General features: G+C 48.0%; 1 protein-coding gene, 1 long non-coding RNA gene and 2 pseudogenes across 4 annotated transcripts; all 4 read right to left on the bottom strand.

Annotated features, from left to right (window-relative positions):
- Window positions 1-17,689: 17,689 nt before the first annotated feature.
- LOC308186896 (zinc finger CCCH domain-containing protein 11A-like) lies at window positions 17,690-31,961 on the bottom strand (annotated as a pseudogene). The gene is made up of 13 exons (XR_013956163.1): window positions 26,593-31,961; window positions 26,254-26,373; window positions 25,348-25,471; window positions 24,700-24,903; window positions 24,056-24,175; window positions 23,467-23,547; window positions 22,941-23,051; window positions 22,141-22,203; window positions 21,787-21,882; window positions 21,511-21,576; window positions 20,617-20,997; window positions 19,332-19,501; window positions 17,690-18,915 (listed from the first exon to the last, which is right to left on the bottom strand). The product of XR_013956163.1 is annotated as a zinc finger CCCH domain-containing protein 11A-like (transcript).
- A 781-nt stretch (window positions 31,962-32,742) lies between these two features.
- On the bottom strand, window positions 32,743-35,955 carry LOC308186895 (small nuclear ribonucleoprotein E-like). Its single transcript, XM_080609051.1, is given in 5 exon segments — window positions 32,743-34,408; window positions 34,616-34,653; window positions 34,656-34,674; window positions 35,146-35,172; window positions 35,368-35,955. Coding segments are annotated over 5 exon segments (330 nt in total). The 5' UTR covers window positions 35,422-35,955; the 3' UTR covers window positions 32,743-34,216.
- A 1,997-nt stretch (window positions 35,956-37,952) lies between these two features.
- LOC308186891 (zinc finger CCCH domain-containing protein 11A-like) lies at window positions 37,953-54,540 on the bottom strand (annotated as a pseudogene). The gene is made up of 13 exons (XR_013956162.1): window positions 46,916-54,540; window positions 46,577-46,696; window positions 45,671-45,794; window positions 45,023-45,226; window positions 44,379-44,498; window positions 43,698-43,870; window positions 43,264-43,369; window positions 42,464-42,526; window positions 42,110-42,205; window positions 41,834-41,899; window positions 40,940-41,320; window positions 39,619-39,824; window positions 37,953-38,226 (listed from the first exon to the last, which is right to left on the bottom strand). The product of XR_013956162.1 is annotated as a zinc finger CCCH domain-containing protein 11A-like (transcript).
- A 46-nt stretch (window positions 54,541-54,586) lies between these two features.
- On the bottom strand, window positions 54,587-56,282 carry LOC308186897. The gene is made up of 3 exons (XR_013944373.1): window positions 55,689-56,282; window positions 55,467-55,493; window positions 54,587-54,995 (listed from the first exon to the last, which is right to left on the bottom strand). It is a non-coding gene; the product is annotated as an uncharacterized lncRNA (long non-coding RNA).
- Between the last annotated feature and the right edge of the window lie 14,906 nt (window positions 56,283-71,188).

Below are 71,188 nucleotides of genomic sequence, written 5' to 3'. Positions count from 1 at the left end.
GACCCTAGAGCGTACAAGCAGCTCCCAACCCCCCCGGCACAGGCCCCAACCCCCCCCCAGACACAGGCCCCAAAGGTGTACAAGCAACTCCCCATCCTCCCCAGAGGCACGCCCCAAAGGTGTACAAACAGCCCCAACCCCCCAAGACCCAGACCCCTACAGCGTAGAAGCAGCTCCCAACCCCATGCCCCCAAGGCACATGCCCCAACCCCTCCCCCAAGGCAGGCCCTAACAGTGTACAAGCAACTCCCACCCCCCCCAGACGCAGGCCCCAAAGGTGTACAAGCAGGCCCCTACAGTATACAAGCAGCTCACAACCACCCCCCCAAAGGCAGGCCCCAAGCCCCTCCAGATGCAAGCCCAAAAGGTTAAAACCAGCTCCAACCCCCTAACCCCCCCCGCCCCGCGCAGACGCAGGCCCCAAAGGTGTACAAGCAGTTCCCAACCCCTCCAAGGCAGGCCCCAAAAGTGTACAGGCAGGCCCCTACAGTGTAGAAACGCTCCAACCCCCCCCGCTTCCACCTCGAGGGAGGCCCTCCCCCCCCAGTATACACGAAGCTCCCAACCCCCTCTCAGAGGAATGCCTAAAAAGGTATACAAGCAGCTCCTAACACCCCCCCCCAAAAGAGGCAGTCCCCAAAGGTGTACAAGCAGGCCCTCAAATCCCTTAGGTGTACAAGCAGGCCCTTCAAATCCCTTAGCCCCTGCGCCAGCTTTATTGGCGAGCAGCGAGGCTGGGGGGGGAGGGGGGCAAGACAGCCTTAAATAAAATACAAATATAAAAAGTGTTATAAATGGCTGTTATAAATCCAAATAGGATTACAATCAAAGTTTACAATTTATTAAACGAATAGAGGCAAGCAAGCAGCGCTGGGTGCGCCGGGAGTCTCTGCTCCCCCAGGATGCACGCCTGTTACGTAAGGCGGCTGGTTTTGATGCTCCCAGGCTAATACATATTCATTACTACTTCGAGAAGAGGCAGGGTTATTAGAATTGGTTTCCGGAATCCGAAACCCCTCCCAGGGGCGCCTGCGTACCAGTCTCTGGTGGTCTCTCGGGGCTTGCTCGGGCTGAATGCTGGTTGTCTTCCTCTCAGGCTTTTGTCCTTCAATTGTCCTTCAGCTCCCCCTTCCTCCTCGTTTGGGAGCCTCTGCGCCGGATTTCAGAAACTCTAGCAACATCCCCTGCAGTAGTCAGCACTTTTCCCTAAAAACCCCTTTGTTCTCTTATCACCTAGACCCGGGCCTCGATGGTAACCCTTCAAATCCCTTAGTGACACGAATTGCTGGACCATTCCTTACAAAAGGAAGGATAAAATATGTAGAGGAGCAATGGCACCCGCGAAAGCCCGGCGCCGCGGGCAGAGGCAGCGAAGGTTGACGGCAGAACAGTGCTCGGTTTGAACACGGAGAGGGAAAGCGAGGGGAAGGTGGCCGAAGCCGGCCGCAGTCTCTGAGCTCTCCTCCTCCTGATTGTTTTCTCTCAAAGCCATTTCTGTCTGTGTGCGGGCACCCGGAGCCGGCAGAAGTCCCCGTGAAGTCCTTCGGCAGGACGGAGGGCTGCGTGGGCTCCAGTGAGAGAGGGAGTTAGGAGAATCTTATCAAGTAGAGATAGAGCGCTGACAGCGTTAAACTAGGATGCTACTTAGTGTCTTTGCTAACTATGGTGCATTGTGCCAATTAACTAAAGCAAGAAGCCTTGGGCCCCTTACCAAGGTCAGTCTCCTAATAAGAGAGTGAGCCTGTCTTAAGAAACTGGGAGAAACTGGTCCTGCAGATGGACAAGAGCCAAGGAGCAACTGAGTCTGTGCAAAGACAAGAGGTCAACTAGCGGTGACGAGGAAGAGTCATCAATCTTCATGCCCACGACCTCCCGTGCTGCCCAGCGCTGAATAAACATACCTACTTTACAATCTCACTGATTGTGGAGTCCCTTTTCCGCAAGTCACTAGCAGCGGTTTCTTCCGCAGAGGTTTTCCCAGAGCCGCTTCAAAGCTTCCCTCGCGGAGCTGGGGCGTCGCAGGGGGTCGTCAAAGCACGCACACACACACACACACACACACACACACACACACACACAGGCGTTGTTGTCCAAACAGAAAGTATTTACAACAAATTCGACAAGCGGTTTTCCTCTGCCAGCAGCAAATGCCTGAGGGCCCCTACAGCTTCACAAATCATAGCACAAAGAGCCTAAAGTTCCTCTAAAATTTAGGGAAATGATTCAAAATAGATCTTCTAGGGGAAAACGATCACTGGCGGCAGGGTACACAATACACGCGAGTCTCAGCTCTCCTCCGCAGGGTCAGTGCCCACGCCCAAGTGCGACGCTGATGGCACCTGAACATTTGCTGTAGCAGGCAGCAGAGCCAGCAGCTCAGGGGAGCAATTTTAAAAACCAGGAGGCACTTAAACCAACCCTTAGTTGACCCAGTTACTGCAGGAGAGTCCCGACTACTCGCCCTGGAGTCCTACTGTCACCAGCAAAAAGCACCAACCAAAGCTTGGGGGAACTTTGGTACAGCACAAGAGAAGGGAGTGGGGGTAGCGTAGCCGTATCGCAGAGCTGCTGCTTTTCACACCATTTTATCATCCCTGATAATTGAAAGTAAGGCCGGGTGGGCTGACCCCACCACCACCACTCCTGGCAGCATGTTTGGTCCACAACGCTAGAATAATTATTTTGCTCCCTCCCGCCCCTACAGCTTCATCATCTGAAAAGATTACAGTCAAAACAATGGCATACACAAATAAAAGTCAAGAGTTGACATAGTAACTCCGGGATTTGGGTATCAACTGTCCGAGAAATCAGAACACTCAGGCTTCACAATGTGCCCAACATCGAGCTGTGCCAAGGGGGGGCGGAAGGAAGAAGCTTTCCGTTTAAGCCTTCAGAGCATCGCTCCATCACTACGTCAATTCACAGCCACCACAGCGTGCCGATGGACATCTTTCTGTGCCAAAAGAAACAAGTGCTTTGTCCTCTTGATATCAAAGGTACCCACCTATAGTTACGGAACCATGCACAAGACCTTAACTCTGACCAGCAGGAAAACTTAGGACAACTGAGTGCAGATCCTGCCAATTTCTACCAGTTCCAACTGTGCTTTAAGTCTCATTGCAAAGCCTCAGTTAGAAAAAGGATCACCTCAGGGTATCCAACAAGAAGAAGAGTTGTTTTCTTTTTTTTCTTTTTTTTTTTTTTTTTTTTAATATACCATAGGACTATGCAGTTCAATCATCAATCATCTTGGAAAGCTCAAGGAGGAGGTCATCCTCATCTTTCCCTGGGTCCAAGTCGAGCTCGGCTTCCAGTATGCCGTCTGAGAGTTCCCAAAGTAGCATCTCTAAATCCTCGTCTACAGATACGGGCGCGTTGCCTGTGGAACTCAGCCGGCGTGTCCTTGCTTCTTCTAGCTGGGAAGAAGCTGAAGTCGAGCTTGAGAACTCCATTGGCTCCACGGATTCTGCCTGGCTTCCAAGATGTGCTTCAGGTCTTGGCAGAGCAAGGAAGAGAACAATCAGTATATGCCATTTCTTAACGGGAAATCCCTTTTCTGCAAACCGGCTCTTAAAACCGTAGCCAACCCCTCCTGCACTTCAATCTTACCCAGGGATTGTTATTCAATTAACCCAGGGTTACATTTAGAGCCCAATATATTAGCAGGTACATTTTTCAGTTTGGGGATTTCTCTGTGAAGCCAGAGCACCCGGAGTCTAGCAAAGATGGGAAACCAACATGGCCTCCCGGAAGCCCAGTGTCCGAGAACTACATCTCCCGGCATGCTCTGGGAAAACAATATGGACTCCCGGAAACCCGGTGGCCAAGAACTACATTTCCCAGCACTCCCCAGAAAATTGAGCCTCGCACCTTGCCGCAGGACGCCATTTTTTGCTCTGTTACATTACCGGTTTCGTGTTTATGGAGGGTTTTCCCGCCGTTTTGGGGGGTTTCCCCTCAATTTCGGGTTTTCAGCTCTCCATTTCAGAGTTCTTCCCCGCAATTTTGGGGTTCCTTCCCCTAATTTGGTGCTTCGCCCCCCCCCCACTTTTGGGGTTCCCCCTCCATTTTGGGGATTCCCCCCAATTCCAAGCCCCCCACAATTTTGGAGGCCCCCACCATCCTTTCTTGGCCTGCCACCCTAATATTAAGGTTCTTTCCCCCAATGTTGGGGTTCTCACCACATGTTTGAGGTTCCTTCCCTTAATTTGGGGCTTAGCTCCCCGGGATCTGGGGCTTTAACCCCAATTTTGGGGGTCCCCCCCAAGTTTGGGGATTCCTCCCCAGGTCTGGGGGGGGTCCACATTCAATTCTGGAATTTCACACTTCCATTTAAGTCTTCTTCCCCCCAATTTGGGGGTTCACCCACCCAATTTTGGGGGTTCCTCCCCTAATTTGGGGGGACCCGACCAATTTTGGGGGTCCCCCCCAATTGTAGAGTCCCCCACCCTCCTTTTTTGGGTTCCCCCCTAATATTAAAGAGTTCTTCCGCTCAATTTTGGGGGACCCCACAATTTGGCCGTTCCTTCCCCTAACTTTGGGCTTCAACCCTTCGATTTTGGGGGGGGCTCCCCCCCTCTTATTTTGGCCTTCCGCCCTAATATTAGGCCTAACCCCTAAGAACCTTGACCCCTAAGCCTATGGCAACCACGGATCTAACCCTAACCCCTACCCCAACAAACCCTAGAAACCCTAACCCTAAAAACCCTTGCAGCCCTAACCCGATAAAATTTACCACACTAAACCCCTGAAGACTGTTCTGGGGGGTCCACATTCAATTCTGGAATTTCACACTTCCATTTAAGTGTTCTTCCCCCCCAATATGGGGGTTCGCCCACCCAATTTTGGGGGTTCCTCCCCTAATTGGGGGGGACACAACCAATTTTGGGGGGGACACAACCAATTTTGGGGGGGACACAACCAATTTTAGAGTCCCCCACCCTCCTTTTTTTGGGTTTCCCCCAATATTAAGAGCTCTTCCGCTCAATTTTGGGGGACCCCACAATTTTGACGTTCCTTCCCCTAACTTTGGGCTTCAACCCTTCAATTTTGGGGGGGGCTCCCACCCTCTTATTTTGGCCTTCCGCCCTAATATTAGGCCTAACCCCTAAGAACCTTGACCCCTAACGCTATGGCAACCACGGATCTAACCCTAACCCCTACCCCAACAAACCCTAGAAACCCTAACCCTAAAAACCCTTACAGCCCTAACCCGATAAAATTTACCACACTAAACCCCTGAAGACTGTTCTGGGGGGTCCACATTCAATTCTGGAATTTCACACTTCCATTTAAGTGTTCTGCCCCCCCAATATGGGGGTTCGCCCACCCAATTTTGGGGGTTCCTCCCCTAATTGGGGGGGACACAACCAATTTTGGGGGGGACACAACCAATTTGGGGGGGGACACAACCAATTTGGGGGGTCCCCCCAATTTTAGAGTCCCCCACCCTCCTTTTTGGGTTTCCCCCAATATTAAGAGCTCTTCCGCCCAATTTTGGGGGACCCCACAATTTTGACGTTTCTTCCCCTAAATTGGGGCTTCGACCCTTCAATTTTGGGGGGGGGTCCCCACTTAGTTTGGCCTTCCACCCTAATATTGGGCCTTACCCCTAGGAACCCTGACCCCTAACACTACGGCTCCCACGGATCTAACCCTAACCCCTACCCCAAAAAACCCTAGAAACCCTAACCCTAAAAACCCTTACAGTCCTAACCCGATAAAATTTACCACATTAGACCTACGCCTAAAAGCCCTAACCCTAAAAATTAAGACCCTCTAAACCCTAACCCAAAACGTAAAGATTCTCAAAGCCCTAACGCTGGAGACCCTAACCTTAAAAAAAAAAAATAAGACCTTAAAACCCTAACCCTAAATACCTGACCATAACTAAAACCCTAAGACCCTAACCCTAAAAACCCTATCAACACTAAAACCACAAAATACTTTAAAACCTTAACACACTAACCCCCAAACCCTAACCCTTATAACTCCAACCCTAACAACCTTAAAATCCTAACCCTAAACCCTGGAAACCCTAACCCTGAAACCCAACCCTAGTGCCTTAGCCCTGAAACCTTAAAACCCTAACACCTTATTAGAAACACTCTGTAACCAATACCATAGGCTCAGGCAAGTATCTCAGTGAGGTAGCATTTTTATTCACGATTGCAATGGCAGGCGTCCCACAAGCCACCTACTAGTTCCATAACACAGTTTATATAATTTTTTTTTTCCTCTCGGTGACCAGGACCCTCCCCAGTTTCCCCATTGACTGGGTAATCCATGTTCACAATCTATCCAGTGCTTCACAGAAAATACACAGCTGCTGGCCTGTTACTAGTCAATTTTATTTTTTTCTTGACTGTTTTCCTCTTTGAGGTGGTAATGTTTCTTACACCGTGATTTCCACCCAATTGCTCTAAGGATTCTGGTTGTCTGCATTTTACAAGGTTGTCTGTTAAGCTTTCTTATCACTGCAAGCATATATCAATACCACCTTCCTTCCCTCTAAACGATGTAACTCTGTGCAAAAACATTTTTATTCCCACAACCTTGATCCCCTTACCCTAAAATCCTTATTCTCTTTAACCGTAACAACTCTAACCACAACCCTAACCCTTCATATCAACCCCCCGACGCTAATGACACTGACTAATGATCCAAACCCCAAACCCCAGGCAACCAACAAAGAAACAGACACAAAGCTGAAAACTACAAAAAAGGCAAAACCCTGGATACAGACCCCAAATCACAAACACGCTACCAAAATGCTACAGAAAAGCCCCAGACGCAGGCCCCAAGCACTACAGCTAGGCCCCAGAAGCTCTAGACACATCCCAAAGCCAAAATGCAATCCCCAAACACTACAGAAAAGCCCCCAAACACCAGACACAGGCTGCAGAAGTCTACAAGCAGGCCCCAGCCACACCCGGATGCAGACCCCAACTGTCCACAAGCAGCTCCCAACCCACCCCCCCCCATGAACTGGACCCCCCCCCACCACCACCCAGATGCATGCCCCAGGCCCCAGGCCTCAGCCCCAGCCCCCACACCCCAGACTCAGGCCCCAAAGGCGTACAACCAGCTCCCAACTGCCCCCCTCAAAGGGAGGCCCCAAAGCCTGCCAGAGGACCCTAGAGCGTACAAGCAGCTCCCAACCCCCCCGGCACAGGCCCCAACCCCCCCCCAGACACAGGCCCCAAAGGTGTACAAGCAACTCCCCATCCTCCCCAGAGGCACGCCCCAAAGGTGTACAAACAGCCCCAACCCCCCAAGATCCAGACCCCTACAGCGTAGAAGCAGCTCCCAACCCCATGCCCCCAAGGCACATGCCCCAACCCCTCCCCCAAGGCAGGCCCTAACAGTGTACAAGCAGCTCCCACCCCCCCCCAGACGCAGGCCCCAAAGGTGTACAAGCAGGCCCCTACAGTGTAGAAACGCTCCAACCCCCCCCGCTTCCACCTCGAGGGAGGCCCTCCCCCCCCAGTATACACGAAGCTCCCAACCCCCTCTCAGAGGAATGCCTAAAAAAGTATACAAGCAGCTCCTAACACCCCCCCCCCCCCCCCCCCCAAAAGAGGCAGTCCCCAAAGGTGTACAAGCAGGCCCTCAAATCCCTTAGGTGTACAAGCAGGCCCTTCAAATCCCTTAGCCCCTGCGCCAGCTTTATTGGCGAGCAGCGAGGCTGGGGGGGGAGGGGGGCAAGACAGCCTTAAATAAAATAGAAATATAAAAAGTGTTATAAATGGCTGTTATAAATCCAAATAGGATTACAATCAAAGTTTACAATTTATTAAACGAATAGAGGCAAGCAAGCAGCGCTGGGTGCGCCGGGAGTCTCTGCTCCCCCAGGACGCACGCCTGTTACGTAAGGCGGCTGGTTTTGATGCTCCCAGGCTAATACATATTCATTACTACTTCGAGAAGAGGCAGGGTTATTAGAATTGGTTTCCGGAATCCGAAACCCCTCCCAGGGGCGCCTGCGTACCGGTCTCTGGTGGTCTCTCGGGGCTTGCTCGGGCTGAATGCTGGTTGTCTTCCTCTCAGGCTTTTGTCCTTCAATTGTCCTTCAGCTCCCCCTTCCTCCTCGTTTGGGAGCCTCTGCGCCGGATTTCAGAAACTCTAGCAACATCCCCTGCAGTAGTCAGCACTTTTCCCTAAAAACCCCTTTGTTCTCTTATCACCTAGACCCGGGCCTCGATGGTAACCCTTCAAATCCCTTAGTGACACGAATTGCTGGACCATTCCTTACAAAAGGAAGGATAAAATATGTAGAGGAGCAATGGCACCCGCGAAAGCCCGGCGCCGCGGGCAGAGGCAGCGAAGGTTGACGGCAGAACAGTGCTCGGTTTGAACACGGAGAGGGAAAGCGAGGGGAAGGTGGCCGAAGCCGGCCGCAGTCTCTGAGCTCTCCTCCTCCTGATTGTTTTCTCTCAAAGCCATTTCTGTCTGTGTGCGGGCACCCGGAGCCGGCAGAAGTCCCCGTGAAGTCCTTCGGCAGGACGGAGGGCTGCGTGGGCTCCAGTGAGAGAGGGAGTTAGGAGAATCTTATCAAGTAGAGATAGAGCGCTGACAGCGTTAAACTAGGATGCTACTTAGTGTCTTTGCTAACTATGGTGCATTGTGCCAATTAACTAAAGCAAGAAGCCTTGGGCCCCTTACCAAGGTCAGTCTCCTAATAAGAGAGTGAGCCTGTCTTAAGAAACTGGGAGAAACTGGTCTTGCAGATGGACAAGAGCCAAGGAGCAACTGAGTCTGTGCAAAGACAAGAGGTCAACTAGCGGTGACGAGGAAGAGTCATCAATCTTCATGCCCACGACCTCCCATGCTGCCCAGCGCTGAATAAACATACCTACTTTACAATCTCACTGATTGTGGAGTCCCTTTTCCGCAAGTCACTAGCAGCGGTTTCTTCCGCAGAGGTTTTCCCAGAGCCGCTTCAAAGCTCCCCTCGCGGAGCTGGGGCGTCGCAGGGGATCGTCAAAGCACGCACGCGTGCACACACACACACACACACACACACACACACACACACAGGCGTTGTTGTCCAAACAGAAAGTATTTACAACAAATTTGACAAGCGGTTTTCCTCTGCCAGCAGCAAATGCCTGAGGGCCCCTACAGCTTCACAAATCATAGCACAAAGAGCCTAAAGTTCCTCTAAAATTTAGGGAAATGATTCAAAATAGATCTGCTAGGGGAAAACGATCACTGGCGGCAGGGTACACAATACACGCGAGTCTCAGCTCTCCTCCGCAGGGTCAGTGCCCACGCCCAAGTGCGACGCTGATGGCACCCGAACATTTGCTGTAGCAGGCAGCAGAGCCAGCAGCTCAGGGGAGCAATTTTAAAAACCAGGAGGCACTTAAACCAACCCTTAATTGACCCAGTTACTGCAGGAGAGTCCCGACTACTCGCCCTGGAGTCCTACTGTCACCAGCAAAAAGCACCAACCAAAGCTTGGGGGAACTTTGGTACAGCACAAGAGAAGGGAGTGGGGGTAGCGTAGCCGTATCGCAGAGCTGCTGCTTTTCACACCATTTTATCATCCCTGATAATTGAAAGTAAGGCCGGGTGGGCTGACCCCACCACCACCACTCCTGGCAGCATGTTTGGTCCACAACGCTAGAATAATTATTTTGCTCCCTCCCGCCCCTACAGCTTCATCATCTGAAAAGATTACAGTCAAAACAATGGCATACACAAATAAAAGTCAAGAGTTGACATAGTAACTCCGGGATTTGGGTATCAACTGTCCGAGAAATCAGAACACCCAGGCTTCACAATGTGCCCAACATTGAGCTGTGCCAAGGGGGGGGCGGAAGGAAGAAGCTTTCCGTTTAAGCCTTCAGAGCATCGCTCCATCACTACGTCAATTCACAGCCACCACAGCGTGCCGATGGACATCTTTCTGTGCCAAAAGAAACAAGTGCTTTGTCCTCTTGATATCAAAGGTAGCCACCTATAGTTACGGAACCATGCACAAGACCTTAACTCTGACCAGCAGGAAAACTTAGGACAACTGAGTGCAGATCCTGCCAATTTCTACCAGTTCCAACTGTGCTTTAAGTCTCATTGCAAAGCCTCAGTTAGAAAAAGGATCACCTCAGGGTATCCAACAAGAAGAAGAGTTGTTTTCTTTTTTTTCTTTTTTTTTTTTTTTTTTTTTTTAATATACCATAGGACTATGCAGTTCAATCATCAATCATCTTGGAAAGCTCAAGGAGGAGGTCATCCTCATCCTTCCCTGGGTCCAAGTCGAGCTCGGCTTCCAGTATGCCGTCTGAGAGTTCCCAAAGTAGCATCTCTAAATCCTCGTCTACAGATACGGGCGCGTTGCCTGTGGAACTCAGCTGGCGTGTCCTTGCTTCTTCTAGCTGGGAAGAAGCTGAAGTCGAGCTTGAGAACTCCATTGGCTCCACGGATTCTGCCTGGCTTCCAAGATGTGCTTCAGGTCTTGGCAGAGCAAGGAAGAGAACAATCAGTATATGCCATTTCTTAACGGGAAATCCCTTTTCTGCAAACCGGCTCTTAAAACCGTAGCCAACCCCTCCTGCACTTCAATCTTACCCAGGGATTGTTATTCAATTAACCCAGGGCTACATTTAGAGCCCAATATATTAGCAGGTACATTTTTCAGTTTGGGGGTTTCTCTGTGAAGCCAGAGCACCCGGAGTCTAGCAAAGATGGGAAACCAACATGGCCTCCCGGAAGCCCAGTGTCCGAGAACTACATCTCCCGGCATGCTCTGGGAAAACAATATGGACTCCCGGAAACCCGGTGGCCAAGAACTACATTTCCCAGCACTCCCCAGAAAATTGAGCCTCGCACCTTGCCGTAGGACGCCATTTTTTGCTCTGTTACATTACCGGTTTCGTGTTTATGGAGGGTTTTCCCGCCGTTTTGGGGGGTTTCCCCTCAATTTCGGGTTTTCAGCTCTCCATTTCAGAGTTCTTCCCCGCAATTTTGGGGTTCCTTCCCCTAATTTGGTGCTTCGCCCCCCCCCCACTTTTGGGGTTCCCCCTCCATTTTGGGGATTCCCCCCAATTCCAAGCCCCCCACAATTTTGGAGGCCCCCACCATCCTTTCTTGGCCTGCCACCCTAATATTAAGGTTCTTTCCCCCAATGTTGGGGTTCTCACCACATGTTTGAGGTTCCTTCCCTTAATTTGGGGCTTAGCTCCCCGGGATCTGGGGCTTTAACCCCAATTTTGGGGGTCCCCCCCAAGTTTGGGGATTCCTCCCCAGGTCTGGGGGGGGTCCACATTCAATTCTGGAATTTCACACTTCCATTTAAGTCTTCTTCCCCCCAATTTGGGGGTTCACCCACCCAATTTTGGGGGTTCCTCCCCTAATTTGGGGGGACCCGACCAATTTTGGGGGTCCCCCCCAATTGTAGAGTCCCCCACCCTCCTTTTTTGGGTTCCCCCCTAATATTAAAGAGTTCTTCCGCCCAATTTTGGGGGACCCCACAATTTGGCCGTTCCTTCCCCTAACTTTGGGCTTCAACCCTTCGATTTTGGGGGGGGCTCCCACCCTCTTATTTTGGCCTTCCGCCCTAATATTAGGCCTAACCCCTAAGAACCTTGACCCCTAAGCCTATGGCAACCACGGATCTAACCCTAACCCCTACCCCAACAAACCCTAGAAACCCTAACCCTAAAAACCCTTGCAGCCCTAACCCGATAAAATTTACCACACTAAACCCCTGAAGACTGTTCTGGGGGGTCCACATTCAATTCTGGAATTTCACACTTCCATTTAAGTGTTCTTCCCCCCCAATATGGGGGTTCGCCCACCCAATTTTGGGGGTTCCTCCCCTAATTGGGGGGGACACAACCAATTTTGGGGGGGACACAACCAATTTTGGGGGGGACACAACCAATTTTAGAGTCCCCCACCCTCCTTTTTTGGGTTTCCCCCAATATTAAGAGCTCTTCCGCTCAATTTTGGGGGACCCCACAATTTTGACGTTCCTTCCCCTAACTTTGGGCTTCAACCCTTCAATTTTGGGTGGGCTCCTCCCCTCTTATTTTGGCCTTCCGCCCTAATATTAGGCCTAACCCCTAAGAACCTTGACCCCTAACCCTATGGCAACCACGGATCTAACCCTAACCCCTACCCCAACAAACCCTAGAAACCCTAACCCTAAAAACCCTTACAGCCCTAACCCGATAAAATTTACCACACTAAACCCCTGAAGACTGTTCTGGGGGGTCCACATCCAATTCTGGAATTTCACACTTCCATTTAAGTCTTCTTCCCCCCAATTTGGGGGTTCGCCCACCCAATTTTGGGGGTTCCTCCCCTAATTGGGGGGGACACAACCGATTTTAGAGTCCCCCACCCTCCTTTTTGGGTTCCCCCCTAATATTAAAAGTTCTTCCGCCCAATTTTGGGGGACCCCACAATTTTGACGTTCCTTCCCCTAACTTGGGGCTTCAACCCTTCAATTTTGGGGGGGGCTCCCACCCTCTTATTTTGGCCTTCCGCCCTAATATTAGGCCTAACCCCTAAGAACCTTGACCCCTAACGCTATGGCAACCACGGATCTAACCCTAACCCCTACCCCAACAAACCCTAGAAACCCTAACCCTAAAAACCCTTACAGCCCTAACCCGATAAAATTTACCACACTAAACCCCTGAAGACTGTTCTGGGGGGTCCACATTCAATTCTGGAATTTCACACTTCCATTTAAGTGTTCTGCCCCCCCAATATGGGGTTTCACCCACCCAATTTTGGGGGTTCCTCCCTTAATTGGGGGGGACACAACCAATTTTGGGGGGGACACAACCAATTTGGGGGGGGACACAACCAATTTGGGGGGTCCCCCCAATTTTAGAGTCCCCCACCCTCCTTTTTTGGGTTTCCCCCAATATTAAGAGCTCTTCCGCCCAATTTTGGGGGACCCCACAATTTTGACGTTTCTTCCCCTAAATTGGGGCTTCGACCCTTCAATTTTGGGGGGGGGTCCCCCCTTAGTTTGGCCTTCCACCCTAATATTGGGCCTTACCCCTAGGAACCCTGACCCCTAACACTATGGCTCCCACGGATCTAACCCTAACCCCTACCCCAAAAAACCCTAGAAACCCTAACCCTAAAAACCCTTACAGTCCTAACCCGATAAAATTTACCACATTAGACCTACGCCTAAAAGCCCTAACCCTAAAAATTAAGACCCTCTAAACCCTAACCCAAAACGTAAAGATTCTCAAAGCCCTAACGCTGGAGACCCTAACCTTAAAAAAAAAAAATAAGACCTTAAAACCCTAACCCTAAATACCTGACCATAACTAAAACCCTAAGACCCTAACCCTAAAAACCCTATCAACACTAAAACCACAAAATACTTTAAAACCTTAACACACTAACCCCCAAACCCTAACCCTTATAACTCCAACCCTAACAACCTTAAAATCCTAACCCTAAACCCTGGAAACCCTAACCCTGAAACCCAACCCTAGTGCCTTAGCCCTGAAACCTTAAAACCCTAACACCTTATTAGAAACACTCTGTAACCAATACCATAGGCTCAGGCAAGTATCTCAGTGAGGTAGCATTTTTATTCACGATTGCAATGGCAGGCGTCCCACAAGCCACCTACTAGTTCCATAACACAGTTTATATAATTTTTTTTTTCCTCTCGGTGACCAGGACCCTCCCCAGTTTCCCCATTGACTGGGTAATCCATGTTCACAATCTATCCAGTGCTTCACAGAAAATACACAGCTGCTGGCCTGTTACTAGTCAATTTTATTTTTTTCTTGACTGTTTTCCTCTTTGAGGTGGTAATGTTTCTTACACCGTGATTTCCACCCAATTGCTCTAAGGATTCTGGTTGTCTGCATTTTACAAGGTTGTCTGTTAAGCTTTCTTATCACTGCAAGCATATATCAATACCACCTTCCTTCCCTCTAAACGATGTAACTCTGTGCAAAAACATTTTTATTCCCACAACCTTGATCCCCTTACCCTAAAATCCTTATTCTCTTTAACCGTAACAACTCTAACCACAACCCTAACCCTTCATATCAACCCCCCGACGCTAATGACACTGACTAATGATCCAAACCCCAAACCCCAGGCAACCAACAAAGAAACAGACACAAAGCTGAAAACTACAAAAAAGGCAAAACCCTGGATACAGACCCCAAATCACAAACACGCTACCAAAATGCTACAGAAAAGCCCCAGACGCAGGCCCCAAGCACTACAGCTAGGCCCCAGAAGCTCTAGACACATCCCAAAGCCAAAATGCAATCCCCAAACACTACAGAAAAGCCCCCAAACACCAGACACAGGCTGCAGAAGTCTACAAGCAGGCCCCAGCCACACCCGGATGCAGACCCCAACTGTCCACAAGCAGCTCCCAACCCACCCCCCCCCATGAACTGGACCCCCCCCCACCACCACCCAGATGCATGCCCCAGGCCCCAGGCCTCAGCCCCAGCCCCCACACCCCAGACTCAGGCCCCAAAGGCGTACAACCAGCTCCCAACTGCCCCCCTCAAAGGGAGGCCCCAAAGCCTGCCAGAGGACCCTAGAGCATACAAGCAGCTCCCAACCCCCCCGGCACAGGCCCCAACCCCCCCCCAGACACAGGCCCCAAAGGTGTACAAGCAACTCCCCATCCTCCCCAGAGGCACGCCCCAAAGGTGTACAAACAGCCCCAACCCCCCAAGATCCAGACCCCTACAGCGTAGAAGCAGCTCCCAACCCCATGCCCCCAAGGCACATGCCCCAACCCCTCCCCCAAGGCAGGCCCTAACAGTGTACAAGCAGCTCCCACCCCCCCCCAGACGCAGGCCCCAAAGGTGTACAAGCAGGCCCCTACAGTATACAAGCAGCTCACAACCACCCCCCCAAAGGCAGGCCCCAAGCCCCTCCAGATGCAAGCCCAAAAGGTTAAAACCAGCTCCAACCCCCTAACCCCCCCCGCCCCGCGCAGACGCAGGCCCCAAAGGTGTACAAGCAGCTCCCAACCCCTCCAAGGCAGGCCCCAAAAGTGTACAGGCAGGCCCCTACAGTGTAGAAACGCTCCAACCCCCCCCGCTTCCACCTCGAGGGAGGCCCTCCCCCCCCAGTATACACGAAGCTCCCAACCCCCTCTCAGAGGAATGCCTAAAAAAGTATACAAGCAGCTCCTAACACCCCCCCCCCCCCCCCCCAAAAGAGGCAGTCCCCAAAGGTGTACAAGCAGGCCCTCAAATCCCTTAGGTGTACAAGCAGGCCCTTCAAATCCCTTAGCCCCTGCGCCAGCTTTATTGGCGAGCAGCGAGGCTGGGGGGGAAGGGGGGCAAGACAGCCTTAAATAAAATACAAATATAAAAAGTGTTATAAATGGCTGTTATAAATCCAAATAGGATTACAATCAAAGTTTACAATTTATTAAACGAATAGAGGCAAGCAAGCAGCGCTGGGTGCGCCGGGAGTCTCTGCTCCCCCAGGACGCACGCCTGTTACGTAAGGCGGCTGGTTTTGATGCTCCCAGGCTAATACATATTCATTACTACTTCGAGAAGAGGCAGGGTTATTAGAATTGGTTTCCGGAATCCGAAACCCCTCCCAGGGGCGCCTGCGTACCGGTCTCTGGTGGTCTCTCGGGGCTTGCTCGGGCTGAATGCTGGTTGTCTTCCTCTCAGGCTTTTGTCCTTCAATTGTCCTTCAGCTCCCCCTTCCTCCTCGTTTGGGAGCCTCTGCGCCGGATTTCAGAAACTCTAGCAACATCCCCTGCAGTAGTCAGCACTTTTCCCTAAAAACCCCTTTGTTCTCTTATCACCTAGACCCGGGCCTCGATGGTAACCCTTCAAATCCCTTAGTGACACGAATTGCTGGACCATTCCTTACAAAAGGAAGGATAAAATATGTAGAGGAGCAATGGCACACGCGAAAGCCCGGCGCCGCGGGCAGAGGCAGCGAAGGTTGACGGCAGAACAGTGCTCGGTTTGAACACGGAGAGGGAAAGCGAGGGGAAGGTGGCCGAAGCCGGCCGCAGTCTCTGAGCTCTCCTCCTCCTGATTGTTTTCTCTCAAAGCCATTTCTGTCTGTGTGCGGGCACCCGGAGCCGGCAGAAGTCCCCGTGAAGTCCTTCGGCAGGACGGAGGGCTGCGTGGGCTCCAGTGAGAGAGGGAGTTAGGAGAATCTTATCAAGTAGAGATAGAGCGCTGACAGCGTTAAACTAGGATGCTACTTAGTGTCTTTGCTAACTATGGTGCATTGTGCCAATTAACTAAAGCAAGAAGCCTTGGGCCCCTTACCAAGGTCAGTCTCCTAATAAGAGAGTGAGCCTGTCTTAAGAAACTGGGAGAAACTGGTCTTGCAGATGGACAAGAGCCAAGGAGCAACTGAGTCTGTGCAAAGACAAGAGGTCAACTAGCGGTGACGAGGAAGAGTCATCAATCTTCATGCCCACGACCTCCCATGCTGCCCAGCGCTGAATAAACATACCTACTTTACAATCTCACTGATTGTGGAGTCCCTTTTCCGCAAGTCACTAGCAGCGGTTTCTTCCGCAGAGGTTTTCCCAGAGCCGCTTCAAAGCTCCCCTCGCGGAGCTGGGGCGTCGCAGGGGATCGTCAAAGCACGCACGCGTGCACACACACACACACACACACACACACACACACACAGGCGTTGTTGTCCAAACAGAAAGTATTTACAACAAATTCGACAAGCGGTTTTCCTCTGCCAGCAGCAAATGCCTGAGGGCCCCTACAGCTTCACAAATCATAGCACAAAGAGCCTAAAGTTCCTCTAAAATTTAGGGAAATGATTCAAAATAGATCTGCTAGGGGAAAACGATCACTGGCGGCAGGGTACACAATACACGCGAGTCTCAGCTCTCCTCCGCAGGGTCAGTGCCCACGCCCAAGTGCGACGCTGATGGCACCCGAACATTTGCTGTAGCAGGCAGCAGAGCCAGCAGCTCAGGGGAGCAATTTTAAAAACCAGGAGGCACTTAAACCAACCCTTAATTGACCCAGTTACTGCAGGAGAGTCCCGACTACTCGCCCTGGAGTCCTACTGTCACCAGCAAAAAGCACCAACCAAAGCTTGGGGGAACTTTGGTACAGCACAAGAGAAGGGAGTGGGGGTAGCGTAGCCGTATCGCAGAGCTGCTGCTTTTCACACCATTTTATCATCCCTGATAATTGAAAGTAAGGCCGGGTGGGCTGACCCCACCACCACCACTCCTGGCAGCATGTTTGGTCCACAACGCTAGAATAATTATTTTGCTCCCTCCCGCCCCTACAGCTTCATCATCTGAAAAGATTACAGTCAAAACAATGGCATACACAAATAAAAGTCAAGAGTTGACATAGTAACTCCGGGATTTGGGTATCAACTGTCCGAGAAATCAGAACACCCAGGCTTCACAATGTGCCCAACATCGAGCTGTGCCAAGGGGGGCGGAAGGAAGAAGCTTTCCGTTTAAGCCTTCAGAGCATCGCTCCATCACTACGTCAATTCACAGCCACCACAGTGTGCCGATGGACATCTTTCTGTGCCAAAAGAAACAAGTGCTTTGTCCTCTTGATATCAAAGGTAGCCACCTATAGTTACGGAACCATGCACAAGACCTTAACTCTGACCAGCAGGAAAACTTAGGACAACTGAGTGCAGATCCTGCCAATTTCTACCAGTTCCAACTGTGCTTTAAGTCTCATTGCAAAGCCTCAGTTAGAAAAAGGATCACCTCAGGGTATCCAACAAGAAGAAGAGTTGTTTTCTTTTTTTTCTTTTTTTTTTTTTTTTTTTAATATACCATAGGACTATGCAGTTCAATCATCAATCATCTTGGAAAGCTCAAGGAGGAGGTCATCCTCATCTTTCCCTGGGTCCAAGTCGAGCTCGGCTTCCAGTATGCCGTCTGAGAGTTCCCAAAGTAGCATCTCTAAATCCTCGTCTACAGATACGGGCGCGTTGCCTGTGGAACTCAGCCGGCGTGTCCTTGCTTCTTCTAGCTGGGAAGAAGCTGAAGTCGAGCTTGAGAACTCCATTGGCTCCACGGATTCTGCCTGGCTTCCAAGATGTGCTTCAGGTCTTGGCAGAGCAAGGAAGAGAACAATCAGTATATGCCATTTCTTAATGGGAAATCCCTTTTCTGCAAACCGGCTCTTAAAACCGTAGCCAACCCCTCCTGCACTTCAATCTTACCCAGGGATTGTTATTCAATTAACCCAGGGCTACATTTAGAGCCCAATATATTAGCAGGTACATTTTTCAGTTTGGGGGTTTCTCTGTGAAGCCAGAGCACCCGGAGTCTAGCAGAGATGGTTCAATTTTTGTAGCAAGAGGCACTTTGCCACCTTGCTTAATTTTCCTGTAAAAATGTTAAGAAGTCTCCATCTGCAAATATCTGTTTACTAAGTTAGTCATTTTTCCCACGGCACACTCAGCAGAGTTTGCTCCCCACTACAGGAAGCTGATCTGCAGCCATCACTTCCCTCTGCTCTCCCTGCACTCTTGTCACCTTGTATGTTTGTTCGGGTGGCATTCTTGAGGACCAAAAGGCAGAGGACACTACTCATCATTTATCACCTCACGAGGAAGTAGAAGAACTTCACCTCATCCTCATTTAGGTATTCAGACAGAGCAAGAAGTCACTGGAAAGCTGTACCGACTTGCAGCATTTAAAGAAAGTAAGTCTAATTAAGCATTCCTGCTAGCTGCTAGAAAGTCATTTCACGTGACTTATTTATCTTATAAGATAAATAAGTGACTTATCCTCTGATGGATTTGGGCTTTAATTATCTCAGAACCCTCCTTTTTTCCCCACCTGTGACAGAACTTATGTTTCACTGGGGATATACACCGATTGAGAAAAAGAACAAGTTGTGGTCATCACCTGTTTTGGGGATTTTCTTCAAGTCTGGTGGCTGGGACGTGCTCCAGCGTGGCTGGAACAGCCTAGAAAGCAGCAAAACAGTGTTTAGGACTCATGGGTAAAAGATTCCTTGCTAGCTTTTTCCTCCATGCTGCTTCTCCTCTGGCATTGCGGAGCCTTAGCCAAAATACAAAACCAAGGTGCTCCTGAAGAAAGTTAATATTCACTTGGAGGTTACTAATGATCTTGTGTCTTTTAAGAACACAGCATTAATGGACAAAATCCTCCACACCAGAGAAATCACAGAATCACAGAGGACTAAGTAAATAGTGCCATTAATCTAATAAATATGGAAGGGTACTACAAGAATTCTGTAGGCAGCTACTGGATTTAAAAGGAAACAGAAGGCCTGTAGAACATTTGAGTTTTCCATCTTTTCTCCTAGAGGAGGGTATAAATTTTACAAGGGATCCATTTCTGCATTAGCCCCTGTCCTTACCATAGCTGCTTTTTTGGCTGGAGGTCCCATTGTGTCTGCATCGGAGGCAGTCCGTGGTTTCACAGCTGCTACAGCAGAGGGAAAACTGCCAGGTGCCTTACGTTTCAGTGCCTTCTTCTTGGGGGAAGCGACTTTCCCATCCCAAGGCTTCGCAAACATGTTAAAGTTGGCTAGAGTAAAAGGAAGAGAGAACTGATACAGTCTTGCTCTGCCTCATGAAAAATCCACGTTCTCTTCCTCATTTCCACGGCCCTTCTACACAGTTAACTGTATTTGGCCAGCAGAATTACACTGCCATTGCCTGGATTCTCAGCAATATCTTCCACATAGTAAACTCCGTCTACCAACAATCCATACAAAGGAACAAAGAAAGTGAATGGCTACAGTAAATCATAATCCAGGACGAGGGAAACTCAGACACAGAGCGATCCCAAGTGCAAGCAATACTCTAAGACGTTGTATGAAGTCTAGTAAGATTCACAAATGTTGACAGCTTTTGTATTTAAAGTCTTGCTCCCTCTAGGAAAGGAAAAGCAGCAGGTATAGTAAGACAAGAGAGTGTATGCAACTGTTGTACCAGCTTCCTCTCCCCTGCAGTGATGTCCCACAAAATTTATTAAGTTGTTCTACAAAATCCAAATTTGTAGAGTCATATTCTAGTCTCCCATTCCTGACCTAACGTCTGGCTGGCAGGAGAAGAAACGAAAGAAAGCTGGGTACTTGTTTTCTTTGTGTGTTTATTTCCTCGTGTCCCGTGAGACAGAGAGAAAGGCTACAATGTGCAGTGCATGCAGCCTTTAAGCCCTCCTTATCTCCCTCACACAATCTCATTTTACAAAGTTGATATAATCTTAACAACGAGGCCTTTGATCCTCTGTCATTTTTGACAGAAACTGGCCCCCCACATTAAGATGCTGATGCATGCTTTACAAACACATACACGTGTCAAGCTAAGCAACACATGCCAAAGAGGAAGGTGAACTTGAACTCAACACAGGGAGGACTTCATACCATAAACAGATGGCAGAAAAAAACAGAATACCAAAATTAGACTAAAAAGCCCCTCAATGTGTTAATTTTCTAGTGGGAAATACAGAATACCATCACGTAATTAACGAAAACAGACATGGTTGCACGTTCTGGCCCTTCTTTGCCTTTGAACTTTGTAGCCTTAAACTCTTTTATCCTCCGCATTGAAGGAAAAAGCAAAGCAGATCCTGAGCAAATGGAACTTGCTCAATACGGGAAGCACCTCACCGGGGCAGGTATTAAAGCATCTTATTACCTGATAGCTTTGTGTTCCATAACGATTTCTGCCCGGCTGGGGCAGGTCCAGGTTGTGCTGGGGGAGCTGGCACATTTCCTCCACTCTGCTGCATCCGCAGAGCTTTCTCGCGCTTTATTTCTTCCAGGGTTTTAACACGCACTTCTCCTTCTGGCTTGGCTTTACCTGCCGGCTCCTTCGACTGCACTTTGCTGGGCCCGGAAAGAGTGAGCACACTCTGCTTCTTGGGCTCACCCTCAATTTTTGCCCCTGCGCTGGGATCTTTGGTTTTACCATGCCATTCAGCCTGGGCTTTGGCTTGACTTTCTCGAAGAGCTCTCTCACGATGGATTTCCTCCAGTGTTTTCACATGGATCTCTCCCTTTGGCTTAGCAGCCTTCCCTGTCATCATCAAGAAATGAGAAGCACCAGCATTTAAAGAGAGTCCAACAATAGTTTAAGTCTCCAAAATTTGTCACAGTACTAAGGAAAACTAAGCCTGAGCGTTCCCAATAACCCATCTTAGGACAATAGCCTAACATTCTCCTCCTCCTCTGAGCCACTTGTTGTATTTTGAAGACCAGCCCTATCCAGAGAGAGTTGCTACACAGAAATGCTAGTTTACTTGATTACTTTTTCAGACTGCATTTCAAATTCCTGCTCCCGGCAGTGGCTCTATTCTAATTGTATATGATGGTTCACAGAAGCAGCTTAAAACCTTGACAAGGCACAAGCGGAAAATAAACACACACCTAGAGGCAGATTTCTGATAGTGGCTGTCAGAAGAGCTTCAGCACTCGAGCAAGAGGAACCAGTTCTTTGTTTTCATTTGAATTCCTTTTTAGGGCTGTATGAAAACGGTCTAAGTTCACGGAAAGGAAGAAGGAGAAAGTATATTTAATAGCCAGTTGTTACCTTTCGCAGTACTAGTCCGTTGAGAAGGTAATCCTAGTCTCTCCTTCACAGACTTGGGAACTTGAACTGCAAAACAGAAAAAGACCAAATTAGGGAGGCTGCATAAACGTCAACTTTGTGTTCACATTCGAAAACAAGGCAGGAAAGGTAACTTTGAATCCCGGTGATTAAGACCTCAGCCAACATGCAAAAAGAAACATCGCAGGAAAAGGACAAACAGAGAGCCTAAATACAAAACCCGTGAATCACATCCAGATGCCTGTTTAGTAGCTGTACCTCTCTTTGGTGCTTTGTCAGCATTTCCCGGAACCTCCACCTTCTTCCCCAGCCTTTCAGCAAGGCTGCGCTTCACGGGAAGGGCGCTTACATCAGCTTCAGACAGAGAAAACAAGGAATATTTTAAGAACATTTCTTTGCAGGAAGATTTGAGAACAGTCAACCACAAGCTTCTATTTTTCAAGCATATTTTCATAAAATTGCCTTTCAGCTGCTAAATGGTTTTTTTGCCATTTCTGCAGTCAACACAGATCTCCACTGCAACGCATTTTCCTCTCACACGTCAAAAATACTCTTCGATGCAGTCATATAGAGAAGGCGGCACCTAAATAACAGCTCATAAAAAGTTCTTACCCACGGAGGCTTTCCGTTTTCCTTGTTTCTCAGCAAGATCTAGTCGAACCACAGGTTCCTCCCCTAAAACAAAAGTAAAATTTTTCTATTTCATAGAGACCAGTAGCCAATAGAAATAGTATACTGTTAGCCCATGTCCAAAAAAACCCAGCAAGACACTGTTTTGACAGCTAAACCACACAAACTCATATTACAACTATAATTAACTTAGAAAAAGTATCCATAGTCTCAGTGTTTGCCTCAAATTCCAGCTGAATGTAGTCGAGAATGAATCTGAGTCTGCTTGACAGCTATACTTTGTGCAGAACAGAGCTGCATAAGCAAGCAGAATATTATTAGGTACCAATGCTGAGAAATATTCCTTTCTAAGGTGAATGTCTATGAGTGAAAGTACTTCTTCACTTCTTTCCCTTTCAAAGGAATTTGCACAACTCTAAACAATATAATTTATACACAGACTCCTATCGCACTACTGTCCACACGTGCCACTGTCAGCCTCTTTAAAGCTTCAGAAATTGCTTCTTACATAGCACTGTCCTCTAGAGCTCTTTCTTCTCGTTACTCTCCTGTTTTTCAGTTATCCCCCTATTTGCATACTGACACATTTTTTTCTTTCTCCTGCTACTGCACTTAACCTGAGCACCAAAGCTTTCCAGTACAACCAGGGACTTTCAGCATAAAAGCATGTTTTGAACAGAAGGCGGCAGCACCAGGAGGCTAACAGGGGTGAATTGCCTTCCTTCTTGCTTAACCTTCCAGTTGAGGAGTAATGAAATCAAAACAAAAGCATTAATTATTACCTTCCTCTGTAGACAGTGTCACAGTTCTCACCACTGTCCGGACATTTTCCTTTTCCGGAGCAGGAAAAATCATAGAATCGACGGGAGGAAGAGAAGATCTTGAAGGACCTTCTGCTCAGAGCAAGCAAAACATAAGGAAGTTTACCAAACAGAAAAAACTATCACGAAGAACAAAAAACTGTAATTATTCATTACTGTCAAACATACAGTGACCAGAGCATGCAAATAAGAGAGGTGACTAATTTGCCTCTGGTTGCCCTTGGAATTCCCATCTAGAATACCAGCTGGCTGAGAATCAGGTTGCTCGATGCCCCCAGCTAAACATGGAAGTCTATCCCTCAAGCAGCTCCCAGCCACCATCACCTGCCATTCTGAAGCCAATCAAATTTCACTTCTTTGGCAAATAGTTGGATTCACCAAAGCATAGCCAGCTACCCGGTATTACTGGAAGAATTTTTTTTTGAAAGAAAAATCATCACACAGGATGAAGGTGAAGAGGGTAAGAAAGTAGGGAATATTAACTCACCACCGTGTCTCTTAGTTTTTTCCTTCATTTTCTGCAATTTGATTTCTTCAAGTGTTTTTATTCCAAAATTCAGACCGTCCTCTGAAAACAGAAAACAGTTAATGAGACTAAGGCTTAGAGGCACTCACTGAGGACCACAGATCCTCAGGCTTCTTAGTGCTCAGGAACTTTCAGAAGTATTTAGAATAAACCCTGTCAACACTCCTCACAAGTGAAACAACCATAGAATCAATGGCATTTTGCCCCTCCTTTCACCCTTCAGGGTAAAAACTGTAGTTTTAATTTTAATCCATTTACGTGATATTAGATCCCTCTATCGTTAGATATGGCTTTCAACAGTGGTTGCCAGGCTGCACGTGCAGCCATTTAAACTCCATGCTGTGACCCTGTTTTGTTCTCCAAAAGGAAAGAAAAGGAGTTCAACTTTCTGACCCAATGGGCACATGATGGTATCAGGGAGAAATGAGATCATGGAAATAACCGAGTCCATTCAGCACCCCTACATTCTGTTGTGTTTTTACGCCACATTGCTTTTGAGTTAATTGTCAAGTTCTCCTTCCGATTTATCCTACTACAGGTGCTGGAATACCTTGTTTAGCAGTAGTAGCACTGGCTTTCCGAGTGGAAATCATCCGTAATCCATTTTGGCCTTCCTCAGCTGGTTGCTGGACGGGAGTTTTAGTTTCTTCTCCTTCCGCAGAAAGCTGGTCTGAAGGGGAAAAATCTATTCAGTTATGCATAGGCCAGATTGTTCGTGATTATGTAGCTCATGCAATGACACTTCAGTCCATGGTTCCTATAAAAAAGCTTTTTTTTTTTTTTTTTTTTTTTTTTTAATACAGCTACACTGACCTGATGAACTCGTAAGTAGACTACCCTAGGACAAAACATCTAGGACTCTAGATTCTCTCTGCAGCTTTAACTACTACACAACATATTACTCTTCAGACAAAAAAAAAGGAATTTCCTTCCTAGTTTCACATAGAGCTTTACACAACAGACCAACTAAAGCCAAGAGTGGTTCTAAGCTTTCCTCCAACATTTCAGGTTCTGTCCACTGACTGCCAGACAAAGCCACCAGTGACCTGACCAGACTGCCTGCCCTATCGCTAGTCAGACCTCAGGTCATCTGTGATTTATACATTGATTTACAGCACAAATTCCTTCCAAGAACCAAAGACTTACACAATCATTTACAGCACAAATTCCTTCCAAGAACCAAACCATGCTCACCATCATCATCTTCATCATCATCTGCAGCATTGATTACAACTGGAGGGTGTGTAGGGCTTGGGACATTTTCCGAGTTTTCCACTTTCATCACCCGCCTTAGCTATGGAGAGGGATTGGACTGGACAGAAAGTTTGTTTTGCTGCAGTGACATCTGAGCCACTTTCAAATCATCGTCCGCGGACTCAGGCGGACTTGGCAGTGTAGCTAGAGGAAGAGGAGGATCATCAGTAATATGGCAGTTTAAAACTTTGACCACAATGCACGAAGATGGTAGCTAAGGCAGATAACCTGCACAGACAATGAATTCAGCATCTCCTTTTGCCCATCCCGCCACTGTTTACACCGTGAACAATGACTTGCCTTCAAACAACAACACATCTCCCTACCACCCAGCAGAGGACGAAACAACAGAAAGCAAACTGCAAGGCAAATATCACACAAAGCAGAGAGAAGCTGAGCATGAAAGCAGAAAACAAATACCAGCAGTACAGCAGCAGTACACTCGGTTTAGCTGACCACCTAGGACTGCAGACCTTTTCCTGCACTCACAAATGGACGGTTACCTGATGTCTCCTACACTATTGGCACCCACTAAGTAATATGCAAAATTAATTCTTCAATACTTAAAGAAAAAGGACCTAAACTCACTCTTGCTTGGTGGTAAGAAGACTCCATCGATGTAACGTCCCTTTGCGTGATGAAAAGCACAGTTGGCTTTCTGACAGCCTACTGGCTGCTTCTCCCAGTAGCAGGGAATCTCACCGCGCTTTTTCTGAAGACAGAAAGAAAGACAAGCTCGTGATAACATGCACCTAAGGTTTGCAAAGAGATGCACAGTTCCAGGTCACGACAGCGATAGGGCTGTCACAATACAGTGCTGAAACATCATTCCAAAGGTCAGTTTATCACGGAAGTATAGTATTTCCGGGCATATTCACAAAGTTTGCAGAAGCTGTAACCACTATGCACGTTTAGCCCTGTCATCATTCAGTTTGAGAAGACAGGCACTCTCAGACATCAGTTTAGGGTGGGTTAAACTAATACACCTAGGATTATACTAGGATTATTCAGAGGGAAAAAGAACATCTTAAATTGCCTACGTTAACTCTATCCAGAACTACTTCTTGGAGACTTCGTTCTTCTGCACCTTTAACTTTCCCCACTGCTTCCTAGCCCAGGCAGCTAGAACAGCATTATCTGAAGGACTCCGGGACACAAGAGACCTGATAGATCATTATCAAGCCTGCTCTCAGGAGGCTAGTACAGCCTGTTTATTACCCCCCTGCTCCAGCAGGTTTTAGCAGTCTAGTTAGCGGTTATTCTGCATCTGTTGAGACAATACTGTCGGCGTCTAATAAAAGAAAATCTTGCTAAGACATACCTAAGGCATTGATTTTATTTCCCTCTCCTTCCTCCCACCCCCTCCCCTGCTAACAGAAACCAGTGTAATTCCAAAGCAAATGACTCTATCCTGCAAAAGCACAATCAGCACACCTACAGCACTGAAAAATGCTTTTGTTGATTTATTTTGAGAACACATCTTTAGGCACTCACGTCAATTTCCATGTGTCTGAATCGGCAGACATTCCTGAAACAACGACCCTCCTGCCACAGCGTGCAGACTGTCTCGTTCCCCAGAGCAGCTTCGCAGTGGCGGAAGGAACAGTTGTCTCCCTGTAACCAAAAGGAAACCAACAAGGAAAATATAGTACAGCCTCAAAAACGTCCATGCTACTGCCTCAGGTTGCTACGATTGAATTCAGAATCTATCTGGTTATCACGTTAACCAAAGACCAGTGTGCCTCCTCCTCCTACTCTACCCCTTCCTGAAAAAAATGAAAAAAAAAAAAAACAAAAACAAAGCAAAGCAAAGCAAAAGAAACCCAGCCATACCTTGGTACAGGTAGAATAGAAATAGAAGTAGCAATCGTCTCCTTGTTTAGACATGCCGACAAGTTCTGATAACAAGCTCGGGTTCTCTCCACAGGGACTTCCTCTGCTCTTGGAGAGAGCTGTCTTCACCCTTGCTTGGGCTGAAAGTCTTCCACTGGCTTGTGATCAGTGAAATCTTCTTTTTAAAAGTAACCCTAAACAAAGTACCAACAAGTGAAAAATAATGAGTAACAAGCATTTTTCCAGCTTTCTTCTGTTCATCAAATTAGTCTCTTGAGGAGAGCAATGCCTTGAAATCAGCTGTTACGGGAACTAACACAATATTAAACTAAAGTTCTGTAAAGCTGCCAGGAGCTTTGTCAGCAAGTGTTCTCTTCCACGTCCTCAATAATATGCCTTGGAGCACACCTGGAAGCCTGAAAATGGAGTCACTTCTTCAAAAACCACCTGATCATACATGCAAGGCAATGATCAACTATGGCTACGAGTAACTTCTACAGAACGCAGTATGACGCATTAAATAGCATGTTCCAGTCACTGTGGGTCTTCGAGTTCACCTACCTGGACAACCTCAGCAAAGTTATTGATCTTCAAAGACTTCCAGTTAACTTCTCCTGGAGGCCGAACCAACACTGAATCCGTGAATTAATGATAAAGGGGTAGGAAGAATTTGCCTCTCCACTTTGCCAAGGGAACCTCTCATCCACAATTCAAACGTAGGATGTGCTTTTAAACAGCTTATAACTAATGGAGGAAGCAAGTCCATCTGAACACTCTCTCAGACTGGAGACAGCCAGGGTTAGTTAGCTCTTCAAAAAATAAAAACCAAAAAAAAACCCCCACAAAACAAAACAAAAACAAAAAAAACCAGTGCATTTAGAGATGAACTCGTGATTCAAAGTGGCTGCAAAAATGAGGATCCATCTTCCACAGCCAGACAATTTGACTTTTTTTTTTTTTTTTTTATTCAAAATTCAGTATGTTCCAATCTCTGGTCTTCAAGATTTCTTCACCTATTAAGAAAACACTAAAACCTTTCCCCGTCTTTATTACCTGTACAGCAAAAAACACACCAGTGCATAGAAATACACAAATGTGCATACGCATACACACATATGTGTTTAGACACACACACGAGGAGTGAGTGATAGAAAGTTAGCGAGAGCGACAGTGGAAATCAGAAGTTTTGCCTTTTTGACACAGAGAGCGCGTAAAAACTCTCTCATTTTGAGGGAACTAGAAAAAAATGGAGGATCTACCAAATATTTTGATGAGTATGCCTTCGAGGCCAATGCTTTATACCATGAGTGATCTGGGGGCCAGCACACAAATATGCATACATATGTACATGCATACAGGATAAACATATCTATACACACAAGCGTGCACAGTATATGTTGTATGGTATCCATATGGAGAACAACTCGTAGCCCTGATCAGACACGTAGAGTTGCAATCAATTAACAGCAGGAAGACAGCAGATCAAGGATACAGCAAGCTTTGAGAGGCAGGGCAATGCTCACTTTGCCAGTGGCATGGCTGCATGATACCAAGAATTTTGAATTAGTTTGATTTTTTGGAAGCAATTTGTTTTCTTTCTGCGCTGTAGCAAATACCACAGGTTTGCCATCACGTGCTGTTCCCTAATCCATATATCCATCATCATCCATTGCTGCAAGATCATGAAAGGTTAGAAAAGATGACTAAGGTCCAATTTAACAGCCAATGATTTTTCAATGACCAGAGCTGCAACAGATTTTATTTAGCCACAAGCAGGTTTTTTTTTCTGATGTGAAGTCAGATATTTTGATTTTTTTTTTAAGACACTAAATGTCATAAAACCTGCAACCAGACCAGATAAAGTTCAAATTAGAGTGATTCTGAATCCTTTCATTAAAATGCTGCACATTTCTGTGCAAATTATTTCTGACTCTTCTGGACAAAAGCGGATGAAATAGTTCTTACAAATTAATAATAAAAGGTTGGAACCTTTTACTCACACAAACACTAGTGAATTTTCCAGGAAGTATTATTTTGGCAGGGAATTTTCCCAAATCTAAAGTAAAGAGGGGAAAAGTTGGGTTCTCGTATTAGTTGTTGGTTTTGACTGCTTGACAAAGGGAATAAAAACAGTAGTTAAGTGCAAGGTTTCCTTCTCTTCTTTAGTATTGAGAGGAATCGTCACTTCCGACCTTTAGCACCTTCAGAAACACGCTTAGTGCCATGCAGATTCCTCTGCATCTACTTCTAAAAATTACTGGTGCTCCTTAACATGGAAGTTGGACTTGAAATCTTTTCCAGATTGAGCTCTTTTGAATGCCCAAGGAGCTCATCATTTTGCTTGTTGCCTTCCATTTTCCTGAACAGACCCAGAACGCTGTTCAGGATATGAATGGATCTGGTCTAAGGAATGGGAAGAAAGCAAAAACCAAGGATACCTCACAGCCCTAAATGCCATAAAAAGCAGTCTCATTTTAAAAAAGATCTCCAAAGCTTTTTTTTTTTTTTTTAACTGACATCTGCCAATATGGCGATCCAAGTGCTGAACAGAAACCAACTGAACTAGCCCCTGAAAGCCTGAATAAAAATGAGTAACTCTGGTGCACTCAGCAGGTCTGTAATAGAAGTTGGCAAGAGTTTTAGATTTCTTTTTTCTCCAGGGTGCTAGTAAAGTTTTTGCGTTACGAGATTTTGAACTCTTTTTGTACAAAAGAATTACAGATGCACTACAGTCACGGTAGCTGGGGGTCTGGAAATACATGCCAACAAGTGTCATAAACTTTGCCTTTGCTGAAGGAAGATAACTAGTCCAAAGAAAACCTGTCTAGTTTGTTTTACAGGCTTGTCTTTCTCAGTATGGAACAAACTGACCTCCCTGGTCTAACTTTCCAGTTGGCTATTCTGCCTTTGTCCTGGAGAGAAGAGCAAGAAGGGAACAAAATATTTTTGCACTCCAAAAAATGCATTAGGGAAGGATTATCACACCTACCTAAGGGTAATTTCTTGTTTGTTTATAAAGCACAAAGTCTTTCTCTTGGACAGTCTCTGTTGCTGGCCTGTTTTGTGCCTTCCATTTATAATAAAGGTATTAAAGATGCTTACCCCGTTTTGGTGGTTTTTTTTTTTTTTTAGAACAGTGTAAGCAGACAGTCGGATGACAAGCAAGAAAGAACAGCATAAACTCCTTGTTGTGACCCTGCTTTTCAATCACCCAGCATCAGCCTGGCTGCAAAACAGTCTCCGCTGATTTACCTGCTTGTTAAAGCACCCCACAGGCTGCAAGTGTTGTGTGCTAGGTGTCAAACTATATTTAACGGTGCATAGGTAAACCATTCATCTTCCCATGGTCGAAGCACAGAACAGCCCCCTGCTAGCACAGCTCATCCTTGCTGTAACTGCTTTTAAACCTATTTGTTGGTAAGAAAAGAGCTCAGTACACCACCTTCACAGGGCAAAAATTCACATGGAAGAGCAGAAAAACCCAGAAGTGCTTCCTGAACTTCACGTTACCAACAGCACCATCGGATTTAGATCCTGGCCTGGCATCCAGGATGCACGGCCTGCAAGCACTGCTGCGATGTGGAAGTGCCAAGGCAGGTTTTTGGCCTGCCCTAAAACACTTTTTTTTTTTTTTTTTTTCTTTAACAAACAATACAAAGAGTGTGCCAGGTATGCTGTAATGCCCGTGTGCCAGGTCAATAGAGGATATCCAAACAACAGAGGCGCTTCTCCTAATTTCCCGCGTGAAAACACTTTCACAGCGTTCTTTTCACGAAGAAACCCCTCTCTATCTTCTCCAATGCTCCAGGACCTGCTGCAGCTGCAGCGGCTGCGCTGGTACAACCCGCATCTTTGACAAATCTTTTCAACAGTTCTGCTTTACCTCGGCACAGTTGAGGTCACTCCTCTTCCTCTTCCAGCTGAGGAAGCAGCTTGCGGGCTCTGCCACACGGTCGGTGCAGAAGCGAAAGCTGGGAACACAGCAGTCAAACTCTCACTGCTAACGAAGCCACCAGGGCAGAGGGCTGACACAGACCCGCCAGAGGCGAACCGTACCCGCTCTCCCTCCCAGCTGCGAGGCTCGCCGCAGCAGCCCCGACCCGAAGCGCTCACAGTGCTTTGCTTGGTGATGTCACCGATGAGTCAGAGTCCCCAGATGAGCATCTGCCTTGCCACTCTTTAATGTTGGTGTTGTTTTTTGGTTGGTTGTTTGCTTGCTTTTGAAACTTATGCAGGTTATGGTAAACCTTCAGGTAAACCACAGATCAATGGGGAAGAAGTCCCACACGAGGGAAGGCCGTGCTTTTCTTCCAGGCAATGGCGCATGCTTTAACATGCTGCATTCGACAAAGAAGCTCTCTCCATTTTGCGCAGTGGCAACAGGCACGACTGCAACACACGCACGTGTAGGCAGCACCTGCAGGTCCCAAACCCTTAACCAATTTTTAGATAGCACCAATTTTTTATGTAGTTGCTTTCCCTTCATCCATAACCCCTTTTTTCCTTTCTTTGTATCGGGTGGCTCTCCTCCATTGTTCTCTCTGTCATTTTCCTCCCCAGTGTCTGAGCAGGCACTGGGAATCGTTTCCAGAGGAAGGGTACTGCTGAAGCTACAACATTTACTCTCAGGGAAAAGAGAGTATGTGAAAGAATACATACTTCCTTTCTTTTTCCTTTTTTTTTTTTTTAAATCTCTGAAATCAACGCTGCGGCCTGGCAGCAAATAACTATGGGAGTAATGATGATTCCTCATCCTCACTGTAACGTTGTAGTTAATGTCATAAAGAAGCAATTTCCCCAGACAGTGGCCATTTGAGATGGGAAGGGGCAGTAAGAGGAAGTTTTCCTTAGACTAGCTCTTCCCCCAGAACACCTCGCCATCCAGCAACAAATTCAATTCACCTGCTCCGCCTGATCAGTCAAACGCGCGTCCGACTCCAGCACACGCCACAGCGGTGGTTCTGACGTGGTTTGAGAATCACCTATCCGCAGAATATCTCGGGTTTGTACACTCAAATAGCGCAGTCTTTTCCAAATAAGGCCCAGAGCTCACACTCCGAGTGCAGCCTAACAACACCAGAGGGCCGGTAGGCTAAACATTCCCATCCTGGCAACAGGACTGACCCGGGCAACAGTAAGCATCCCTTCTGCACTTTCATTGTGAACATCAGCATAAGGAAACAGAGACCTCCTCGATCCAAGTTTGAAGAAACAAACACAAAGGTCACCCAAGAGGGTTGTTTTCAGCAAACTAACGGAGAAATTAAGGTGACAACCGCGTGCATCCAGAGTTAGTCAGATCCCGAAGGCAGTTCCTTTGGGAAACGCAGGAGCAGCGCGCCAGATGACGGCTACCCTACAGCGCACCCCTCAGAGGCACTGCTACGAAAGGAAGGCAGAAGGTTGGAACTCAAAATAACTCGCAAGGCGGGTTAAGGGGGAAGCTTTAATTTCCTGAGCAGAACCTCCCCCCTGAAGGCAGCCCAGGGACTCTTTGCTTCCCTCGGAAGACGGCAGGGACGGAGGGACACAGGGCCAGATGGACGGCCAGACAGCCCAAAAGGCCTGAGCAAGGGCTGCGGAGCGGGAGGGAAGGGCAGGGCAAGGGGAAGGGCGGCCCTGGGCCTGACAGGGCACCTTGGGCCTAACCCCAGGCAGCAGCTCCCCGTCTCACAGGGCCCGCGGGGGGCTGCCTGTAACAGGAGATGCGGGCAGGTAAATTTTACAAGCACTGCATCACAAATACCCTGCAACACCTGAACTATTCACTGGGACAGCCTCCTTCCTCACCTCCTGAAAGCTCCAGCTGGCAAACCAAGGACAAAATGAAAGGCAGATGTGGAGGACCTCGTAAGATACTGTTTTGTTCCCTACGTGCCCACTGCTGGTGACACGTAATGCCTCCTGTTCCCAAACGACATTGGCACGTTACATCTTTACTACATGCTGAAAGGAACTCAGCAACTTGAACACAACTTAGAATTACCCATCCCGGCAGCAGGCTGTCCAGCTGAAGCTGCTTTCGCCAATCAAGTGTGTCATGCTGCCCCTCAAAGGTTTCTTCCTGGGAACGTCTGCTGTGACACTCCTGACGTATTACTTCTCGGAATGGCAGAACTGCGCTGGGTAGGCCCCACAGCAAGACTCGTATTTCTGTCCTTCCCTTTCAGGAAAGGATCTCCCACCTTGAATTTATTAATTTTCATGATGATGATACACAAATTGAAGTTTTGAAAAACTGAATGCTGATTAACAGATTTCTAGCACAGCCTGTGCATCAAAATTCATTTCTCTCCATTTAGGTAATCTTAGTTTCTGAGTTACAGTTACAGTCAAAATTTTTCTTCTTCGATTTTTTTCTTTTTCTTTTTTTTTTTTTTTTTTGTGATCAGAAAAACGAGGGGACTGGCTGTCCCAAGTCAGCCGGGGAACTTCTCTTTGGTCGATGCATCAAGGAACTCAGCTCTCTTGGGGAAACTTAAATAGAAAAGACAGATCTCCAAACGGATAAAAAAAATAAATCAAATGATAAAAACCCAACCGACACATCTGATACCCCAGCTTATTGAACAGCACAAGGGTTTAATCTACAGGCTCTGTCCAAAGCAGCAAGAAGTGACAGATTTAATCTGAACCAGTTGCCCGCTCTCACTCTCTGATCTGGAGACGTTATTGGACAAGCATGCGTAGCAGTAACACTTGTAAACACTGGGTTACTGCACCACAGCCCTGAATCCCTCACGGGCCCACTAAGATACTTTTACTGACTGATCCACAATAAGCACTCCCAAAAAGATTCTCAACAAGTTAAACCCTGTTTAGAAAGAATCTGAGGAACCTGTCACTGCAGCAACAAAGGGCTGCAATTGCATGCAAAATCTCCAACACCCTCCTTAGCACCCTGCTAGCTCAAGGACTGTGTGGGGCTTCCGTGCCCTGAACGAGTCCACCCTGGCCACATAATGCAGATGTAATGGTCAAGAAAGCACATAGCGTTATCGAAACTTATCAGATCCACAGCAAAAAGAAAAGCCCACGCTTCTATATTTCTCCTCCTTCTCCATTCACAGAAGGAAGAGACTGAAAACAAGCAGATTTGTGGTTTACATTTACAGTTAATGTGAAAAATGGCTATTTGTGAAATACATCACGTATTGTTTCAAGCTACAAACAACTCGCTCCCACAAAGGAAGGACTTTTGACCTCAGCATGCAACCCCAGTTACAAATAACTTCCTATCTACCAGCGGGCCGCGTTCCCCTGGCACTCAGTCACTCCGCAGCACGGCAGCCACCTTTGTTCTAAGGATGGCAAATTCTACTTAGAAACGCTCTGTAGAAGAGTGATGCTGTCCCCTTTTAACACGATCCGGCCTGCAGCACAGAGAAGGGAAAGAGGGGATTAGAGAGAGCCCAGAACCTGAGAATAATCTCGTGTTTTCAGAAAGTGTTTCGTGTGGTTGAGCAGGGTTTTGCCCATCACGCAGAGTGCAGGCCGCCTGGTATTACACGTTTCAAAGACCAGAACTGGTCTCAGGCAGGGACAGATTCTCCTTCATTCAGCAAAATCAGCAGCTCAAAAATCATCAGGGACAGAGATGTAGCCAGGAATTGCTCACTGAACTTCAACAGCAAGGCTCGTCACACGGTTGGTACCTCTCAGTGCTGCTACCTAGAAGGCTCACCCGGGCAGGTTTCAGACCGCGCGTCACTCGGGTTGCACAGACACACGACACACCCAGCTGTTTCCTTGATTTTGTCTTGGAGTGAATCTCCTCTGCGTCGTCCAGCGCCAAATTCACGTACTCGTCAAAGCCCTAGAAATCGGCAACAGTGGCAATTAGTTCAGCAACAACACGAACCATCGTCAGCTTTGCTGAGCCAGGCTGGACAAGAAAGACTAATTGTTAGAGAAGCACGATTTCTTTTTTCCCTTGGGCTAGTTTTTCTTGACAAGAAAAAATAGGATTGTGAATGAGGGAAAACAAACTAACGACGTAACGTGGGGTCATGCTGACACTCACGATGATGCAGCCTTCTATCCGCACGTTCACTTGCTCAGCCACACCTGGATCCTCGAGCTCTGCAGAACGAAGGAGGAGAGTAAATTGGAACACAAACACCGCGAGCAGTTTTGTTCTCTCTCGTGTGTTCAGAAATACCCGCTAACCATAGCCGCTAGAGCTCCCAAACACTCCAAGGAGCAACTCTCAGGGGCAGTTTCAATTAACAGTCTGACATTTTAGAGTCTTATATGACTGGGTGAATACTACACGTTTGCTGAAGGACACGTTTCCAGTCACAAGGGAACACTCCTGCACGCCCGGCTGCACGATCCCACTCCCGTTAACACGAGGGCGAAACGCCGGGCTGCGCAGCAGCTCCTTGTACCCACCAGCACGCCGCACAGCTCTCCATTCCCCACAAACCTGCCCCGAGCAACGGGTGGGAGCCGAAAACTCAGCGAGGGAGATCCCCGGACCCTCCCCGCTCCCCCCACCCCCCCCAAATCCCCATCCCCATCCCCTCCCCGTCCTCTCCCCGCGCTACTCACGCTCTGCAGGTAGCGGAAGATGAGGTTCTGGGGCGCTGCGTGAAGGGCTCAGCACAGGGACAAGAGCTCCAGGCCCGGGACAAGGCCTCAGGACAAGGCCTCAAACCCTGCAACGAGGCCCCAGGGCCCCGGGACAAGGCCTCAAGGCCCGGGCCGAGACCCCTGAGGCCGGGGCCGCCCCCCACCCGCTCCCCCGTCGCTCCCCGGCCGCAGGAAGGCTACGATGGGCTGCACCATCACCTTCTGCACCTTCTGGTCCTGCCCGCGGTACGCCATGGCTGCCGCCGCCTCGCTGCTCCGGCCGCCCCTGCTGGGCTGCCTCCGGAAGCCCCTGAGGCCGGGCGGGAGCGCGCAAGGGACGCTGGGATGCTGGAGGAGCGTGGGGGGCCGCTCTAGCAGGCCGGGAGGACCGCGTCTCTATGGTTGCAGGCAGGGGTCCCTGCGCTAGCTTTATTGGCGAGCAGCGAGGCTGGGGGGGGGAGGGGGGCAAGACAGCCTTAAATAAAATACAAATATAAAAAGTGTTATAAATGGCTGAGTCCCAAATAGGATTACAATCAAAGTTTACAATTTATTAAACGAATAGAGGCAAGCAAGCAGCGCTGGGTGCGCCGGGAGTCTCTGCTCCCCCAGGACGCACGCCTGTTACGTAAGGCGGCTGGTTTTGATGCTCCCAGGCTAATACATATTCATTGCTAGTTCGAGAAGAGGCAGGGTTATTAGAATTGGTTTCCGGAATCCGAAACCCCTCCCAGGGGCGCCTGCGTACCAGTCTCTGGTGGTCTCTCGGGGCTTGCTCGGGCTGAATGCTGGTTGTCTTCCTCTCAGGCTTTTGTCCTTCAATTGTCCTTCAGCTCCCCCTTCCTCCTCGTTTGGGAGCCTCTGCGCCGGATTTCAGAAACTCTAGCAACATCCCCTGCAGTAGTCAGCACTTTTCCCTAAAAACCCCTTTGTTCTCTTATCACCTAGACCCGGGCCTCGATGGTAACCCTTCAAATCCCTTAGTGACACGAATTGCTGGACCATTCCTTACAAAAGGAAGGATAAAATATGTAGAGGAGCAATGGCACCCGCGAAAGCCCGGCGCCGCGGGCAGAGGCAGCGAAGGTTGACGGCAGAACAGTGCTCGGTTTGAACACGGAGAGGGAAAGCGAGGGGAAGGTGGCCGAAGCCGGCCGCAGTCTCTGAGCTCTCCTCCTCCTGATTGTTTTCTCTCAAAGCCATTTCTGTCTGTGTGCGGGCACCCGGAGCCGGCAGAAGTCCCCGTGAAGTCCTTCGGCAGGACGGAGGGCTGCGTGGGCTCCAGTGAGAGAGGGAGTTAGGAGAATCTTATCAAGTAGAGATAGAGCGCTGACAGCGTTAAACTAGGATGCTACTTAGTGTCTTTGCTAACTATGGTGCATTGTGCCAATTAACTAAAGCAAGAAGCCTTGGGCCCCTTACCAAGGTCAGTCTCCTAATAAGAGAGTGAGCCTGTCTTAAGAAACTGGGAGAAACTGGTCTTGCAGATGGACAAGAGCCAAGGAGCAACTGAGTCTGTGCAAAGACAAGAGGTCAACTAGCGGTGACGAGGAAGAGTCATCAATCTTCATGCCCACGACCTCCCATGCTGCCCAGCGCTGAATAAACATACCTACTTTACAATCTCACTGATTGTGGAGTCCCTTTTCCGCAAGTCACTAGCAGCGGTTTCTTCCGCAGAGGTTTTCCCAGAGCCGCTTCAAAGCTTCCCTCGCGGAGCTGGGGCGTCGCAGGGGGTCGTCAAAGCACGCACGCGTGCACACACACACACACACACACACACACACACACAGGCGTTGTTGTCCAAACAGAAAGTATTTACAACAAATTCGACAAGCGGTTTTCCTCTGCCAGCAGCAAATGCCTGAGGGCCCCTACAGCTTCACAAATCATAGCACAAAGAGCCTAAAGTTCCTCTAAAATTTAGGGAAATGATTCAAAATAGATCTGCTAGGGGAAAACGATCACTGGCGGCAGGGTACACAATACACGCGAGTCTCAGCTCTCCTCCGCAGGGTCAGTGCCCACGCCCAAGTGCGACGCTGATGGCACCCGAACATTTGCTGTAGCAGGCAGCAGAGCCAGCAGCTCAGGGGAGCAATTTTAAAAACCAGGAGGCACTTAAACCAACCCTTAATTGACCCAGTTACTGCAGGAGAGTCCCGACTACTCGCCCTGGAGTCCTACTGTCACCAGCAAAAAGCACCAACCAAAGCTTGGGGGAACTTTGGTACAGCACAAGAGAAGGGAGTGGGGGTAGCGTAGCCGTATCGCAGAGCTGCTGCTTTTCACACCATTTTATCATCCCTGATAATTGAAAGTAAGGCCGGGTGGGCTGACCCCACCACCACCACTCCTGGCAGCATGTTTGGTCCACAACGCTAGAATAATTATTTTGCTCCCTCCCGCCCCTACAGCTTCATCATCTGAAAAGATTACAGTCAAAACAATGGCATACACAAATAAAAGTCAAGAGTTGACATAGTAACTCCGGGATTTGGGTATCAACTGTCCGAGAAATCAGAACACCCAGGCTTCACAATGTGCCCAACATCGAGCTGTGCCAAGGGGGGCGGAAGGAAGAAGCTTTCCGTTTAAGCCTTCAGAGCATCGCTCCATCACTACGTCAATTCACAGCCACCACAGCGTGCCGATGGACATCTTTCTGTGCCAAAAGAAACAAGTGCTTTGTCCTCTTGATATCAAAGGTAGCCACCTATAGTTACGGAACCATGCACAAGACCTTAACTCTGACCAGCAGGAAAACTTAGGACAACTGAGTGCAGATCCTGCCAATTTCTACCAGTTCCAACTGTGCTTTAAGTCTCATTGCAAAGCCTCAGTTAGAAAAAGGATCACCTCAGGGTATCCAACAAGAAGAAGAGTTGTTTTCTTTTTTTTCTTTTTTTTTTTTTTTTTAAATATACCATAGGACTATGCAGTTCAATCATCAATCATCTCGGAAAGCTCAAGGAGGAGGTCATCCTCATCCTTCCCTGGGTCCAAGTCGAGCTCGGCTTCCAGTATGCCGTCTGAGAGTTCCCAAAGTAGCATCTCTAAATCCTCGTCTACAGATACGGGCGCGTTGCCTGTGGAACTCAGCCGGCGTGTCCTTGCTTCTTCTAGCTGGGAAGAAGCTGAAGTCGAGCTTGAGAACTCCATTGGCTCCACGGATTCTGCCTGGCTTCCAAGATGTGCTTCAGGTCTTGGCAGAGCAAGGAAGAGAACAATCAGTATATGCCATTTCTTAATGGGAAATCCCTTTTCTGCAAACCGGCTCTTAAAACCGTAGCCAACCCCTCCTGCACTTCAATCTTACCCAGGGATTGTTATTCAATTAACCCAGGGCTACATTTAGAGCCCAATATATTAGCAGGTACATTTTTCAGTTTGGGGGTTTCTCTGTGAAGCCAGAGCACCCGGAGTCTAGCAGAGATGGTTCAATTTTTGTAGCAAGAGGCACTTTGCCACCTTGCTTAATTTTCCTGTAAAAATGTTAAGAAGTCTCCATCTGCAAATATCTGTTTACTAAGTTAGTCATTTTTCCCACGGCACACTCAGCAGAGTTTGCTCCCCACTACAGGAAGCTGATCTGCAGCCATCACTTCCCTCTGCTCTCCCTGCACTCTTGTCACCTTGTATGTTTGTTCGGGTGGCATTCTTGAGGACCAAAAGGCAGAGGACACTACTCATCATTTATCACCTCACGAGGAAGTAGAAGAACTTCACCTCATCCTCATTTAGGTATTCAGACAGAGCAAGAAGTCACTGGAAAGCTGTACCGACTTGCAGCATTTAAAGAAAGTAAGTCTAATTAAGCATTCCTGCTAGCTGCTAGAAAGTCATTTCACGTGACTTATTTATCTTATAAGATAAATAAGTGACTTATCCTCTGATGGATTTGGGCTTTAATTATCTCAGAACCCTCCTTTTTTCCCCACCTGTGACAGAACTTATGTTTCACTGGGGATATACACCGATTGAGAAAAAGAACAAGTTGTGGTCATCACCTGTTTTGGGGATTTTCTTCAAGTCTGGTGGCTGGGACGTGCTCCAGCGTGGCTGGAACAGCCTAGAAAGCAGCAAAACAGTGTTTAGGACTCATGGGTAAAAGATTCCTTGCTAGCTTTTTCCTCCATGCTGCTTCTCCTCTGGCATTGCGGAGCCTTAGCCAAAATACAAAACCAAGGTGCTCCTGAAGAAAGTTAATATTCACTTGGAGGTTACTAATGATCTTGTGTCTTTTAAGAACACAGCATTAATGGACAAAATCCTCCACACCAGAGAAATCACAGAATCACAGAGGACTAAGTAAATAGTGCCATTAATCTAATAAATATGGAAGGGTACTACAAGAATTCTGTAGGCAGCTACTGGATTTAAAAGGAAACAGAAGGCCTGTAGAACATTTGAGTTTTCCATCTTTTCTCCTAGAGGAGGGTATAAATTTTACAAGGGATCCATTTCTGCATTAGCCCCTGTCCTTACCATAGCTGCTTTTTTGGCTGGAGGTCCCATTGTGTCTGCATCGGAGGCAGTCCGTGGTTTCACAGCTGCTACAGCAGAGGGAAAACTGCCAGGTGCCTTACGTTTCAGTGCCTTCTTCTTGGGGGAAGCGACTTTCCCATCCCAAGGCTTCGCAAACATGTTAAAGTTGGCTAGAGTAAAAGGAAGAGAGAACTGATACAGTCTTGCTCTGCCTCATGAAAAATCCACGTTCTCTTCCTCATTTCCACGGCCCTTCTACACAGTTAACTGTATTTGGCCAGCAGAATTACACTGCCATTGCCTGGATTCTCAGCAATATCTTCCACATAGTAAACTCCGTCTACCAACAATCCATACAAAGGAACAAAGAAAGTGAATGGCTACAGTAAATCATAATCCAGGACGAGGGAAACTCAGACACAGAGCGATCCCAAGTGCAAGCAATACTCTAAGACGTTGTATGAAGTCTAGTAAGATTCACAAATGTTGACAGCTTTTGTATTTAAAGTCTTGCTCCCTCTAGGAAAGGAAAAGCAGCAGGTATAGTAAGACAAGAGAGTGTATGCAACTGTTGTACCAGCTTCCTCTCCCCTGCAGTGATGTCCCACAAAATTTATTAAGTTGTTCTACAAAATCCAAATTTGTAGAGTCATATTCTAGTCTCCCATTCCTGACCTAACGTCTGGCTGGCAGGAGAAGAAACGAAAGAAAGCTGGGTACTTGTTTTCTTTGTGTGTTTATTTCCTCGTGTCCCGTGAGACAGAGAGAAAGGCTACAATGTGCAGTGCATGCAGCCTTTAAGCCCTCCTTATCTCCCTCACACAATCTCATTTTACAAAGTTGATATAATCTTAACAACGAGGCCTTTGATCCTCTGTCATTTTTGACAGAAACTGGCCCCCCACATTAAGATGCTGATGCATGCTTTACAAACACATACACGTGTCAAGCTAAGCAACACATGCCAAAGAGGAAGGTGAACTTGAACTCAACACAGGGAGGACTTCATACCATAAACAGATGGCAGAAAAAAACAGAATACCAAAATTAGACTAAAAAGCCCCTCAATGTGTTAATTTTCTAGTGGGAAATACAGAATACCATCACGTAATTAACGAAAACAGACATGGTTGCACGTTCTGGCCCTTCTTTGCCTTTGAACTTTGTAGCCTTAAACTCTTTTATCCTCCGCATTGAAGGAAAAAGCAAAGCAGATCCTGAGCAAATGGAACTTGCTCAATACGGGAAGCACCTCACCGGGGCAGGTATTAAAGCATCTTATTACCTGATAGCTTTGTGTTCCATAACGATTTCTGCCCGGCTGGGGCAGGTCCAGGTTGTGCTGGGGGAGCTGGCACATTTCCTCCACTCTGCTGCATCCGCAGAGCTTTCTCGCGCTTTATTTCTTCCAGGGTTTTAACACGCACTTCTCCTTCTGGCTTGGCTTTACCTGCCGGCTCCTTCGACTGCACTTTGCTGGGCCCGGAAAGAGTGAGCACACTCTGCTTCTTGGGCTCACCCTCAATTTTTGCCCCTGCGCTGGGATCTTTGGTTTTACCATGCCATTCAGCCTGGGCTTTGGCTTGACTTTCTCGAAGAGCTCTCTCACGATGGATTTCCTCCAGTGTTTTCACATGGATCTCTCCCTTTGGCTTAGCAGCCTTCCCTGTCATCATCAAGAAATGAGAAGCACCAGCATTTAAAGAGAGTCCAACAATAGTTTAAGTCTCCAAAATTTGTCACAGTACTAAGGAAAACTAAGCCTGAGCGTTCCCAATAACCCATCTTAGGACAATAGCCTAACATTCTCCTCCTCCTCTGAGCCACTTGTTGTATTTTGAAGACCAGCCCTATCCAGAGAGAGTTGCTACACAGAAATGCTAGTTTACTTGATTACTTTTTCAGACTGCATTTCAAATTCCTGCTCCCGGCAGTAGCTCTATTCTAATTGTATATGATGGTTCACAGAAGCAGCTTAAAACCTTGACAAGGCACAAGCGGAAAATAAACACACACCTAGAGGCAGATTTCTGATAGTGGCTGTCAGAAGAGCTTCAGCACTCGAGCAAGGGGAACCAGTTCTTTGTTTTCATTTGAATTCCTTTTTAGGGCTGTATGAAAACGGTCTAAGTTCACGGAAAGGAAGAAGGAGAAAGTATATTTAATAGCCAGTTGTTACCTTTCGCAGTACTAGTCCGTTGAGAAGGTAATCCTAGTCTCTCCTTCACAGACTTGGGAACTTGAACTGCAAAACAGAAAAAGACCAAATTAGGGAGGCTGCATAAACGTCAACTTTGTGTTCACATTCGAAAACAAGGCAGGAAAGGTAACTTTGAATCCCGGTGATTAAGACCTCAGCCAACATGCAAAAAGAAACATCGCAGGAAAAGGACAAACAGAGAGCCTAAATACAAAACCCGTGAATCACATCCAGATGCCTGTTTAGTAGCTGTACCTCTCTTTGGTGCTTTGTCAGCATTTCCCGGAACCTCCACCTTCTTCCCCAGCCTTTCAGCAAGGCTGCGCTTCACGGGAAGGGCGCTTACATCAGCTTCAGACAGAGAAAACAAGGAATATTTTAAGAACATTTCTTTGCAGGAAGATTTGAGAACAGTCAACCACAAGCTTCTATTTTTCAAGCATATTTTCATAAAATTGCCTTTCAGCTGCTAAATGGTTTTTTTGCCATTTCTGCAGTCAACACAGATCTCCACTGCAACGCATTTTCCTCTCACACGTCAAAAATACTCTTCGATGCAGTCATATAGAGAAGGCGGCACCTAAATAACAGCTCATAAAAAGTTCTTACCCACGGAGGCTTTCCGTTTTCCTTGTTTCTCAGCAAGATCTAGTCGAACCACAGGTTCCTCCCCTAAAACAAAAGTAAAATTTTTCTATTTCATAGAGACCAGTAGCCAATAGAAATAGTATACTGTTAGCCCATGTCCAAAAAAACCCAGCAAGACACTGTTTTGACAGCTAAACCACACAAACTCATATTACAACTATAATTAACTTAGAAAAAGTATCCATAGTCTCAGTGTTTGCCTCAAATTCCAGCTGAATGTAGTCGAGAATGAATCTGAGTCTGCTTGACAGCTATACTTTGTGCAGAACAGAGCTGCATAAGCAAGCAGAATATTATTAGGTACCAATGCTGAGAAATATTCCTTTCTAAGGTGAATGTCTATGAGTAAAAGTACTTCTTCACTTCTTTCCCTTTCAAAGGAATTTGCACAACTCTAAACAATATAATTTATACACAGACTCCTATCGCAGTACTGTCCACACGTGCCACTGTCAGCCTCTTTAAAGCTTCAGAAATTGCTTCTTACATAGCACTGTCCTCTAGAGCTCTTTCTTCTCGTTACTCTCCTGTTTTTCAGTTATCCCCCTATTTGCATACTGACACATTTTTTTCTTTCTCCTGCTACTGCACTTAACCTGAGCACCAAAGCTTTCCAGTACAACCAGGGACTTTCAGCATAAAAGCATGTTTTGAACAGAAGGCGGCAGCACCAGGAGGCTAACAGGGGTGAATTGCCTTCCTTCTTGCTTAACCTTCCAGTTGAGGAGTAATGAAATCAAAACAAAAGCATTAATTATTACCTTCCTCTGTAGACAGTGTCACAGTTCTCACCACTGTCCGGACATTTTCCTTTTCCGGAGCAGGAAAAATCATAGAATCGACGGGAGGAAGAGAAGATCTTGAAGGACCTTCTGCTCAGAGCAAGCAAAACATAAGGAAGTTTACCAAACAGAAAAAACTATCACGAAGAACAAAAAACTGTAATTATTCATTACTGTCAAACATACAGTGACCAGAGCATGCAAATAAGAGAGGTGACTAATTTGCCTCTGGTTGCCCTTGGAATTCCCATCTAGAATACCAGCTGGCTGAGAATCAGGTTGCTCGATGCCCCCAGCTAAACATGGAAGTCTATCCCTCAAGCAGCTCCCAGCCACCATCACCTGCCATTCTGAAGCCAATCAAATTTCACTTCTTTGGCAAATAGTTGGATTCACCAAAGCATAGCCAGCTACCCGGTATTACTGGAAGAATTTTTTTTTGAAAGAAAAATCATCACACAGGATGAAGGTGAAGAGGGTAAGAAAGTAGGGAATATTAACTCACCACCGTGTCTCTTAGTTTTTTCCTTCATTTTCTGCAATTTGATTTCTTCAAGTGTTTTTATTCCAAAATTCAGACCGTCCTCTGAAAACAGAAAACAGTTAATGAGACTAAGGCTTAGAGGCACTCACTGAGGACCACAGATCCTCAGGCTTCTTAGTGCTCAGGAACTTTCAGAAGTATTTAGAATAAACCCTGTCAACACTCCTCACAAGTGAAACAACCATAGAATCAATGGCATTTTGCCCCTCCTTTCACCCTTCAGGGTAAAAACTGTAGTTTTAATTTTAATCCATTTACGTGATATTAGATCCCTCTATCGTTAGATATGGCTTTCAACAGTGGTTGCCAGGCTGCACGTGCAGCCATTTAAACTCCATGCTGTGACCCTGTTTTGTTCTCCAAAAGGAAAGAAAAGGAGTTCAACTTTCTGACCCAATGGGCACATGATGGTATCAGGGAGAAATGAGATCATGGAAATAACCGAGTCCATTCAGCACCCCTACATTCTGTTGTGTTTTTACGCCACATTGCTTTTGAGTTAATTGTCAAGTTCTCCTTCCGATTTATCCTACTACAGGTGCTGGAATACCTTGTTTAGCAGTAGTAGCACTGGCTTTCCGAGTGGAAATCATCCGTAATCCATTTTGGCCTTCCTCAGCTGGTTGCTGGACGGGAGTTTTAGTTTCTTCTCCTTCCGCAGAAAGCTGGTCTGAAGGGGAAAAATCTATTCAGTTATGCATAGGCCAGATTGTTCGTGATTATGTAGCTCATGCAATGACACTTCAGTCCATGGTTCCTATAAAAAAGCTTTTTTTTTTTTTTTTTTTTTTTTTTTAATACAGCTACACTGACCTGATGAACTCGTAAGTAGACTACCCTAGGACAAAACATCTAGGACTCTAGATTCTCTCTGCAGCTTTAACTACTACACAACATATTACTCTTCAGACAAAAAAAAAGGAATTTCCTTCCTAGTTTCACATAGAGCTTTACACAACAGACCAACTAAAGCCAAGAGTGGTTCTAAGCTTTCCTCCAACATTTCAGGTTCTGTCCACTGACTGCCAGACAAAGCCACCAGTGACCTGACCAGACTGCCTGCCCTATCGCTAGTCAGACCTCAGGTCATCTGTGATTTATACATTGATTTACAGCACAAATTCCTTCCAAGAACCAAAGACTTACACAATCATTTACAGCACAAATTCCTTCCAAGAACCAAACCATGCTCACCATCATCATCTTCATCATCATCTGCAGCATTGATTACAACTGGAGGGTGTGTAGGGCTTGGGACATTTTCCGAGTTTTCCACTTTCATCACCCGCCTTAGCTATGGAGAGGGATTGGACTGGACAGAAAGTTTGTTTTGCTGCAGTGACATCTGAGCCACTTTCAAATCATCGTCCGCGGACTCAGGCGGACTTGGCAGTGTAGCTAGAGGAAGAGGAGGATCATCAGTAATATGGCAGTTTAAAACTTTGACCACAATGCACGAAGATGGTAGCTAAGGCAGATAACCTGCACAGACAATGAATTCAGCATCTCCTTTTGCCCATCCCGCCACTGTTTACACCGTGAACAATGACTTGCCTTCAAACAACAACACATCTCCCTACCACCCAGCAGAGGACGAAACAACAGAAAGCAAACTGCAAGGCAAATATCACACAAAGCAGAGAGAAGCTGAGCATGAAAGCAGAAAACAAATACCAGCAGTACAGCAGCAGTACACTCGGTTTAGCTGACCACCTAGGACTGCAGACCTTTTCCTGCACTCACAAATGGACGGTTACCTGATGTCTCCTACACTATTGGCACCCACTAAGTAATATGCAAAATTAATTCTTCAATACTTAAAGAAAAAGGACCTAAACTCACTCTTGCTTGGTGGTAAGAAGACTCCATCGATGTAACGTCCCTTTGCGTGATGAAAAGCACAGTTGGCTTTCTGACAGCCTACTGGCTGCTTCTCCCAGTAGCAGGGAATCTCACCGCGCTTTTTCTGAAGACAGAAAGAAAGACAAGCTCGTGATAACATGCACCTAAGGTTTGCAAAGAGATGCACAGTTCCAGGTCACGACAGCGATAGGGCTGTCACAATACAGTGCTGAAACATCATTCCAAAGGTCAGTTTATCACGGAAGTATAGTATTTCCGGGCATATTCACAAAGTTTGCAGAAGCTGTAACCACTATGCACGTTTAGCCCTGTCATCATTCAGTTTGAGAAGACAGGCACTCTCAGACATCAGTTTAGGGTGGGTTAAACTAATACACCTAGGATTATACTAGGATTATTCAGAGGGAAAAAGAACATCTTAAATTGCCTACGTTAACTCTATCCAGAACTACTTCTTGGAGACTTCGTTCTTCTGCACCTTTAACTTTCCCCACTGCTTCCTAGCCCAGGCAGCTAGAACAGCATTATCTGAAGGACTCCGGGACACAAGAGACCTGATAGATCATTATCAAGCCTGCTCTCAGGAGGCTAGTACAGCCTGTTTATTACCCCCCTGCTCCAGCAGGTTTTAGCAGTCTAGTTAGCGGTTATTCTGCATCTGTTGAGACAATACTGTCGGCGTCTAATAAAAGAAAATCTTGCTAAGACATACCTAAGGCATTGATTTTATTTCCCTCTCCTTCCTCCCACCCCCTCCCCTGCTAACAGAAACCAGTGTAATTCCAAAGCAAATGACTCTATCCTGCAAAAGCACAATCAGCACACCTACAGCACTGAAAAATGCTTTTGTTGATTTATTTTGAGAACACATCTTTAGGCACTCACGTCAATTTCCATGTGTCTGAATCGGCAGACATTCCTGAAACAACGACCCTCCTGCCACAGCGTGCAGACTGTCTCGTTCCCCAGAGCAGCTTCGCAGTGGCGGAAGGAACAGTTGTCTCCCTGTAACCAAAAGGAAACCAACAAGGAAAATATAGTACAGCCTCAAAAACGTCCATGCTACTGCCTCAGGTTGCTACGATTGAATTCAGAATCTATCTGGTTATCACGTTAACCAAAGACCAGTGTGCCTCCTCCTCCTACTCTACCCCTTCCTGAAAAAAATGAAAAAAAAAAAAAACAAAAACAAAGCAAAGCAAAGCAAAAGAAACCCAGCCATACCTTGGTACAGGTAGAATAGAAATAGAAGTAGCAATCGTCTCCTTGTTTAGACATGCCGACAAGTTCTGATAACAAGCTCGGGTTCTCTCCACAGGGACTTCCTCTGCTCTTGGAGAGAGATGTCTTCACCCTTGCTTGGGCTGAAAGTCTTCCACTGGCTTGTGATCAGTGAAATCTTCTTTTTAAAAGTAACCCTAAACAAAGTACCAACAAGTGAAAAATAATGAGTAACAAGCATTTTTCCAGCTTTCTTCTGTTCATCAAATTAGTCTCTTGAGGAGAGCAATGCCTTGAAATCAGCTGTTACGGGAACTAACACAATATTAAACTAAAGTTCTGTAAAGCTGCCAGGAGCTTTGTCAGCAAGTGTTCTCTTCCACGTCCTCAATAATATGCATTGGAGCACACCTGGAAGCCTGAAAATGGAGTCACTTCTTCAAAAACCACCTGATCATACATGCAAGGCAATGATCAACTATGGCTACGAGTAACTTCTACAGAACGCAGTATGACGCATTAAATAGCATGTTCCAGTCACTGTGGGTCTTCGAGTTCACCTACCTGGACAACCTCAGCAAAGTTATTGATCTTCAAAGACTTCCAGTTAACTTCTCCTGGAGGCCGAACCAACACTGAATCCGTGAATTAATGATAAAGGGGTAGGAAGAATTTGCCTCTCCACTTTGCCAAGGGAACCTCTCATCCACAATTCAAACGTAGGATGTGCTTTTAAACAGCTTATAACTAATGGAGGAAGCAAGTCCATCTGAACACTCTCTCAGACTGGAGACAGCCAGGGTTAGTTAGCTCTTCAAAAAATAAAAACCAAAAAAAAACCCCCACAAAACAAAACAAAAACAAAAAAAACCAGTGCATTTAGAGATGAACTCGTGATTCAAAGTGGCTGCAAAAATGAGGATCCATCTTCCACAGCCAGACAATTTGACTTTTTTTTTTTTTTTTTTTATTCAAAATTCAGTATGTTCCAATCTCTGGTCTTCAAGATTTCTTCACCTATTAAGAAAACACTAAAACCTTTCCCCGTCTTTATTACCTGTACAGCAAAAAACACACCAGTGCATAGAAATACACAAATGTGCATACGCATACACACATATGTGTTTAGACACACACACGAGGAGTGAGTGATAGAAAGTTAGCGAGAGCGACAGTGGAAATCAGAAGTTTTGCCTTTTTGACACAGAGAGCGCGTAAAAACTCTCTCATTTTGAGGGAACTAGAAAAAAATGGAGGATCTACCAAATATTTTGATGAGTATGCCTTCGAGGCCAATGCTTTATACCATGAGTGATCTGGGGGCCAGCACACAAATATGCATACATATGTACATGCATACAGGATAAACATATCTATACACACAAGCGTGCACAGTATATGTTGTATGGTATCCATATGGAGAACAACTCGTAGCCCTGATCAGACACGTAGAGTTGCAATCAATTAACAGCAGGAAGACAGCAGATCAAGGATACAGCAAGCTTTGAGAGGCAGGGCAATGCTCACTTTGCCAGTGGCATGGCTGCATGATACCAAGAATTTTGAATTAGTTTGATTTTTTGGAAGCAATTTGTTTTCTTTCTGCGCTGTAGCAAATACCACAGGTTTGCCATCACGTGCTGTTCCCTAATCCATATATCCATCATCATCCATTGCTGCAAGATCATGAAAGGTTAGAAAAGATGACTAAGGTCCAATTTAACAGCCAATGATTTTTCAATGACCAGAGCTGCAACAGATTTTATTTAGCCACAAGCAGGTTTTTTTTTCTGATGTGAAGTCAGATATTTTGATTTTTTTTTTAAGACACTAAATGTCATAAAACCTGCAACCAGACCAGATAAAGTTCAAATTAGAGTGATTCTGAATCCTTTCATTAAAATGCTGCACATTTCTGTGCAAATTATTTCTGACTCTTCTGGACAAAAGCGGATGAAATAGTTCTTACAAATTAATAATAAAAGGTTGGAACCTTTTACTCACACAAACACTAGTGAATTTTCCAGGAAGTATTATTTTGGCAGGGAATTTTCCCAAATCTAAAGTAAAGAGGGGAAAAGTTGGGTTCTCGTATTAGTTGTTGGTTTTGACTGCTTGACAAAGGGAATAAAAACAGTAGTTAAGTGCAAGGTTTCCTTCTCTTCTTTAGTATTGAGAGGAATCGTCACTTCCGACCTTTAGCACCTTCAGAAACACGCTTAGTGCCATGCAGATTCCTCTGCATCTACTTCTAAAAATTACTGGTGCTCCTTAACATGGAAGTTGGACTTGAAATCTTTTCCAGATTGAGCTCTTTTGAATGCCCAAGGAGCTCATCATTTTGCTTGTTGCCTTCCATTTTCCTGAACAGACCCAGAACGCTGTTCAGGATATGAATGGATCTGGTCTAAGGAATGGGAAGAAAGCAAAAACCAAGGATACCTCACAGCCCTAAATGCCATAAAAAGCAGTCTCATTTTAAAAAAGATCTCCAAAGCTTTTTTTTTTTCTTTTAACTGACATCTGCCAATATGGCGATCCAAGTGCTGAACAGAAACCAACTGAACTAGCCCCTGAAAGCCTGAATAAAAATGAGTAACTCTGGTGCACTCAGCAGGTCTGTAATAGAAGTTGGCAAGAGTTTTAGATTTCTTTTTTCTCCAGGGTGCTAGTAAAGTTTTTGCGTTACGAGATTTTGAACTCTTTTTGTACAAAAGAATTACAGATGCACTACAGTCACGGTAGCTGGGGGTCTGGAAATACATGCCAACAAGTGTCATAAACTTTGCCTTTGCTGAAGGAAGATAACTAGTCCAAAGAAAACCTGTCTAGTTTGTTTTACAGGCTTGTCTTTCTCAGTATGGAACAAACTGACCTCCCTGGTCTAACTTTCCAGTTGGCTATTCTGCCTTTGTCCTGGAGAGAAGAGCAAGAAGGGAACAAAATATTTTTGCACTCCAAAAAATGCATTAGGGAAGGATTATCACACCTACCTAAGGGTAATTTCTTGTTTGTTTATAAAGCACAAAGTCTTTCTCTTGGACAGTCTCTGTTGCTGGCCTGTTTTGTGCCTTCCATTTATAATAAAGGTATTAAAGATGCTTACCCCGTTTTGGTGGTTTTTTTTTTTTTTTAGAACAGTGTAAGCAGACAGTCGGATGACAAGCAAGAAAGAACAGCATAAACTCCTTGTTGTGACCCTGCTTTTCAATCACCCAGCATCAGCCTGGCTGCAAAACAGTCTCCGCTGATTTACCTGCTTGTTAAAGCACCCCACAGGCTGCAAGTGTTGTGTGCTAGGTGTCAAACTATATTTAACGGTGCATAGGTAAACCATTCATCTTCCCATGGTCGAAGCACAGAACAGCCCCCTGCTAGCACAGCTCATCCTTGCTGTAACTGCTTTTAAACCTATTTGTTGGTAAGAAAAGAGCTCAGTACACCACCTTCACAGGGCAAAAATTCACATGGAAGAGCAGAAAAACCCAGAAGTGCTTCCTGAACTTCACGTTACCAACAGCACCATCGGATTTAGATCCTGGCCTGGCATCCAGGATGCACGGCCTGCAAGCACTGCTGCGATGTGGAAGTGCCAAGGCAGGTTTTTGGCCTGCCCTAAAACACTTTTTTTTTTTTTTTTTTCTTTAACAAACAATACAAAGAGTGTGCCAGGTATGCTGTAATGCCCGTGTGCCAGGTCAATAGAGGATATCCAAACAACAGAGGCGCTTCTCCTAATTTCCCGCGTGAAAACACTTTCACAGCGTTCTTTTCACGAAGAAACCCCTCTCTATCTTCTCCAATGCTCCAGGACCTGCTGCAGCTGCAGCGGCTGCGCTGGTACAACCCGCATCTTTGACAAATCTTTTCAACAGTTCTGCTTTACCTCGGCACAGTTGAGGTCACTCCTCTTCCTCTTCCAGCTGAGGAAGCAGCTTGCGGGCTCTGCCACACGGTCGGTGCAGAAGCGAAAGCTGGGAACACAGCAGTCAAACTCTCACTGCTAACGAAGCCACCAGGGCAGAGGGCTGACACAGACCCGCCAGAGGCGAACCGTACCCGCTCTCCCTCCCAGCTGCGAGGCTCGCCGCAGCAGCCCCGACCCGAAGCGCTCACAGTGCTTTGCTTGGTGATGTCACCGATGAGTCAGAGTCCCCAGATGAGCATCTGCCTTGCCACTCTTTAATGTTGGTGTTGTTTTTTGGTTGGTTGTTTGCTTGCTTTTGAAACTTATGCAGGTTATGGTAAACCTTCAGGTAAACCACAGATCAATGGGGAAGAAGTCCCACACGAGGGAAGGCCGTGCTTTTCTTCCAGGCAATGGCGCATGCTTTAACATGCTGCATTCGACAAAGAAGCTCTCTCCATTTTGCGCAGTGGCAACAGGCACGACTGCAACACACGCACGTGTAGGCAGCACCTGCAGGTCCCAAACCCTTAACCAATTTTTAGATAGCACCAATTTTTTATGTAGTTGCTTTCCCTTCATCCATAACCCCTTTTTTCCTTTCTTTGTATCGGGTGGCTCTCCTCCATTGTTCTCTCTGTCATTTTCCTCCCCAGTGTCTGAGCAGGCACTGGGAATCGTTTCCAGAGGAAGGGTACTGCTGAAGCTACAACATTTACTCTCAGGGAAAAGAGAGTATGTGAAAGAATACATACTTCCTTTCTTTTTCCTTTTTTTTTTTTTTAAATCTCTGAAATCAACGCTGCGGCCTGGCAGCAAATAACTATGGGAGTAATGATGATTCCTCATCCTCACTGTAACGTTGTAGTTAATGTCATAAAGAAGCAATTTCCCCAGACAGTGGCCATTTGAGATGGGAAGGGGCAGTAAGAGGAAGTTTTCCTTAGACTAGCTCTTCCCCCAGAACACCTCGCCATCCAGCAACAAATTCAATTCACCTGCTCCGCCTGATCAGTCAAACGCGCGTCCGACTCCAGCACACGCCACAGCGGTGGTTCTGACGTGGTTTGAGAATCACCTATCCGCAGAATATCTCGGGTTTGTACACTCAAATAACGCAGTCTTTTCCAAATAAGGCCCAGAGCTCACACTCCGAGTGCAGCCTAACAACACCAGAGGGCCGGTAGGCTAAACATTCCCATCCTGGCAACAGGACTGACCCGGGCAACAGTAAGCATCCCTTCTGCACTTTCATTGTGAACATCAGCATAAGGAAACAGAGACCTCCTCGATCCAAGTTTGAAGAAACAAACACAAAGGTCACCCAAGAGGGTTGTTTTCAGCAAACTAACGGAGAAATTAAGGTGACAACCGCGTGCATCCAGAGTTAGTCAGATCCCGAAGGCAGTTCCTTTGGGAAACGCAGGAGCAGCGCGCCAGATGACGGCTACCTTACAGCGCACCCCTCAGAGGCACTGCTACGAAAGGAAGGCAGAAGGTTGGAACTCAAAATAACTCGCAAGGCGGGTTAAGGGGGAAGCTTTAATTTCCTGAGCAGAACCTCCCCCCTGAAGGCAGCCCAGGGACTCTTTGCTTCCCTCGGAAGACGGCAGGGACGGAGGGACACAGGGCCAGATGGACGGCCAGACAGCCCAAAAGGCCTGAGCAAGGGCTGCGGAGCGGGAGGGAAGGGCAGGGCAAGGGGAAGGGCGGCCCTGGGCCTGACAGGGCACCTTGGGCCTAACCCCAGGCAGCAGCTCCCCGTCTCACAGGGCCCGCGGGGGGCTGCCTGTAACAGGAGATGCGGGCAGGTAAATTTTACAAGCACTGCATCACAAATACCCTGCAACACCTGAACTATTCACTGGGACAGCCTCCTTCCTCACCTCCTGAAAGCTCCAGCTGGCAAACCAAGGACAAAATGAAAGGCAGATGTGGAGGACCTCGTAAGATACTGTTTTGTTCCCTACGTGCCCACTGCTGGTGACACGTAATGCCTCCTGTTCCCAAACGACATTGGCACGTTACATCTTTACTACATGCTGAAAGGAACTCAGCAACTTGAACACAACTTAGAATTACCCATCCCGGCAGCAGGCTGTCCAGCTGAAGCTGCTTTCGCCAATCAAGTGTGTCATGCTGCCCCTCAAAGGTTTCTTCCTGGGAACGTCTGCTGTGACACTCCTGACGTATTACTTCTCGGAATGGCAGAACTGCGCTGGGTAGGCCCCACAGCAAGACTCGTATTTCTGTCCTTCCCTTTCAGGAAAGGATCTCCCACCTTGAATTTATTAATTTTCATGATGATGATACACAAATTGAAGTTTTGAAAAACTGAATGCTGATTAACAGATTTCTAGCACAGCCTGTGCATCAAAATTCATTTCTCTCCATTTAGGTAATCTTAGTTTCTGAGTTACAGTTACAGTCAAAATTTTTCTTCTTCGATTTTTTTCTTTTTCTTTTTTTTTTTTTTTTGTGATCAGAAAAACGAGGGGACTGGCTGTCCCAAGTCAGCCGGGGAACTTCTCTTTGGTCGATGCATCAAGGAACTCAGCTCTCTTGGGGAAACTTAAATAGAAAAGACAGATCTCCAAACGGATAAAAAAAATAAATCAAATGATAAAAACCCAACCGACACATCTGATACCCCAGCTTATTGAACAGCACAAGGGTTTAATCTACAGGCTCTGTCCAAAGCAGCAAGAAGTGACAGATTTAATCTGAACCAGTTGCCCGCTCTCACTCTCTGATCTGGAGACGTTATTGGACAAGCATGCGTAGCAGTAACACTTGTAAACACTGGGTTACTGCACCACAGCCCTGAATCCCTCACGGGCCCACTAAGATACTTTTACTGACTGATCCACAATAAGCACTCCCAAAAAGATTCTCAACAAGTTAAACCCTGTTTAGAAAGAATCTGAGGAACCTGTCACTGCAGCAACAAAGGGCTGCAATTGCATGCAAAATCTCCAACACCCTCCTTAGCACCCTGCTAGCTCAAGGACTGTGTGGGGCTTCCGTGCCCTGAACGAGTCCACCCTGGCCACATAATGCAGATGTAATGGTCAAGAAAGCACATAGCGTTATCGAAACTTATCAGATCCACAGCAAAAAGAAAAGCCCACGCTTCTATATTTCTCCTCCTTCTCCATTCACAGAAGGAAGAGACTGAAAACAAGCAGATTTGTGGTTTACATTTACAGTTAATGTGAAAAATGGCTATTTGTGAAATACATCACGTATTGTTTCAAGCTACAAACAACTCGCTCCCACAAAGGAAGGACTTTTGACCTCAGCATGCAACCCCAGTTACAAATAACTTCCTATCTACCAGCGGGCCGCGTTCCCCCGGCACTCAGTCACTCCGCAGCACGGCAGCCACCTTTGTTCTAAGGATGGCAAATTCTACTTAGAAACGCTCTGTAGAAGAGTGATGCTGTCCCCTTTTAACACGATCCGGCCTGCAGCACAGAGAAGGGAAAGAGGGGATTAGAGAGAGCCCAGAACCTGAGAATAATCTCGTGTTTTCAGAAAGTGTTTCGTGTGGTTGAGCAGGGTTTTGCCCATCACGCAGAGTGCAGGCCGCCTGGTATTACACGTTTCAAAGACCAGAACTGGTCTCAGGCAGGGACAGATTCTCCTTCATTCAGCAAAATCAGCAGCTCAAAAATCATCAGGGACAGAGATGTAGCCAGGAATTGCTCACTGAACTTCAACAGCAAGGCTCGTCACACGGTTGGTACCTCTCAGTGCTGCTACCTAGAAGGCTCACCCGGGCAGGTTTCAGACCGCGCGTCACTCGGGTTGCACAGACACACGACACACCCAGCTGTTTCCTTGATTTTGTCTTGGAGTGAATCTCCTCTGCGTCGTCCAGCGCCAAATTCACGTACTCGTCAAAGCCCTAGAAATCGGCAACAGTGGCAATTAGTTCAGCAACAACACGAACCATCGTCAGCTTTGCTGAGCCAGGCTGGACAAGAAAGACTAATTGTTAGAGAAGCACGATTTCTTTTTTCCCTTGGGCTAGTTTTTCTTGACAAGAAAAAATAGGATTGTGAATGAGGGAAAACAAACTAACGACGTAACGTGGGGTCGTGCTGACACTCACGATGATGCAGCCTTCTATCCGCACGTTCACTTGCTCAGCCACACCTGGATCCTCGAGCTCTGCAGAACGAAGGAGGAGAGTAAATTGGAACACAAACACCGCGAGCAGTTTTGTTCTCTCTCGTGTGTTCAGAAATACCCGCTAACCATAGCCGCTAGAGCTCCCAAACACTCCAAGGAGCAACTCTCAGGGGCAGTTTCAATTAACAGTCTGACATTTTAGAGTCTTATATGACTGGGTGAATACTACACGTTTGCTGAAGGACACGTTTCCAGTCACAAGGGAACACTCCTGCACGCCCGGCTGCACGATCCCACTCCCGTTAACACGAGGGCGAAACGCCGGGCTGCGCAGCAGCTCCTTGTACCCACCAGCACGCCGCACAGCTCTCCATTCCCCACAAACCTGCCCCGAGCAACGGGTGGGAGCCGAAAACTCAGCGAGGGAGATCCCCGGACCCTCCCCGCTCCCCCCACCCCCCCCAAATCCCCATCCCCATCCCCTCCCCGTCCTCTCCCCGCGCTACTCACGCTCTGCAGGTAGCGGAAGATGAGGTTCTGGGGCGCTGCGTGAAGGGCTCAGCACAGGGACAAGAGCTCCAGGCCCGGGACAAGGCCTCAGGACAAGGCCTCAAACCCTGCAACGAGGCCCCAGGGCCCCGGGACAAGGCCTCAAGGCCCGGGCCGAGACCCCTGAGGCCGGGGCCGCCCCCCACCCGCTCCCCCGTCGCTCCCCGGCCGCAGGAAGGCTACGATGGGCTGCACCATCACCTTCTGCACCTTCTGGTCCTGCCCGCGGTACGCCATGGCTGCCGCCGCCTCGCTGCTCCGGCCGCCCCTGCTGGGCTGCCTCCGGAAGCCCCTGAGGCCGGGCGGGAGCGCGCAAGGGACGCTGGGATGCTGGAGGAGCGTGGGGGGCCGCTCTAGCAGGCCGGGAGGACCGCGTCTCTATGGTTGCAGGCAGGGGTCCCTGCGCTAGCTTTATTGGCGAGCAGCGAGGCTGGGGGGGGGAGGGGGGCAAGACAGCCTTAAATAAAATACAAATATAAAAAGTGTTATAAATGGCTGAGTCCCAAATAGGATTACAATCAAAGTTTACAATTTATTAAACGAATAGAGGCAAGCAAGCAGCGCTGGGTGCGCCGGGAGTCTCTGCTCCCCCAGGACGCACGCCTGTTACGTAAGGCGGCTGGTTTTGATGCTCCCAGGCTAATACATATTCATTGCTAGTTCGAGAAGAGGCAGGGTTATTAGAATTGGTTTCCGGAATCCGAAACCCCTCCCAGGGGCGCCTGCGTACCAGTCTCTGGTGGTCTCTCGGGGCTTGCTCGGGCTGAATGCTGGTTGTCTTCCTCTCAGGCTTTTGTCCTTCAATTGTCCTTCAGCTCCCCCTTCCTCCTCGTTTGGGAGCCTCTGCGCCGGATTTCAGAAACTCTAGCAACATCCCCTGCAGTAGTCAGCACTTTTCCCTAAAAACCCCTTTGTTCTCTTATCACCTAGACCCGGGCCTCGATGGTAACCCTTCAAATCCCTTAGTGACACGAATTGCTGGACCATTCCTTACAAAAGGAAGGATAAAATATGTAGAGGAGCAATGGCACCCGCGAAAGCCCGGCGCCGCGGGCAGAGGCAGCGAAGGTTGACGGCAGAACAGTGCTCGGTTTGAACACGGAGAGGGAAAGCGAGGGGAAGGTGGCCGAAGCCGGCCGCAGTCTCTGAGCTCTCCTCCTCCTGATTGTTTTCTCTCAAAGCCATTTCTGTCTGTGTGCGGGCACCCGGAGCCGGCAGAAGTCCCCGTGAAGTCCTTCGGCAGGACGGAGGGCTGCGTGGGCTCCAGTGAGAGAGGGAGTTAGGAGAATCTTATCAAGTAGAGATAGAGCGCTGACAGCGTTAAACTAGGATGCTACTTAGTGTCTTTGCTAACTATGGTGCATTGTGCCAATTAACTAAAGCAAGAAGCCTTGGGCCCCTTACCAAGGTCAGTCTCCTAATAAGAGAGTGAGCCTGTCTTAAGAAACTGGGAGAAACTGGTCCTGCAGATGGACAAGAGCCAAGGAGCAACTGAGTCTGCGCAAAGACAAGAGGTCAACTAGCGGTGACGAGGAAGAGTCATCAATCTTCATGCCCACGACCTCCCGTGCTGCCCAGCGCTGAATAAACATACCTACTTTACAATCTCACTGATTGTGGAGTCCCTTTTCCGCAAGTCACTAGCAGCGGTTTCTTCCGCAGAGGTTTTCCCAGAGCCGCTTCAAAGCTTCCCTCGCGGAGCTGGGGCGTCGCAGGGGGTCGTCAAAGCACGCACACACACACACACACACACACACACACACACACACAGGCGTTGTTGTCCAAACAGAAAGTATTTACAACAAATTCGACAAGCGGTTTTCCTCTGCCAGCAGCAAATGCCTGAGGGCCCCTACAGCTTCACAAATCATAGCACAAAGAGCCTAAAGTTCCTCTAAAATTTAGGGAAATGATTCAAAATAGATCTGCTAGGGGAAAACGATCACTGGCGGCAGGGTACACAATACACGCGAGTCTCAGCTCTCCTCCGCAGGGTCAGTGCCCACGCCCAAGTGCGACGCTGATGGCACCCGAACATTTGCTGTAGCAGGCAGCAGAGCCAGCAGCTCAGGGGAGCAATTTTAAAAACCAGGAGGCACTTAAACCAACCCTTAATTGACCCAGTTACTGCAGGAGAGTCCCGACTACTCGCCCTGGAGTCCTACTGTCACCAGCAAAAAGCACCAACCAAAGCTTGGGGGAACTTTGGTACAGCACAAGAGAAGGGAGTGGGGGTAGCGTAGCCGTATCGCAGAGCTGCTGCTTTTCACACCATTTTATCATCCCTGATAATTGAAAGTAAGGCCGGGTGGGCTGACCCCACCACCACCACTCCTGGCAGCATGTTTGGTCCACAACGCTAGAATAATTATTTTGCTCCCTCCCGCCCCTACAGCTTCATCATCTGAAAAGATTACAGTCAAAACAATGGCATACACAAATAAAAGTCAAGAGTTGACATAGTAACTCCGGGATTTGGGTATCAACTGTCCGAGAAATCAGAACACCCAGGCTTCACAATGTGCCCAACATCGAGCTGTGCCAAGGGGGGCGGAAGGAAGAAGCTTTCCGTTTAAGCCTTCAGAGCATCGCTCCATCACTACGTCAATTCACAGCCACCACAGCGTGCCGATGGACATCTTTCTGTGCCAAAAGAAACAAGTGCTTTGTCCTCTTGATATCAAAGGTAGCCACCTATAGTTACGGAACCATGCACAAGACCTTAACTCTGACCAGCAGGAAAACTTAGGACAACTGAGTGCAGATCCTGCCAATTTCTACCAGTTCCAACTGTGCTTTAAGTCTCATTGCAAAGCCTCAGTTAGAAAAAGGATCACCTCAGGGTATCCAACAAGAAGAAGAGTTGTTTTCTTTTTTTTCTTTTTTTTTTTTTTTTTAAATATACCATAGGACTATGCAGTTCAATCATCAATCATCTTGGAAAGCTCAAGGAGGAGGTCATCCTCATCCTTCCCTGGGTCCAAGTCGAGCTCGGCTTCCAGTATGCCGTCTGAGAGTTCCCAAAGTAGCATCTCTAAATCCTCGTCTACAGATACGGGCGCGTTGCCTGTGGAACTCAGCCGGCGTGTCCTTGCTTCTTCTAGCTGGGAAGAAGCTGAAGTCGAGCTTGAGAACTCCATTGGCTCCACGGATTCTGCCTGGCTTCCAAGATGTGCTTCAGGTCTTGGCAGAGCAAGGAAGAGAACAATCAGTATATGCCATTTCTTAACGGGAAATCCCTTTTCTGCAAACCGGCTCTTAAAACCGTAGCCAACCCCTCCTGCACTTCAATCTTACCCAGGGATTGTTATTCAATTAACCCAGGGCTACATTTAGAGCCCAATATATTAGCAGGTACATTTTTCAGTTTGGGGGTTTCTCTGTGAAGCCAGAGCACCCGGAGTCTAGCAAAGATGGGAAACCAACATGGCCTCCCGGAAGCCCAGTGTCCGAGAACTACATCTCCCGGCATGCTCTGGGAAAACAATATGGACTCCCGGAAACCCGGTGGCCAAGAACTACATTTCCCAGCACTCCCCAGAAAATTGAGCCTCGCACCTTGCCGTAGGACGCCATTTTTTGCTCTGTTACATTACCGGTTTCGTGTTTATGGAGGGTTTTCCCGCCGTTTTGGGGGGTTTCCCCTCAATTTCGGGTTTTCAGCTCTCCATTTCAGAGTTCTTCCCCGCAATTTTGGGGTTCCTTCCCCTAATTTGGTGCTTCGCCCCCCCCCACTTTTGGGGTTCCCCCTCCATTTTGGGGATTCCCCCCAATTCCAAGCCCCCCACAATTTTGGAGGCCCCCACCATCCTTTCTTGGCCTGCCACCCTAATATTAAGGTTCTTTCCCCCAATGTTGGGGTTCTCACCACATGTTTGAGGTTCCTTCCCTTAATTTGGGGCTTAGCTCCCCGGGATCTGGGGCTTTAACCCCAATTTTGGGGGTCCCCCCCAAGTTTGGGGATTCCTCCCCAGGTCTGGGGGGGTCCACATTCAATTCTGGAATTTCACACTTCCATTTAAGTCTTCTTCCCCCCAATTTGGGGGTTCACCCACCCAATTTTGGGGGTTCCTCCCCTAATTTGGGGGGACCCGACCAATTTTGGGGGTCCCCCCCAATTGTAGAGTCCCCCACCCTCCTTTTTTGGGTTCCCCCCTAATATTAAAGAGTTCTTCCGCCCAATTTTGGGGGACCCCACAATTTGGCCGTTCCTTCCCCTAACTTTGGGCTTCAACCCTTCGATTTTGGGGGGGGCTCCCACCCTCTTATTTTGGCCTTCCGCCCTAATATTAGGCCTAACCCCTAAGAACCTTGACCCCTAACCCTATGGCAACCACGGATCTAACCCTAACCCCTACCCCAACAAACCCTAGAAACCCTAACCCTAAAAACCCTTGCAGCCCTAACCCGATAAAATTTACCACACTAAACCCCTGAAGACTGTTCTGGGGGGGTCCACATTCAATTCTGGAATTTCACACTTCCATTTAAGTCTTCTTCCCCCCCAATATGGGGGTTCGCCCACCCAATTTTGGGGGTTCCTCCCCTAATTGGGGGGGACACAACCAATTCTGGGGGGGACACAACCAATTTTGGGGGGGACACAACCAATTTTAGAGTCCCCCACCCTCCTTTTTTGGGTTTCCCCCAATATTAAGAGCTCTTCCGCTCAATTTTGGGGGACCCCACAATTTTGACGTTCCTTCCCCTAACTTTGGGCTTCAACCCTTCAATTTTGGGTGGGCTCCTCCCCTCTTATTTTGGCCTTCCGCCCTAATATTAGGCCTAACCCCTAAGAACCTTGACCCCTAACCCTATGGCAACCACGGATCTAACCCTAACCCCTACCCCAACAAACCCTAGAAACCCTAACCCTAAAAACCCTTACAGCCCTAACCCGATAAAATTTACCACACTAAACCCCTGAAGACTGTTCTGGGGGGTCCACATCCAATTCTGGAATTTCACACTTCCATTTAAGTCTTCTTCCCCCCAATTTGGGGGTTCGCCCACCCAATTTTGGGGGTTCCTCCCCTAATTTGGGGGGGACACAACCGATTTTAGAGTCCCCCACCCTCCTTTTTTGGGTTCCCCCCTAATATTAAAAGTTCTTCCGCCCAATTTTGGGGGACCCCACAATTTTGACGTTCCTTCCCCTAACTTGGGGCTTCAACCCTTCAATTTTGGGGGGGGCTCCCACCCTCTTATTTTGGCCTTCCGCCCTAATATTAGGCCTAACCCCTAAGAACCTTGACCCCTAACGCTATGGCAACCACGGATCTAACCCTAACCCCTACCCCAACAAACCCTAGAAACCCTAACCCTAAAAACCCTTACAGCCCTAACCCGATAAAATTTACCACACTAAACCCCTGAAGACTGTTCTGGGGGGTCCACATTCAATTCTGGAATTTCACACTTCCATTTAAGTGTTCTGCCCCCCCAATATGGGGTTTCACCCACCCAATTTTGGGGGTTCCTCCCTTAATTGGGGGGGACACAACCAATTTTGGGGGGGACACAACCAATTTGGGGGGGTCCCCCCAATTTTAGAGTCCCCCACCCTCCTTTTTTGGGTTTCCCCCAATATTAAGAGCTCTTCCGCCCTATTTTGGGGGACCCCACAATTTTGACGTTTCTTCCCCTAAATTGGGGCTTCGACCCTTCAATTTTGGGGGGGGCTCCCCCCTTAGTTTGGCCTTCCACCCTAATATTGGGCCTTACCCCTAAGAACCCTGACCCCTAACACTACGGCTCCCACGGATCTAACCCTAACCCCTACCCCAAAAAACCCTAGAAACCCTAACCCTAAAAACCCTTACAATCCTAACCCGATAAAATTTACCACACTAGACCTACGCCTAAAAGCCCTAACCCTAAAAATTAAGACCCTCTAAACCCTAACCCAAAACGTAAAGATTCTCAAAGCCCTAACGCTGGAGACCCTAACCTTAAAAAAAAAAAATAAGACCTTAAAACCCTAACCCTAAATACCTGACCATAACTAAAACCCTAAGACCCTAACCCTAAAAACCCTATCAACACTAAAACCACAAAATACTTTAAAACCTTAACACACTAACCCCCAAACCCTAACCCTTATAACTCCAACCCTAACAACCTTAAAATCCTAACCCTAAACCCTGGAAACCCTAACCCTGAAACCCAACCCTAGTGCCTTAGCCCTGAAACCTTAAAACCCTAACACCTTATTAGAAACACTCTGTAACCAATACCATAGGCTCAGGCAAGTATCTCAGTGAGGTAGCATTTTTATTCACGATTGCAATGGCAGGCGTCCCACAAGCCACCTACTAGTTCCATAACACAGTTTATATAATTTTTTTTTTCCTCTCGGTGACCAGGACCCTCCCCAGTTTCCCCATTGACTGGGTAATCCATGTTCACGATCTATCCAGTGCTTCACAGAAAATACACAGCTGCTGGCCTGTTACTAGTCAATTTTATTTTTTTCTTGACTGTTTTCCTCTTTGAGGTGGTAATGTTTCTTACGCCGTGATTTCCACCCAATTGCTCTAAGGATTCTGGTTGTCTGCATTTTACAAGGTTGTCTGTTAAGCTTTCTTATCACTGCAAGCATATATCAATACCACCCTCCTTCCCTCTAAACGATGTAACTCTGTGCAAAAACATTTTTATTCCCACAACCTTGATCCCCTTACCCTAAAATCCTTATTCTCTTTAACCGTAACAACTCTAACCACAACCCTAACCCTTCATATCAACCCCCCGACGCTAATGACACTGACTAATGATCCAAACCCCAAGCCCCAGGCAACCAACAAAGAAACAGACACAAAGCTGAAAACTACAAAAAAGGCAAAACCCTGGATACAGACCCCAAATCACAAACACGCTACCAAAATGCTACAGAAAAGCCCCAGACGCAGGCCCCAAGCACTACAGCTAGGCCCCAGAAGCTCTAGACACATCCCAAAGCCAAAATGCAATCCCCAAACACTACAGAAAAGCCCCCAAACACCAGACACAGGCTGCAGAAGTCTACAAGCAGGCCCCAGCCACACCCGGATGCAGACCCCAACTGTCCACAAGCAGCTCCCAACCCACCCCCCCCCATGAACTGGACCCCCCCCCCCCACCACCCAGATGCATGCCCCAGGCCCCAGGCCTCAGCCCCAGCCCCCACACCCCAGACTCAGGCCCCAAAGGTGTACAACCAGCTCCCAACTGCCCCCCTCAAAGGGAGGCCCCAAAGCCTGCCAGAGGACCCTAGAGCGTACAAGCAGCTCCCAACCCCCCCGGCACAGGCCCCAACCCCCCCCCAGACACAGGCCCCAAAGGTGTACAAGCAACTCCCCATCCTCCCCAGAGGCACGCCCCAAAGGTGTACAAACAGCCCCAACCCCCCAAGACCCAGACCCCTACAGCGTAGAAGCAGCTCCCAACCCCATGCCCCCAAGGCACATGCCCCAACCCCTCCCCCAAGGCAGGCCCTAACAGTGTACAAGCAGCTCCCACCCCCCCCCCAGACGCAGGCCCCAAAGGTGTACAAGCAGGCCCCTACAGTATACAAGCAGCTCACAACCACCCCCCCAAAGGCAGGCCCCAAGCCCCTCCAGATGCAAGCCCGAAAGGTTAAAACCAGCTCCAACCCCCTAACCCCCCCCGCCCCGCGCAGACGCAGGCCCCAAAGGTGTACAAGCAGCTCCCAACCCCTCCAAGGCAGGCCCCAAAAGTGTACAGGCAGGCCCCTACAGTGTAGAAACGCTCCAACCCCCCCCGCTTCCACCTCGAGGGAGGCCCTCCCCCCCCAGTATACACGAAGCTCCCAACCCCCTCTTAGAGGAATGCCTAAAAAAAATACAAGCAGCTCCTAACACCCCCCCCCCCCCCCCCAAAAGAGGCAGTCCCCAAAGGTGTACAAGCAGGCCCTCAAATCCCTTAGGTGTACAAGCAGGCCCTTCAAATCCCTTAGCCCCTGCGCCAGCTTTATTGGCGAGCAGCGAGGCTGGGGGGGGAGGGGGGCAAGACAGCCTTAAATAAAATAGAAATATAAAAAGTGTTATAAATGGCTGTTATAAATCCAAATAGGATTACAATCAAAGTTTACAATTTATTAAACGAATAGAGGCAAGCAAGCAGCGCTGGGTGCGCCGGGAGTCTCTGCTCCCCCAGGATGCACGCCTGTTACGTAAGGCGGCTGGTTTTGATGCTCCCAGGCTAATACATATTCATTACTACTTCGAGAAGAGGCAGGGTTATTAGAATTGGTTTCCGGAATCCGAAACCCCTCCCAGGGGCGCCTGCGTACCAGTCTCTGGTGGTCTCTCGGGGCTTGCTCGGGCTGAATGCTGGTTGTCTTCCTCTCAGGCTTTTGTCCTTCAATTGTCCTTCAGCTCCCCCTTCCTCCTCGTTTGGGAGCCTCTGCGCCGGATTTCAGAAACTCTAGCAACATCCCCTGCAGTAGTCAGCACTTTTCCCTAAAAACCCCTTTGTTCTCTTATCACCTAGACCCGGGCCTCGATGGTAACCCTTCAAATCCCTTAGTGACACGAATTGCTGGACCATTCCTTACAAAAGGAAGGATAAAATATGTAGAGGAGCAATGGCACCCGTGAAAGCCCGGCGCCGCGGGCAGAGGCAGCGAAGGTTGACGGCAGAACAGTGCTCGGTTTGAACACGGAGAGGGAAAGCGAGGGGAAGGTGGCCGAAGCCGGCCGCAGTCTCTGAGCTCTCCTCCTCCTGATTGTTTTCTCTCAAAGCCATTTCTGTCTGTGTGCGGGCACCCGGAGCCGGCAGAAGTCCCCGTGAAGTCCTTCGGCAGGACGGAGGGCTGCGTGGGCTCCAGTGAGAGAGGGAGTTAGGAGAATCTTATCAAGTAGAGATAGAGCGCTGACAGCGTTAAACTAGGATGCTACTTAGTGTCTTTGCTAACTATGGTGCATTGTGCCAATTAACTAAAGCAAGAAGCCTTGGGCCCCTTACCAAGGTCAGTCTCCTAATAAGAGAGTGAGCCTGTCTTAAGAAACTGGGAGAAACTGGTCCTGCAGATGGACAAGAGCCAAGGAGCAACTGAGTCTGCGCAAAGACAAGAGGTCAACTAGCGGTGACGAGGAAGAGTCATCAATCTTCATGCCCACGACCTCCCGTGCTGCCCAGCGCTGAATAAACATACCTACTTTACAATCTCACTGATTGTGGAGTCCCTTTTCCGCAAGTCACTAGCAGCGGTTTCTTCCGCAGAGGTTTTCCCAGAGCCGCTTCAAAGCTTCCTCGCGGAGCTGGGGCGTCGCAGGGGGTCGTCAAAGCACGCACACACACACACACACACACACACACACACACAGGCGTTGTTGTCCAAACAGAAAGTATTTACAACAAATTCGACAAGCGGTTTTCCTCTGCCAGCAGCAAATGCCTGAGGGCCCCTACAGCTTCACAAATCATAGCACAAAGAGCCTAAAGTTCCTCTAAAATTTAGGGAAATGATTCAAAATAGATCTGCTAGGGGAAAACGATCACTGGCGGCAGGGTACACAATACACGCGAGTCTCAGCTCTCCTCCGCAGGGTCAGTGCCCACGCCCAAGTGCGACGCTGATGGCACCCGAACATTTGCTGTAGCAGGCAGCAGAGCCAGCAGCTCAGGGGAGCAATTTTAAAAACCAGGAGGCACTTAAACCAACCCTTAATTGACCCAGTTACTGCAGGAGAGTCCCGACTACTCGCCCTGGAGTCCTACTGTCACCAGCAAAAAGCACCAACCAAAGCTTGGGGGAACTTTGGTACAGCACAAGAGAAGGGAGTGGGGGTAGCGTAGCCGTATCGCAGAGCTGCTGCTTTTCACACCATTTTATCATCCCTGATAATTGAAAGTAAGGCCGGGTGGGCTGACCCCACCACCACCACTCCTGGCAGCATGTTTGGTCCACAACGCTAGAATAATTATTTTGCTCCCTCCCGCCCCTACAGCTTCATCATCTGAAAAGATTACAGTCAAAACAATGGCATACACAAATAAAAGTCAAGAGTTGACATAGTAACTCCGGGATTTGGGTATCAACTGTCCGAGAAATCAGAACACCCAGGCTTCACAATGTGCCCAACATCGAGCTGTGCCAAGGGGGGCGGAAGGAAGAAGCTTTCCGTTTAAGCCTTCAGAGCATCGCTCCATCACTACGTCAATTCACAGCCACCACAGCGTGCCGATGGACATCTTTCTGTGCCAAAAGAAACAAGTGCTTTGTCCTCTTGATATCAAAGGTAGCCACCTATAGTTACGGAACCATGCACAAGACCTTAACTCTGACCAGCAGGAAAACTTAGGACAACTGAGTGCAGATCCTGCCAATTTCTACCAGTTCCAACTGTGCTTTAAGTCTCATTGCAAAGCCTCAGTTAGAAAAAGGATCACCTCAGGGTATCCAACAAGAAGAAGAGTTGTTTTCTTTTTTTTCTTTTTTTTTTTTTTTTTTAATATACCATAGGACTATGCAGTTCAATCATCAATCATCTTGGAAAGCTCAAGGAGGAGGTCATCCTCATCCTTCCCTGGGTCCAAGTCGAGCTCGGCTTCCAGTATGCCGTCTGAGAGTTCCCAAAGTAGCATCTCTAAATCCTCGTCTACAGATACGGGCGCGTTGCCTGTGGAACTCAGCCGGCGTGTCCTTGCTTCTTCTAGCTGGGAAGAAGCTGAAGTCGAGCTTGAGAACTCCATTGGCTCCACGGATTCTGCCTGGCTTCCAAGATGTGCTTCAGGTCTTGGCAGAGCAAGGAAGAGAACAATCAGTATATGCCATTTCTTAACGGGAAATCCCTTTTCTGCAAACCGGCTCTTAAAACCGTAGCCAACCCCTCCTGCACTTCAATCTTACCCAGGGATTGTTATTCAATTAACCCAGGGCTACATTTAGAGCCCAATATATTAGCAGGTACATTTTTCAGTTTGGGGGTTTCTCTGTGAAGCCAGAGCACCCGGAGTCTAGCAAAGATGGGAAACCAACATGGCCTCCCGGAAGCCCAGTGTCCGAGAACTACATCTCCCGGCATGCTCTGGGAAAACAATATGGACTCCCGGAAACCCGGTGGCCAAGAACTACATTTCCCAGCACTCCCCAGAAAATTGAGCCTCGCACCTTGCCGTAGGACGCCATTTTTTGCTCTGTTACATTACCGGTTTCGTGTTTATGGAGGGTTTTCCCGCCGTTTTGGGGGGTTTCCCCTCAATTTCGGGTTTTCAGCTCTCCATTTCAGAGTTCTTCCCCGCAATTTTGGGGTTCCTTCCCCTAATTTGGTGCTTCGCCCCCCCCCACTTTTGGGGTTCCCCCTCCATTTTGGGGATTCCCCCCAGTTCCAAGCCCCCCACAATTTTGGAGGCCCCCACCATCCTTTCTTGGCCTGCCACCCTAATATTAAGGTTCTTTCCCCCAATGTTGGGGTTCTCACCACATGTTTGAGGTTCCTTCCCTTAATTTGGGGCTTAGCTCCCCGGGATCTGGGGCTTTAACCCCAATTTTGGGGGTCCCCCCCAAGTTTGGGGATTCCTCCCCAGGTCTGGGGGGGGTCCACATTCAATTCTGGAATTTCACACTTCCATTTAAGTCTTCTTCCCCCCAATTTGGGGGTTCACCCACCCAATTTTGGGGGTTCCTCCCCTAATTTGGGGGGACCCGACCAATTTTGGGGGTCCCCCCCAATTGTAGAGTCCCCCACCCTCCTTTTTTGGGTTCCCCCCTAATATTAAAGAGTTCTTCCGCCCAATTTTGGGGGACCCCACAATTTGGCCGTTCCTTCCCCTAACTTTGGGCTTCAACCCTTCGATTTTGGGGGGGGCTCCCACCCTCTTATTTTGGCCTTCCGCCCTAATATTAGGCCTAACCCCTAAGAACCTTGACCCCTAAGCCTATGGCAACCACGGATCTAACCCTAACCCCTACCCCAACAAACCCTAGAAACCCTAACCCTAAAAACCCTTGCAGCCCTAACCCGATAAAATTTACCACACTAAACCCCTGAAGACTGTTCTGGGGGGTCCACATTCAATTCTGGAATTTCACACTTCCATTTAAGTGTTCTTCCCCCCCAATATGGGGGTTCGCCCACCCAATTTTGGGGGTTCCTCCCCTAATTGGGGGGGACACAACCAATTTTGGGGGGGACACAACCAATTTTGGGGGGGACACAACCAATTTTAGAGTCCCCCACCCTCCTTTTTTGGGTTTCCCCCAATATTAAGAGCTCTTCCGCTCAATTTTGGGGGACCCCACAATTTTGACGTTCCTTCCCCTAACTTTGGGCTTCAACCCTTCAATTTTGGGTGGGCTCCTCCCCTCTTATTTTGGCCTTCCGCCCTAATATTAGGCCTAACCCCTAAGAACCTTGACCCCTAACCCTATGGCAACCACGGATCTAACCCTAACCCCTACCCCAACAAACCCTAGAAACCCTAACCCTAAAAACCCTTACAGCCCTAACCCGATAAAATTTACCACACTAAACCCCTGAAGACTGTTCTGGGGGGTCCACATCCAATTCTGGAATTTCACACTTCCATTTAAGTCTTCTTCCCCCCAATTTGGGGGTTCGCCCACCCAATTTTGGGGGTTCCTCCCCTAATTTGGGGGGGACACAACCGATTTTAGAGTCCCCCACCCTCCTTTTTTGGGTTCCCCCCTAATATTAAAAGTTCTTCCGCCCAATTTTGGGGGACCCCACAATTTTGACGTTCCTTCCCCTAACTTGGGGCTTCAACCCTTCAATTTTGGGGGGGGCTCCCACCCTCTTATTTTGGCCTTCCGCCCTAATATTAGGCCTAACCCCTAAGAACCTTGACCCCTAAGCCTATGGCAACCACGGATCTAACCCTAACCCCTACCCCAACAAACCCTAGAAACCCTAACCCTAAAAACCCTTACAGCCCTAACCCGATAAAATTTACCACACTAAACCCCTGAAGACTGTTCTGGGGGGTCCACATTCAATTCTGGAATTTCACACTTCCATTTAAGTGTTCTGCCCCCCCAATATGGGGGTTCGCCCACCCAATTTTGGGGGTTCCTCCCTTAATTGGGGGGGACACAACCAATTTGGGGGGGTCCCCCCAATTTTAGAGTCCCCCACCCTCCTTTTTTGGGTTTCCCCCAATATTAAGAGCTCTTCCGCCCTATTTTGGGGGACCCCACAATTTTGACGTTTCTTCCCCTAAATTGGGGCTTCGACCCTTCAATTTTGGGGGGGGCTCCCCCCTTAGTTTGGCCTTCCACCCTAATATTGGGCCTTACCCCTAAGAACCCTGACCCCTAACACTACGGCTCCCACGGATCTAACCCTAACCCCTACCCCAAAAAACCCTAGAAACCCTAACCCTAAAAACCCTTACAATCCTAACCCGATAAAATTTACCACACTAGACCTACGCCTAAAAGCCCTAACCCTAAAAATTAAGACCCTCTAAACCCTAACCCAAAACGTAAAGATTCTCAAAGCCCTAACGCTGGAGACCCTAACCTTAAAAAAAAAAAAATAAGACCTTAAAACCCTAACCCTAAATACCTGACCATAACTAAAACCCTAAGACCCTAACCCTAAAAACCCTATCAACACTAAAACCACAAAATACTTTAAAACCTTAACACACTAACCCCCAAACCCTAACCCTTATAACTCCAACCCTAACAACCTTAAACTCCTAACCCTAAACCCTGGAAACCCTAACCCTGAAACCCAACCCTAGTGCCTTAGCCCTGAAACCTTAAAACCCTAACACCTTATTAGAAACACTCTGTAACCAATACCATAGGCTCAGGCAAGTATCTCAGTGAGGTAGCATTTTTATTCACGATTGCAATGGCAGGCGTCCCACAAGCCACCTACTAGTTCCATAACACAGTTTATATAATTTTTTTTTTCCTCTCGGTGACCAGGACCCTCCCCAGTTTCCCCATTGACTGGGTAATCCATGTTCACGATCTATCCAGTGCTTCACAGAAAATACACAGCTGCTGGCCTGTTACTAGTCAATTTTATTTTTTTCTTGACTGTTTTCCTCTTTGAGGTGGTAATGTTTCTTACGCCGTGATTTCCACCCAATTGCTCTAAGGATTCTGGTTGTCTGCATTTTACAAGGTTGTCTGTTAAGCTTTCTTATCACTGCAAGCATATATCAATACCACCCTCCTTCCCTCTAAACGATGTAACTCTGTGCAAAAACATTTTTATTCCCACAACCTTGATCCCCTTACCCTAAAATCCTTATTCTCTTTAACCCTAACAACCCTAACCACAACCCTAACCCTTCATATCAACCCCCCGACGCTAATGACACTGACTAATGATCCAAACCCCAAGCCCCAGGCAACCAACAAAGAAACAGACACAAAGCTGAAAACTACAAAAAAGGCAAAACCCTGGATACAGACCCCAAATCACAAACACGCTACCAAAATGCTACAGAAAAGCCCCAGACGCAGGCCCCAAGCACTACAGCTAGGCCCCAGAAGCTCTAGACACATCCCAAAGCCAAAATGCGATCCCCAAACACTACAGAAAAGCCCCCAAACACCAGACACAGGCTGCAGAAGTCTACAAGCAGGCCCCAGCCACACCCGGATGCAGACCCCAACTGTCCACAAGCAGCTCCCAACCCACCCCCCCCCATGAACTGGACCCCCCCCCACCACCACCCAGATGCATGCCCCAGGCCCCAGGCCTCAGCCCCAGCCCCCACACCCCAGACTCAGGCCCCAAAGGTGTACAACCAGCTCCCAACTGCCCCCCTCAAAGGGAGGCCCCAAAGCCTGCCAGAGGACCCTAGAGCGTACAAGCAGCTCCCAACCCCCCCGGCACAGGCCCCAACCCCCCCCCAGACACAGGCCCCAAAGGTGTACAAGCAACTCCCCATCCTCCCCAGAGGCACGCCCCAAAGGTGTACAAACAGCCCCAACCCCCCAAGACCCAGACCCCTACAGCGTAGAAGCAGCTCCCAACCCCATGCCCCCAAGGCACATGCCCCAACCCCTCCCCCAAGGCAGGCCCTAACAGTGTACAAGCAGCTCCCACCCCCCCCCAGACGCAGGCCCCAAAGGTGTACAAGCAGGCCCCTACAGTATACAAGCAGCTCACAACCACCCCCCCAAAGGCAGGCCCCAAGCCCCTCCAGATGCAAGCCCAAAAGGTTAAAACCAGCTCCAACCCCCTAACCCCCCCCGCCCCGCGCAGACGCAGGCCCCAAAGGTGTACAAGCAGCTCCCAACCCCTCCAAGGCAGGCCCCAAAAGTGTACAGGCAGGCCCCTACAGTGTAGAAACGCTCCAACCCCCCCCGCTTCCACCTCGAGGGAGGCCCTCCCCCCCCAGTATACACGAAGCTCCCAACCCCCTCTCAGAGGAATGCCTAAAAAAGTATACAAGCAGCTCCTAACACCCCCCCCCCCCCCCAAAAGAGGCAGTCCGCAAAGGTGTACAAGCAGGCCCTCAAATCCCTTAGGTGTACAAGCAGGCCCTTCAAATCCCTTAGCCCCTGCGCCAGCTTTATTGGCGAGCAGCGAGGCTGGGGGGGGAGGGGGGCAAGACAGCCTTAAATAAAATAGAAATATAAAAAGTGTTATAAATGGCTGTTATAAATCCAAATAGGATTACAATCAAAGTTTACAATTTATTAAACGAATAGAGGCAAGCAAGCAGCGCTGGGTGCGCCGGGAGTCTCT

This window comes from Anser brachyrhynchus (genome assembly GCF_964034855.1).
Source record: "Anser brachyrhynchus genome assembly, contig: SCAFFOLD_58, whole genome shotgun sequence".
NCBI lineage: Eukaryota > Metazoa > Chordata > Aves > Anseriformes > Anatidae > Anser > Anser brachyrhynchus.
The sequence above is the reverse complement of the archived record's forward strand: the minus strand, read 5'-3'. Positions and strand labels throughout refer to the sequence as shown.